Source organism: Pinus tabuliformis, chromosome 6 (genome assembly GCF_031772625.1).
Source record: "Pinus tabuliformis cultivar Carrire ecotype Pingquan chromosome 6, CPIR1, whole genome shotgun sequence".
Taxonomy (NCBI): domain Eukaryota; kingdom Viridiplantae; phylum Streptophyta; class Pinopsida; order Pinales; family Pinaceae; genus Pinus; species Pinus tabuliformis.
The window spans coordinates 806499086-806571174 of NC_142292.1; the positions used below are offsets into that span (position 1 = coordinate 806499086).

The window sequence follows — 72089 nt, forward strand, 5'->3', positions numbered from 1 at the left end:
AATTTGGGGGGCCACGTTTTGTACCAGTTCTCGTTTCAGAAACTCGTACTCGTTTCCCCGTATTGTGCAACTTAGAAACAAAACAAAGGAGAATGAGTGATGTACAAGCGAGCATTGTCATAGGGTTTTGTCACCATATTCCCACCATCCACCATCAAATAATGTCAACTAATAAAGCTAGAACATTTTGCTACAATAAATAATAATGCTTGAGCCACATCCAGAGTGTTTAAAGAACAGTTTGAGGTAAGTGAAAACTCTTTGGCCTTTTTTTACCAAATGCAAGCACATTGGTTCACACTCAAACATATGAATGGACTGAGCCAGAAGGTGTGTCAGTGCGCTGGCAAGAAAAATCATGATAATGCAATTCCCGAACCCTCGGAACTCCACTGATGTTGACCTTACAATGCCAACTAAAGTTGTCTTACTAATAGTATCAACATGAGGACCCAACCCTCCCATAATGCATGTTATGTTGCTCTTGCATATGATAGACCCTCCAGTGGCTTCATCACATAGGTTGCATGTTCGACACCAAGAAATGCTACACCAGTATTGACAGCGATTCTGTAATCAAACTCAACCATGCATGTCTTGTCAATAGGACCTGTTGTCCCTAGAATGCACGAGTTGTGGTGGAATACATCCACTGCCCTTGTCCACTATGGTTGTCACATGCATTTCATTCCTCACATCGCAATGGATGATTTCATATGTGTTTCCCAACTCAACCATATTCTCTATGTTTTCCACATCTGCTATCAGGACTTGGGCACCATGTGTGTTGCATAGAGATGACCTGTTGTCTCTCCAATGCCAATGATTGCACCAATGATGATTGCCATCTTGCCTTTCAACCTAATCATATTTAGCTACATATAAACCCTAGATTAGTACAGTACAATAGCAAAACTCATCTAAAATATTTCAAATTTGAAATCATATGCTTCCCAAAGTTTCCAAAACTAAAATTAAAAGTAAATCTCAATTGTGTTTGGGGAGCCTGAAATCAAAACCAAATTCAACTTGATATGCACCTAGAAACTTGCAATGTTGAAAACAAAATTAAAATGAGTTTCAGATGAAATCAAAACCGTAGCCTATCTAATATGCACCTAGCAATTTGCATAGTTTGAAACACTAAAATCAATAGTTCGGAATTAAACCCAATACCTAGATTTTGACAAGCAAATATCAAATATATTCATAGGAAACCAAAATCAAGATTAGAAAGTTGAAATCAGAACTATGCACCTGCATGTTTCCAAAGCTAAAATCAAAATTAAGTGCAAATTGAAAACAAAACAGAGGAGAATGAGTGGTGTACGAACAATATTATAATAGAGGTCGACATCGTATTCCCACAGTTTAGTATTAGATAATGTCCACTAATAAATCTAGATTATGTTGGGTGTGGAGCTTGATTATCTTCTTGGGTGTTCTAAGGCTTTTTGTTTCAGCGACGTTGGACACGTTGGATCCATGTTCCTAACGAGGTGGCAATGCCGCATGTTTAATCGTCGTCACAGGGGTCCAGGGAGGGTGACGACGATTTTTATGAGCCCTCTGGCAGGGGTTCAAGGGCAATGCCTCTGAAGCTAAAATTAGATGAAAAATTGTCATGTAAAATATTGTAATTTCATAGTCAATTTAGGTTGTTTATTAGGCAGATGATCTGACGGTAGAAGTTATGTTAATTTAGAGTTTTTTGCCCTAGAAGGAAACCCTCGATTTATATGAGGGAATTGTATTGTGGTTGTGTATTATTATTATGAGCGATGACCGTTGTATGGTAAGATGTATGGTAAATCCTAAAGACTATGAGACAACAAAATTCATCACGGTGTACATGGAGAAATATGGTGGCATCCATGCTTATTAAGGGCCTAGTGATTTGGTGGAGATTGCGGTAAAGTTGGTCCTATTGATGAGGGTGAGGGGTTTAGCCTTGGGAAGCCCTGGTTGATTTTTGGTTATGAATCCCACATTCATGCTTGAAATATGGCACGGGGGTGATTGGCTGAAAGAAAGATTTGGTTCAGCAAATCTATGGTCAGGTGGTTCGCGGAAGTCCCAAACTTGGTTGGCTTGTGCAATCATTAATAAGAATTCATTCTCCTTGGTATTTCATGTGTAAATGTACTCGCTTATATGTGGATTTTATGGTTGTTGTATCCTTGTTATTTAAGTTGTTTATATGTTGGTTATGAGTATGTTTTATGACAATGATGATGTATGGCTCTCATCATGTTTTGATTTGTAAATGAATGAACAATGAACATATGACCTAATAGATGATAATGCAGCTAATGTGATCAGGCAACAATGTTTCTTAACGATTCTCAAATAAGTATATGTTCAGATCTATTGTTATGATCTGCAGAATGCATATTTGTGACATGTTTGACGTAATGTTTGTCATGGCTAGTAGGGATCCAGTTAAGTAATTAATCAAATGTTTGCATTAGTACCTTTGTTTCTATGTTATTTATCATTTTTGGAAGCTTCATGGAGTTCTGGGCAATGGCCTGAGTCCTGGCCCTAAAAAAGTGGCGCATAATTTGGGGTCATTGTCACATAACTCCCTGAAAAGGACCCCATTCGCATGGAATCCCTTGCTATGGCAGCGACTGGAGGGTCCCAGTCACATGCATGCCCATGTCATGGGAGCGATTAAGGCTCTAAGTCAACAAAATGTCAAGTTACCTTAGGGGTTGGTCACCTGAAAGAGTTGGTTGTGTAACAACCCTGGTTAAAAATCCATGTAATAAAGTTAATAAAGGAAAAATAAGACCTTGGTCGTGGAACACATATTCCAAGCTAGATGTTGGGCAAAAACATAGCGATGGGAATGACTTTTGATTAATTAATGGCTATGGAAATTGGAAAAGGCAATGGCAAAGGCTTTGGAAAGGCATGAGGCACTAATTGGCATTTTATTTGTGAAAATAATAGAAATTAGGAAAAAAGGAAGGTGAAAGGTCACAGACTGCATGTGAGGAGGAAAATGAAGGAAAATAATGGAAATTTGAAGAAAACTGAGAGGCCTCATTAATAAAAAGGCTTCTAAGGATCAGTTTGTAGCTTTTTGTCAGTTCAGTTTTGGAGCTCTCTCTCTATTCTCTATCTCCCATACTCTTGGACACTTAGATTTTTCTTGGAGCACTCTTGGAGGAGTGTGGCATACATGGAGTTTTGGAGCAAGGTAAAGGAAGTGCAGGTATTTGTATTGGAGTTTTGAATATTGTATGCAAGGTGGCTCACTCAAAGTAGATTTCCATGACAGAAGTCATATTGTTTTGGTCTTTTTGAGTTCCTTTCATTCCCATAGTTTTCTCTTTGTGATTTCCTTTGTCAAACTCAATTCAGGTTGTTTTGGTCTTTTTGAGTTCCTTTCATTCCCATAGTTCTCTCCTTGTGATTTCCTTTGTCAAGTTCCTTCACCATTGTTGTTATATATAAATGAACTCATTAGAATTATGCTCATTCATATAAAAAAATATTTACAATAATAAAGTTTTTTAAAAATTGGAAAATAACTCTCATTTATTATTTTATAAATGAATAAATTGTTATTATTATTTCAAATTGAACCACGTATAATCTTATACGATATGCTTTCTTAATTATTAAAAATTTCAATTAGAATTTTAGGTTTTATTTTTCAATTAGAGATTTTTTCAATAATTGGAATTGAATTTTGAAATGGCATCATCAAAGATTATCACTTTTTATAAATTTCTATATACTCTTACCGTTGGATTGCCATTTTCATTTTGATCTAAATAATACTTTTTCTGTGCACTATATAATACTGTTCACATCATTATTCTCATTCATCTCCCCTCTCGCACTGCTTTCTCGTTTCTCTATTCTCTTTTTCTGTTCTTTTTCTGTTGTGGTGTGATTTTTGGAGCGCTCCTCTTTGTTGTTTCTTCCGTCTGTGGTTTGGAATTTTGTTTGATTGTCGTTATGTGAGAGAGACAGAGAATTTTAGATAAAGAGGCTTTGATGGCGTGGTATTCTGTGTATAATGGAGTCTGGAAGCGATCTCCAACAGCTGTGTGAGTAATGTAAATTGTAAGTGTGGATTGTAATTAATTTTGATCTCAATTTAAAGAGGGAGGGAGAATGAGCCAGATCTGTAGTCACGTATTGCATTATTATATGGCTTTTGGTTATATTACACTACAAAGATATACTTATTTCTGCCCTGTTTAACATTGATTGCAATTCGTCCATCAAGAAGTGAGAGGAAAATAAGCTTTCATTTCTGACTTTTAATTTTTGACTTGCCAAACAATTTCTGGTGTGAGCAGGGGTTGTGATGGAATAACTGGGATTGGCATCGGATTTCCCTTGATGTTTGTTTCAGGTACGAAGTTAACCTTTGCTCTTGTGCTGAGAAATAATACATCTGTACATCAAGAATTGAGTGAAAATAGGCTTTACATTGATTGCAATTTGTCCATAAGAACTGAGTGAAAATAAGTTTTGAATTCTGACTTGTAATTTTTGAGTTGCCAAACAATTTTTGGGGTGTGAGCAGGGGCTGCCAAGGAATAATTGGAATTGGCATTGGATTCCCCTTGATGTTTCACGTTTGCTCTTGTTCTCAGTAATAACACATCTGATCATATCCTTTTACTTATCGGCAGTTAGTTTAATTTCTTCTTGTTCACAGAAAGAGAAAACCGGATTAAATCACTTCAAATTTTCCCTCCTATCATTTATTTTCTCTTCTTTGTGTTATAATTTTAACATTTCTTGTTCGTCTTCTGAAAGTTTAAAATAAATAAGTTAAAATTTAATGGAATTGGCATTGGATTGCCCTTCATGTTTGCTTCAGGTATGAAGTTAATGTTTGCTCTTACTCTGAGAAATAATAGATCTGCCGAGGTTTTCTTGATTATATTTAAATCCTATATGGTTTCCTGCCTTTTATTATGAGAAAGAATGAACCTAACAATTTACTTATCTATACCTAGTTTAATTTCTCCTTATTCCCAGAAATAATAGATCTGCCGAAAAAAGAAACAAATTAAATCGCTTCAAATTGTTCCTTAATTTCTTCTTATCTGCACATCATCTCTTTCTTTGTGATCAGTGTTAAATTCCTTCAGTTTTATTTTTTTTCCCAGAGAAAAAAAAACATCATAGATTTATATTAAAGAAATATAAAGATTTGCAATACATCGCATTTTTTTGGGACTATGAGATGCCCAAAACCAAATGCTATATAATTGAACAAATTTATCCAATTCACAGAACCCTGAAACAAAACCTTACCCATATCTCTAGTTTAGTTTTAATTAGTTTGCTCGCTGTGTATTCTCAACAAGGAAGCCTAGAGAAGTAACAGTTGATTTGGTTTTCCTGCTTTGTTTACTTTTTCTTATTCTTAGAACGGGTAGGTATCTGTTTATTTTTTTCATTATTATTTGCGTTAGTTTAATTTTTCTATTTTAAAAAGAAGTAGATTAAATTAAATTTAAAGTTTCCCGCTATAGCTTTTACCTTGTTTGTGTTCTCAGTAAGAACAAAGAGAATAAATCCAATATATGTGAATCAATACTTGATTCCAAAGAAAGAGATGATGTGCATTACTTTGATATATGTATCCCATCCCATTTAACCCTTCCATCGAATTCTAATGGTGTTGGAATCAAGTAATGCATTCAGTTGACACCTCATATATCATATCTTCCACTGTACAGCTATGTTTTTTTCCTAATGTAGTTAGATCATATCTTCCACTGTACAGTTTTTTTTAAATGTACTTGATATGTTTTACTGTACAGTTTTGTTTTCTTAATGCGATTCACTTTACTAATTTGGTATTAACTATATCTATAAATATCTCTTTATTATTTTTAAAATCATGGTAAAATATTTATTTATTTATTTTTTAAATTAAATTAAAATATTTATTATTATTCTTAAAAATCAAAAATAGATAATCTCATTACAGATCAAACTTATTATTCTTAAAAATCAAAATATATAATCTCGTTACAGATCAAAGCATGAAATTCTCACAGAGTGGGAAGGAAGACAACAACTTTGACATGAAGCGTGAAGCTTGACATGTTTCATTGTACACCATATCTAATGGAGTGACATGTTAAGCTTGACATGTTTCATTGTACAACGTATCTAATCACTACAAAAAAACAGGCAATTTGCACCAGATTTAGCACCAGATTTTAGTGCATTTTTTTCTCAATTGGGATGAACAGCCTGGTGCTAAATCTGGATCTATTGTACAATTTTTAAAACGTCATTTTTTGTACCAAATTTTGCATCCTTTTTATGACAAATTTTGCATCATTTTTTGGATCATATTTTTCACCAAGATTTTCATTTGGTTTTACAACAGGTTTTGCTTCTAGTTTTGTGCCATTTTTTGCATCATTTTTTGCTTTCTCTTTTTTGGCATTATTTGCTTCTAGTTTTGTGTCATAATTTGTATCGATTTTTACACCATCTTTGGCATCTGATTTAGTGCTTTTTTTACAACCAGTTTGTGCCAATTTTTGCATCTGGTCTTATGCCATTTTTTGCTTCTAATTTTTTACTTATTTTTACATCTATTTTTGTGCCAGTTTTTCTACCTTTTTTTACACCATTTTTTTCATCCAGTTTTGTATCATATGTTGAATCTGATTTAGTGCCAAATTTTTCTTGCATTTTTGCACCATTTTTTGCATCTACTTTTGCATTTTATTTATCTCCCTTTTTTTGCATCCTATTTTGCATCATTTGTTGCATCCAATTTAGCATCATTTTTAACACCATTTCTTGCATCCAATTTTGCTTCCTTTTAAGCATCTAAATTTGCATCCTATGTTGAACCATATGTTGCATCCACCTTTGCATCCCATTTTGTGTCTATTGTTACGTTCAATTTTGAGCCATTTTTCTCATCTACTTTTGCATTTGTTTTTGCACCAAGTTTTGACTGATTTGTTGCACCTCATTTTACATCCAATGTTGCATCTCAATTTGCATCCAAATTTGAGCCATTTTTATGCCCATTTTTGCACCATTTTTCTTCTTTTGTGTCCAATTTTGCACCATTTTTTATATCCAAATTTGCATCCTTTTTTCTGCCACATTTTGTGTCCACATTTGCATCTCATTTTGCACCTAGATTTTAGTTTGAATTTTCATCTAGTTATGCATCATTTTTGACATCCTTGGTTTCACCATTTTTTAGTCCCATTTTGCATCTTGTTTTGTGTCTTTTCTTACATCATTTTTGCATCCTAATTTTACACCATTCTTTGCATCCTCATTTTGGTGTCCATTTTTGCATCCTTGTTTGCGCCCAATTCGGTATCCTTTCATATGCCCTATTTTGTTCCCTTCTTTGTGCCTAGTGTTGCACCCATTTTTAATTTTACTTTAAAACCTTTTTTGTGTCATTGTTTGCATCTTGTTTTGATGGCTAGTTTAACATCCAATTCTACTCCCAATTTTGCATCCATGGTTAAATCCACTTTTGGCTTCTTGTTTAGAGTTTTACTTTTATTCCCATTTATGACCCCCTCATGGGTTCATTTTACTAGGTTCATTTACATAGTAAAATATATTAAAGTTTCTAAATATCATTTTGCTGTAGGATTTAATGCACGGTTAGATGAAAATAAAACCCTCTCAGTTTATCCCGTAAACTTATGACAAACCAATTAAGAGAAAGGTTGTTCTAAGGCTTAGGATTCTTAGTAGATCAAGATGTAGAGTATAGATTTAGAAAAGAGAATGAATTCTTGTGAGTCTTCGCATGCAGGTCTTCTTGGAGTTTTTAGTATATCTAGGAAGCACTCCTAGCTAGCTCCAAATCTTGGTCCTACACATAAGAGAGAGAATAAAGCAACCTTTACAACATAATATCTTGATAATCGAAACTATCAGAAACATATAAATATTATTGAATAAATAAATATAAACCAAAATCCCATACATCCATTATTTAAATAGAAGAAGTAAAGAATGAACAGAAACATGTGGAAGGAAGAACAATTGATCTATATGAATAAAGGAGTTGGAGGAAAGTTACAACAATCAGATGTAGTTGCAACAACACCTCCCCCAACTCGTAGCTCCAAAACTCTCCCTCTCAAGATAGATCTCAACAGTGTGATAATACAAGAATTCCCATCATTTTTTCAATGGCCAAGCCTCCAATATATATGAAAGTGAAGGCTATGAAGATTTCTCAAATTTGAGAAAAATCTTTTGGGTGAATAATGTTTCCTGATATAAAAATGGCATTTTCCACCTTTTAGATGCTTTTGTGCTTAATAAAAGGCTTCCCCATGCTTTATGGCTCTTTCTCGCTTTTGTATGCTTTTGTGTTTTAGGAAAAAGCTAAAGATGAGGATAAAGAGATCACATTCCACCATATGAGTTTCCGAAAGTGAACAAGAGTGTCAAATTCAAATTTTAGTTTGCTTATGTTTTAGTTTTTTTTTTAATATATATTTAGTTTTAATATTTTTTTATTTTCTAAAAAAAATATTTAGTTTTTGGTATTTTTTTTCTATAAGAAAAATTATATTTTGTTTGTATAAAAGTGGATTTTAAACATTCCATTCATGCTAAATTTGTGATTTTATGATAGGAGTTTAAATTATATATAAAAAGTAACTTAATGCCATGTGTTGTGTCGCTGAGATGGGTGTTATACATCTCTTCCTTGCTAAGTTATAAAATGTGCTTGGGTTTTCTTAATGCAATAAAACTAATTACGTTCTTCATGATATCTTGAAATGTTCATCTTGAACCAGGCTAATAAAACAATAAAGTTAAAATAGGTTTGCCTTTGTCCTTTGTAGTTCTTTGTCCCCATTAATCTTGGTCTTAATAGATTAATTGTCTTATGGTGGCCTTGAGTGGTCACTTCCATTAGTTGCATGCTTTATAGTTTTCTGTTAGTGACATTTTTTAGGCTTGACAATATGTTATTTACTTTATCAAAATGTGTTATTGTCCATATTATTGTTAAATATTAATATTAAATATGTTGGTTTTTGAGCAGGTTTTAGCAAAACGTTCCCAAAATGTTTATAGATTGTATTTTATAATGCAATGATTCATTGTTTGATGAAATTGTTTTGGATATTTTTTTTAATGATTCATTGATTGATGTAATTGTTATGGATATTTTTTTTAGTATATTAAATTGTATGTGATAAAATCAAAAGTCACCTCTTTTTCAGATTTTCATTGGTTAATTTCCCTTAAGGCCATCAAGTTCAACATTCGGTCCCAAGTTAAGGAAATATAAGAGTCATGAAGTGGAATTGTCCAAGCACTTAAATCTTGAGACAAGTTTTTTTTAGTCACATTATACTTCCTTTCTATGTAAATTCTCGATGAAAATAGTCTCATGGAACATGAGGGGCCTCAATAGTAAAGGAAAACAAAGATTCCTAAAAAAAAAAATGGTACACAAAGCACCCATCAATAATGTTGATATAAGAAGCAAAAATATTAAGTGAGGTTCTACCTCATATAATTAGAAAATGGGCGAGGAATTTCCAAGTAGTAGCAATTGATGCTTAGAGATACTTGGGTGGAATGGTTATTATTTGAAATTATCAAGACATCAAGGTTACCAATATGTTTACCTCTTTTCGCATTATGACAATACAATTTTAGTTAATTGACATCGAGGACTACTACCATGTATCCAATGTCTATGACTCCAATATCGCAAATGGAAAACCTCTATTTCTCAATTCTATTTCTAGCACAAGTAATTTATACTCCCCATCTCCATGGATTATTGGCAGTGACTTCAATATTATCAAGTGTCTCGAGGAAAAGAAAGGATGAATCACAATGTTTAACAAGATATTTTGTAAGCTATACCATTAAAGCCATAAAGTAGTCTCCATTAAAGTTGTCAAGCAATGAGTCTCCAACCCATACATGTGGATCAATGAGATGTAATACATGTGTGGTGACTAACTTAATACACCGCTCTAATAACTCTACAAACTTATGTATTTCACTTTGTCACATAAATTGACAGTAGTGTGACATAAGTAAACCAAGAGTAGACATGAAATCCTTAGGCAACAAACATTCCCTAGATCCTCAATTAGGTGCTTAAATGATGAAGTGAAAACGCAAGGAGAAAAGAGGAATTCATGATTTAACCATCACAAACATGTGATCAAGTGTGATTAGGAGTGTATATATTCATATATTTTCCAAAGAGGAAGTGAATACATGAGTTACCATTCATTGGCCCTTATTTTTCTTTATTTTTAATTTTCTCATATATAGGACTTAGGGAATAAGTTTTTCATAGTTTGGCACAATTCATATATATAAGATTTACATAAATTTTCACTTCAACCTTAGAGTTTAGACTTAGATAAATCAATATGGTGTATCTTTAATGATTTTGGCTTTCACTCTTTGATTTTATTTAATCACAAATGACAAAAGGGGAAATATTTTGCCACAAATCTATGAATGCTTAATCATAAAGGCATCATGTGATGAAAGTAAATTAATGATGTTATTCTCTATGAAAATGATGGGTATTCTTGAGAAAATCTTATGCTTATGGATGTCTCCTCTTTGGTTGAGAGGGAGTGAGGGTAGAGACCATATTATCCATGTGTCATGTACTATGGCCAGGACTAACAATCGTAAGCGTAGTAAAGACACTAGTAGGGAGAATGGTGGATTGGATAAACATCTAGGACCAATATTCTTTGACAATTTAGACTGTGACTAGGACTAATCGCCATAAGTCAAGTACATTAATCCAAGATAAGAATAGTCATGGGGATTGACATTTCCTGGTGTCAAATATTATGATAGTGGACTAGGAAATGATCATGTGAGGACATAAGTGGTGAACATCCCGGTGGGGTAAGTGCCTAGAGAGGCAGTGGTGTCCAAATTTATGCCTCCCAACAATGTGCTTTGATCTAAAGGAGAGATAAACTTGTTAGTCGAGGCCTTACTATTTTGACAATGTTGGCTATGATGATGTAAATCATCATTGATGCTTATCAATCCAGATCCCTTATTATATGAATATTTCAACTTGAGAGTACTTTTTTGTCTCATTATGAGTACCTCCCTAATTTAGAGGGAGGGTCATCATCTTCATTATCACCATCATCACCACCATTATTGTCATCATTTCATTATCGTCATAATCACCATTCATGTCATCATCATCATCATCATTATGGATATTGTCGTCAATTGTTCATAATTATACGTATCATAAGAAATATCATCAACGTAAAAAATGTTACGAGTGCTCGAAAAGGGTTGTTAGGACACATGATATATGCAAGAAAAATAACAAATTTATTTTTTAGAGATGATTGATGATGATCATCATCACTACCATTATCATCCTCATTATAATTGTCATCATCCCCATCATCATAACTAATATAATTTTTATCATAATTGTTGTCATCTTCATCATGAACATCATAATCATCATTCATGCCATTATTGTTCTTGATGCTGACCAAGATGAAAATAATGATAATGATGATCAGATGATGATGACTTGGAAGATGATGCTAAAGATAATTATTATGATTTTGACCATGTCAACATTTAAAAATTGGGAGGAAAATTGGGAGGAATGGCCAAGGTCATTAGCATCATCATCATCATTGTCATTATAACTCGCATTGTCTTTATCATCATTGTCATTATCATAACAATCATAATTCATGTCATCCTCATCATCTTCATTATCATCATCGTTATAATTATTGATATTGTCATCAGTTGTTCATAATTTTCAATGTCATAAGAAATATCATCAATGCAAAAAATATGATGTGTGTTGGAAAAGGGATGAAAAAGTGAACAAAAAAATAGGGGTAAAAATAGACGTAAATTTGGATGAAGAGTGGACACAAGATAAGTAGATGCAGAACAAGACAGAAAAATTGACACAAAAGTGGATGAAAAAGTAGATGCAATAGTTGATGCAAACTTGAACACAAAATATGATTCAAACATGGATGAAAAAGTGGAAGGAAACATGGGCACAATAGTAGGCATAAAACTTAGCATGAATTGTGGTGAAACAAATGTGGATACTACAATGAATGTAAAAAAAAAAAAAAAAAAAAAAGACACAAACTTGAATGCAAAAATGCGGAAAACTTGGATGAAAAAAGGGATGTAAACATGGGTGCAATAGTGAACAAAAAATTAGTTGCAAAATTGGACGAATCAAAAGTGGATGTAAAAGTAGATTCGAAATGGGATGCAAAAAACATAAACAATATTTGATGCAAACTTGGACACAAAAGAGGATGCAAATGTGGATGCAATAGTGGAAGAAAATGTGGGTTGCAACGATAGGCATAAGATATGGCACAAATCATAACACAAAAAAAGTGGATGTAATAATATACACAAAAAAAGATGCAAACTTAGATGCAAGACAAGATGCTATAAGGGATGTAAAAGTGGATGCAAACATGGGTGCAACATGAGAAACAAAATTGGATTCAAAATATGGATGCAATGGAAGTACATGCAAAATAAGATACAAAATGAGACGCAAAACCCAACACAAAAGTGGATGCAAAAATAGATGCAATATTTTATGCAAAAGAGGATGCAAAATTGGAAGCAAACGTGGGTACAACAGTAAGTACAAAACATGGCACAAATTGTGTCACAACAAAAGTGGATGTAATGATAGATGCAAAAAAAAAAGAAAATGAAGATGAAAAATAGGATGCAAAAGTTGATGCAACAAAATTCTATGCAAAAGTAGATGCAATACGAGACACAAAACCTGATGCAAATCTTGACGCAAAAGTGGATATAAAAAGGGATTAAAAATAGATGTAAAAGTTGATGAAAACCTAGATGTATATGAGGATGCAATCGTGGATGCAAATTTAGAAACAAAAAAGGGTGCAAAGGGAGGTGTCAAACTAGATGCAGATTATGGCACAAGAAAAATGGATGCGATAGTGGACACAATAACAAATGAAAAAGAGGATGTAAATATGGATGCAAAACAAGATGTAAAATTCAATGCAACAAAAGTAGTTGCAAAATTAGATGCAAGAACTACACACAAACCTCGATGCAAAACTTGGCACAAAGGGGATGCAAAAAATATGCAAAAATGGATGCAAAAAATGATGCAAAAGAGGATGCAAGAGATGATGCAAAATTTGATGCAAGTGTAGGCGCAAAAAGTGAATGCAATAGATGATGCAAAAGATGGTGAAACAAAATTAGGTGCCAAACTCGATGCAAAACATGGTGCAAAGGATGGCACAAAACTTGGCATAAAACGTGGCGTAAAATATGGTGCAAAACCTATTACAATACCTGGTGCTGAACTTGATGTAAGACTTGGTGCAAAACTTGGTGAAAACTTTGCATCAAGTTTTGCACCATATTTGATAAATGGACACAAATAGCACCAAAAATGGTCTCTAGACGCAAAAAAGGATGCTAATCACAGGGTTTTGTTGTAGTGAATGGAGTGACATGGTGTGAGTTCTCATGTTTCATGGTATACAACCAAGGCAAGGCTTATTTATCAGGCTGTCAAATCATAAATACGCTGGACAGTATATGCCCACCACTTATTTATATCTTAGATTTAACGCCTTGTCAGAGACACAATTATTACAAACCTACTCACGAACCTCACTGAGCATTTTCCTTCGAAACATTTTTAACTCCCAGGGCTTTGGTTAATTGAGAGTAAGGATTTTTCTTATTAATGAAATTTAGGATTTTAAGAGAAAATTAAAACTTCGAAATCTGATAAATGAGATTTTTACTTTTTAGAAAAATAAAACATTTAAATGAAAGTTTTTTAGTTGTGTGTTTTTTTAATAAAAAACATTTAAATGCTTCTCATTTCACAACTCATCATAATCTCTGAATAATCAATGTGGGTTCCTAAAACACATTCTTGAGCTAGGGGAGGGATGCCATTACCTGTGCGCCCTCCCCTCCACCTCGCCTACACCCATGTGAACCAGAACTGTCGTCGTACGACACGTGTCCGACGTGGACTGCCTCATGTTGGGCAGCGTGTCAAGGTTTCAAAACTTGCTTAGGCACCTTCCGTAGTGTTGTTTCCGCCTCATTTCTGCGATGTGTTGTTTCCCTCTTGTTTTTCTGTTCGGGTCCAGTTGTTGGGAGAAGCCCTCCGCCGACGATGGCGTGGGATGGCTCTAGTACCTGCGCGTTTCGTCCGCCATGGTTGAGCTGATGTCCGCCATTGTTTGCTGATACGCATCCATGGTTGGAACAGGGTTTCTGTTGTTCTTGTGGTTTTCTGCCTGCAATTGTTGGTCATTCAGGACCGCCGGTGGTTTAGGGTTTCCTTGGTGGTGATTTAATTCGCACTATTTGTTGTTTGGGGAGGAGCCAGTACCAGTTTCAGCCAGTTCGAGGTCGAAGGTTGCATTTACAGGTAATTGCAGGATTTTGTGTTTTTTGTTTGGGTTTTTTGTTCTCCAATTGCTAATTTCCAACTTGTTGCAGGTGTGGCAAGCTCTGGAGAAGGTCTGGCGAAGGTGTGGTGAGCTCTGGACTTGGACATGGCTTCTATCCGGTAGGATTTTAATCCTACCAGCCATTTCTGATGTGTTTTTCAACACAAAACACCTTATTGGAATTTTTGTTAACTTTGCATGGCAGGTTTTGGGTTTTGTAGGTTAGGGGTTTTGTTTTGAGGGTTTAGGGTTTTGCAGGTTTCCCATCACGTCTCCTCACTCTCATTTACACACTCTAGGTTTCCAAGTGAGCTCTGCAACCCTCTTTGCATCATAACCGGGATGGAGCTAGACATTAATGTCAACATAAAATGGCTTGTTTCTTGATAGTCTAGTCTTTTGTTTTGAGGGTTTAAGGTTTTGCAGGTTGTCTAGTTTAGGGTTTTGCAGGTTTCCCATCACATCTCCTCACTCTCATTTACACACTCTAGGTTTCCAAGTGAGCTCTGCAACCCTCTTTGCATCATAACCGAGATGGAGCTAGACATTAATGTCAACATAAAATGGCTATGGCTCTAAGCATTGGTCTCTATTTGAGTAGGCATTTAGAGTTATGATGGTTTCCAAGTATTTTACACAGGTAACGTTTACCTCAATTTTATTTTGTTCACCTCAGAACCTCTCCAGTGAGTTTTATTTTAACAATCTCTATTTTGGGGGTCTTTAGGTTCGAATCTTTATCTTTCGAAGTGTTCTCTCGATAAGGGTTCATTTAGCAAGGCGGGTTTCTTTTCCATTTTCGATCTCGGTTAGCATTCAGGTTTTTGTTCATTCTCTTCTACTATTTAAAGCAAAGACCCTCCATCTTACAGTGCTTTAAGATGGATTTTTTTTTGGAAAACATCCCTAGTTGGGAGGGTTCTTACGTGGAGCTATCGTTTCTGAATATCAGCGTAATGAAAGTTTACTGTGGTTATTGTTAATTTTCTACTGGTTTTTATATGAATGTTGTTATTCTTAATTTTCTACCAGTTTTTATATGAATGTTGTTATAATATAAAGGAGTTTTTATCATGAGGGTGAAAGATGTTCTTTCTCGGGATTTGAAATTAAGTGATTGAAATCTAGTGGAGTGGATAACACTTTATTGTGAATTCACATATCTCGGTTAGCATTCAGGTTTTTGTTCATTCTCTTCTACTATTTACAGGTTCTTTTGAATACAGATATGTGAATTCTTGCACTTCTAGTCACAACTAGGTTAATAACACTTCTAGATGGCGTGGGATTAAATTATATCTATAGTTATATACAACCTTATCACCTTATGGAATCAGGGTTATCACCTTATGGATGTGTTTGATAGTTAAGATAATTTACATAAGTATGTGCTTGTAGGTAAGCTTACTTAGATCTAGGTTATTGTTTCAAAGTTGAAAAACTGCTTACAGTGGCCTGCTTTCTATCATCCTTCTTGACTGCAATGAATAATTAGATCTGAAGAATATTGCTACTGTGACTTAATAAATACCATAAGACAATAATAATAAGCCTAAGACCATTGCACATTGACCATAAGAGGCTAATAAAGTCATATGTTTTTTTGTTGGTGACTTTCCAAGTGTTTTTCTAAGGTCTGGTATATGTTTTTTGATATCTGAAATATGCTTTTCGAGATCTGGTGTACTTGTTTCAGTAGGAAGAAATCAATTTGCTAAGGTTTAATATCCTTAAGAAATCACTTATGAGTCTAGGGAGCATCATTTTGAAGCTAATGGTGAAGCATTAATTGATTTATTTTGTGAAATATTGTTCATCTTTGCAGTGGAAAAATATTCAGCCCCAAGACATAATATGAATTGACATAACAATTTCAAAAGGGGAATAAGTATCTAAGTTATCATTGTAGCATCTTTTGTGGATTGATATCATCTCTCTTTAATATTTCAGAGGTTGGTGTTTTTTTTGAGCCATTGGTTTCAGGTCTAACTATTATGTTTGCATCCATTGGGTGGCAGACTTCATTGGTTTCTCTTTTTGTCTTTTTTATTCGAGCATTGCATGTTTGCATCTCATCTCATTGCAAAACATTACATTGACATTCTGATTCGTATTTTTCATATAACACAACATGTTCTAGCTACTCTTCGGGAATATTAACTCTTGCATAATATATCCTTCCTATACTTATCATCATTCCTTACAAAGTTGTTACATTATTAAAGTAGAGAAGGAATCTTATAGAAGTTGGATCTAAAATTAACATAAAGGTGACTTTTGTGCATGACTTTTAGTTTCTAAATTAGCTACTTTCAGTTGAGGGTTGCTAACATTTACTTTTCCTTCCACACCATCGTCTTGGAGATAAGCTTGTGGATGTGAATGAACTTAGTAAGCATGTCGATTAGTGATTTTGAGATTGTGTGGATTTGGATGATTGCTTCAGCTTTCCTCTTCATTTGAAAAAATTGATAGATCCCAAGCAGTTCAGTAGGTATTTGTCCTCTTTAATCTGTCTTTTGTCAGGGCAGAGGTCAAATTATAGTAAGGGACCTAGCAGGATATGAGACATGGAACCTAACTGGATGGTTTCTTCTTGTTGATGATTACTTCCTCATCATCTAAAAGAACTGCTAGATCCGAAGCATTTCAAGAATCGTCCTACTCTCAGGCATCGTCACCCCCAGCTTCCTTCTCAGTTTCCCTTGATGTTGTTGCAATGGACCATGGAACTATCCATGTGTATGAAGGATCACATCCACATATCCTCCTTCTTATTCTCTTAGGTCTAGATGTTGTAGGTAAGCTTACTTAGATCTAGGTTATTCTTTCAAAGTTGAAATACTGCTTAAAGTGGCCTACTTTCTACCATCCTTCTTGACTGCAATGAATAATTAGATCTGAAGCATACTGCTACTGTGACTTAATAATACCATAAGACAATAATAATAAGCCCAAGACCATTGCACATTGACCGTAAGAGGCTAATAAAGTCATATGTTTTTCTGTTGGTGACTTTCCAAGTGTTTTTCTAAGGTCTGGTATATGTTTTCTGATATCTGAAATATGCTTTTCGAGATCTGGTGTACTTGTTTCAGTGGGAAGAAATCAATTTGTTAAGGTTTAATATCCTTAAGAAATCACTTATCAGTCTTGGTAGCATCATTTTGAAGCTAATGGTGAAGTATTAAGTGATTTATTTTGTGAAATATTGTTCATCTTTGCAATGGAAAAAGAAGCCCCAAGACATAATATGAATTGACATAACAATTTCAAAAGGGGAATAAGTATCTAAGTTATCATTGTAGCATCTTTTGTGGACTGATATCATCTCTCTTAAATATTTCATAGGTTGGTGTGTTTTTTGAGCCATTGGTTTCAGGTCTAACTATTATGTTTGCATCCATTGTGTGGCAGACTTCATTGGTTTCTCTTTTTGTCTTTCTTATTTGAGCATTGCATGTTTGCATCTCATCTCATTGCAAAACATTACATTGACATTCTGATTTGTATTTTTCATATAACACAACATGTTCTAGCTACTCTTCGAGAAGATTAACTTTTGCATAATATATCCTTCCTATACTTATCATCGTTCCTTACAAAATTGTTGCATTATTAAAGTAGAGAAGGAATCTTATAGAAGTCGGATCTAAAGTTAACATAAAGGTGACTTTTGTGCATGGCTTTTAGTTTCTAAATTAGCTACTTTCAGTTGAGGGTTGCTAACATTTACTTTTCCTTCCACACCATCATCTTGGAGATAGGCTTGTGGATGTGAATGAACTTAGTAAGCATGTCGATTAGTGATTTTGAGATTGTGTGGATGTGGATGATTGCTTCAACTTTCCTCATCATTTGAAAAATTGATAGATCCCAAGCAGTTCAGTAGGTATTTGTCCTCTTTAATCTATCTTTTGTTGGGGAAAAGGTCAAATTATAGTAAGGGACCTAGCAGGATATGGGACATGGAACCAAACTAGATGGTTTCTTCTTGTTGATGATTACTTCCTCATCATCTAAAAGAACTGCTAGATCCGAAGCATTTCAGGCATCGTCACCCCTAGCTTCCTTTTCAGTTTCCCTTGATGTTGTTGCAATGGACCATGGCACTATCCATGTGTATGAAGGATCACATCCACATATCCTCCCTCTCATTCTCTTAGCTCTAGATGGTGAATTTATTATGCCATGTCCTTCCTCAAAGCAATAAAACAACCTAGGTTAAAGCATTTCTTCCACTGTAATAAATAGTCTTTCAATGTTAATAATCAATTTTTTATAAACATTTGTGCTTTGCTTGCAAATAAAACTGTTTTACAACCAACCAAGCTGCTGTTGGCTTTTCAATGTAGTGAATGTATAGAACCATAATGTTGTTAGTGTTTCAAAGCAATAAAACAACCTAGGTTGTAAGCCAAAATGTTTCTGTGACAAGAAAAAGACACAATCCATCCAAAATCCACATCATAATGTGGTTACAACCAAAAACATATGACACCCCTATTCTTTATGACCCTGAGAATCTTGTAAGATTTCTACATTATAATAGACTATAGATGTTCCTTCTAAAATGGATTTTTGATACAATGTCACACACATTATGAAATAAAACAACCTAGGTTGTAAGCCAAAATGTTTCTGCGACAAGAAAAAGATACAATTCATCCAAAATCCACATCATAATGTGGTTACAACCAAAAACATATGACACCCCTATTCTTTATGGCCCTGAGAATCTTGAGTGCCAAAACTCCCCGAGTTACCTTCTTGAGCCAGGTAGGTTGGCCTACCTATCAAGGGTTGATTAGGAAACGGTTGATTGCTGCCATATGATTGACTCCAATTTGCAGCTTGCAACCATGGAGGTATTGAGTACCCATATCTCACATTTGCACTACTGACCTTTGCATTAAGTGGAGGTGTGTAATGAGCATACATAGAATTGACACCAACTCTGGTAGGAATAAGGCAAGTGGGTAAACCCTTAGTTTGATAGTGAGGCACTTGAATGTTTATGAGATCTTGGAATAATGGTGTATTATCTGCAATGGAGTCCAATGAGTTTGAAATAATCCTGGTTTCATCAGCTATTCTTGTATCATTGTCAACCATATTGATCATCCCTTGTTCCTTTTCAAGCATTTGTTGTGCCTTTCTTTTTTCCTTTTCCTGTCTTGCCATTTGTTTTTGTTGGTCCTTAACTTGCCTTGCTTTATCTCTTTCAATCCTTTCATCTGCTCGACGTTGCGCTGCAACAATCCTTGCTGCCTTCTTCTCCTTGACTAGATCCTTCTTTTTCTGTTTTAATTCTTGCATTTCAAATTTCTTTTTTTCAGACTCAACTAACAGGTTTATATAGTCCTCTGAGGTGAGTAACTGTGAGCTTCGGCCCAAACGAAGACTACTCGGTGCACCTTGCTTTTTTTTCATTGATACTCTCTCTAATGATAGCTTTAGGAACTGGCCAAGTGTCTTCTCCACCCCTCCCACCTGCATGTCATTGCTTGGTACTTCCCTTTCAGTATCTGATGGAACTGATTGAACTATATCATTATCTTCATTTGATGCCTCATTATGTGCTTCATCTTCTTCCATTGATCTATTGTCCACAAAAAAATGAACAATTTCACTGTTCAATTCTGCTGGTTGTGAGGGCATGTTCATGCTTTCTTCATTGGTTACTGAGACACTATGTGCATTCATATTAATCATTGCTTCTGCTAGCCATGAAGGTGGGGTTACTTGGCTTGAGAATGTCAATTGGTCATTGTCAACTACATGTTCAACAATGTCATTAACAATATCAACAATAAGAGTTTCATGTTCTTGAGTTGGTGGAACGATCTCCATGTTACTACAAATTTGTTCATGGTTATATTGTGTTTCACATACCATTTCATCATCTTCAACATATAAGTGTCCTTGAGATAGGGAAATCATATTACCAGCTGCAACAACATCATCTTGGTCATCTACTTCTTGCACTTCAACACCTGTTTGGGCATTCCCTTCTTCCTGACCATCCGCACGAAATGCTTGGCTACAACTAGTATCATGCATAAGAGCATCATAGTTTAGTGGCCAGATTCCTGTCCTCCTAAAGCCAGCCTTGATATTTTATGGTGTCAAAGCCCTTTTAAAAGCTTTACTTGCAAGCTCTACTAGCTCGAACCTTTTCACCTCAACCCCTGGATTCTTTGCCATCCATGCAGCACGCTCCGACCTGAAATAGTTCTTGAAAGGGCCAAACACACTAACATCAAAGGGTTGCAGTCTGTGAGTGGTATGAGCGGGCAATGTCAACAAGTCGATGCCTAAATTGTTTGCTTCCTCAATTGTTTGTACAACCATGTGGCTCCCATGGCCATCTAATATCAGTAGGTGTTTGTTATTAGGCGAGACGCCACCTGGTACCGATGCAGAAAAGTGAAAAAGCCAACTTAAAAACAATTTTTTAGTCATCCATGCATGGGGATGTGCAGCCATGCATGCACTTGGTTCACAGTTATGTATATAGTTTTTCAGTTGATTTTTACCTTTGAATAGATAAAATCCTGGGATTGAAGTACCAATTGCATTGACACAACATAAAATAGTTATCCACTCCCTACTCTTAGGCAAAATCTTTGGCACATTTTGGCTCCCTCTCTTGGCAATTACCCGCATGCCACAATTCCTCCCTACCTGTAAACCTGTTTTATCACAGTTCCATATATGGTCTGCTCCATAAGAATGTTTATCGTAAGCACTAGAAAGTGTGTCATAGAACTTTTGCACAACTGTGGGGCGCAAATTTAATGCTCTGTCTCTGTCAAGGCCCTCAGCAGTACGCAATACAAGTTCTGGATGCTTTTTATTAAACCCAAACCACTATGATTTACCAGGAACCCATCTTTGAATGGGTTTGGCCTCCCTTGACAGATTTGAGCAACTGTGGATTTGAGTTGTATCAACTCTAGCCCATGTCCCAATTGGGCCATCTCTTTACACCACTCAACCACCTCGGCTTCCTCCTCCTTAGTCATAACTGTAAGAGGCCTTCTACATTTTGTATGAGTTAGTCCATTTATCCAATAATGTATTGATGAGGGAGGAATACCATGTTTTTTTGCAGATGCCCAAACTGAGTATCCATTAAACTCTATGTCATCAATTGCAACTAACATTTGTTCTTTTGTCCATCTTCTTATAGCACTGATCTTTTTAGTTGAACTTGCCCCTTGGACTGTTGTTGACGGTGGTTCTGTGGTTGATGGTGTGTTAACATCGGCTGCCGTCACATGGTCATCCTCAACAATGTTCCCTGGTGCATTGTTGACATTGACATCAACTGTCTTGTCCTCATCAGACGATGTGCATCGTAGCTGCGCACCCCTTGTCACTCTCTTGCCACTTCTCCTTGTACGAGCAACATAACTTCCTTTTTCCATAGATGCAACAACCTGTAAAATTATTGCATGCATTTAGACATTAGAATATTTGTAAATTATGCTTTTATACAAGGCAAAAATACTTCTGCTTTATTATAGGGAATTATCAACATGTATGTTAGTATCCTTGAAAAATCAAATATACGGAATCATTTTGTTGTATGTCTTCAAAATTATCAGTGATTGTTGTTTTGATAACTTGTCTTTACACTTAAAATACCATGACTGTATTGATTGGTTTTGTTATGCATTTCCCAACAGAGCTCTTGTTCGGTTTGACTACTTAAAATATTGTTTTGTTGTTTTGTTGTTTTCTGTAAGTGATTGGTTGACATTGGAATATGTATTATTACAGAAGTCGAAGATTACAAATAGAGTTCTTGCCTCAGCATCCCTTTCTCCAAACCTGTCCTTTGACCACATCCCTACGTTTCCACTGCAGTGATGTAACTGGATGGAAATGGAAGAAAACTTAGATTTTTAGTAACAACATTTACCGAGTTTGACATGAAGCTATTGTTCCCTAAGCGCTTGCAATAAAAGCCTGATATGATCATTATGTTCTCCTCTGAACTTAAAAGTCGTCAAAGTATCATCAAGGAAAAACAAGTAAAAATTTGTTCAACGATTTGCTAATATAGTGTCCATCCAGAAGATAAATGATAAAAGTAGTTGGGGCATTTGTTGCTCATAGTAGCATCTTGTTCGGTATGCTACTATGATGTCTTGTATATGTCTTCATCTTTGATTTGGTGATGCCGACACTAGAGGACACCCCTACCTGTTACAATCTCAGTCACTTTAGCACAGCTTGCACTGAAAGCTCAAATACACAGACGAGCATGCACAGAAACAGGCAAAAAGAAATAAACCACACCAGGATTTCCTATGCATTAATTTATCTTGGTAATTGAAATTACAGGGCTTGTTGTGTGAAAGGTTTTTGGTGCTATAACAATTAAAACTTAAAACCACAGCACAATAAACAACCACAGGGCCAACCCCTTTCGTACAGGTTGTTACCCCTCATGTTACATGAGGTTTGCACTTGTGATTTTCATCACAACACTAGTGAATTTTTGTCACAAGGATCAAGCTTGCAAGATCACATTGATAGATGTTTTGATGGACAGGGGGTGCATTTGTGTTTTGGCTTATAAATGGTGCTATCTTGGGGTGAAATTATTGCCACGATGGTTGCTGGTGAGTGTGGGATGGGATGTTCTAGCATGTTAGTGGTGGCCTAATTGATGAGTTAGCATGTGCCTAATGGTTTAAACTCTTGATGTTCTGGTGCACCCTCATTATTTGGCAGTGTTGGCATGTTTGGGTTGTCTCAGCTTAGCAACTATTAAACACTTCATGCATTTCATGTAGTGGGAACCCATCAACTTAGGGTCTCCCTAAGTTTCAAGTGTTAATAATTTGCTTCTTGGTATGATGGTTAAATTAAGGGTGCTTCACCATGGTTTGGTTGTGATTAATCTTCATTAAGATGGAGCACCCTAGCACTTTGGATGCTGAATTTCTTATGGTTTGCAATTTTGGAGATCATTCTTATTGAGGGCACTAGCTTACTTTCTCGTTGTTCACATTGTCTAGATATTTCGAGTTTGAAGTCTCCTAGTTAGAATGTCCTAGGAGATATGAGGGAATTGCACACATGAACCACTTTGTTATGATGTGTCCAACATCCCTTGATGGAGCACTAGCCTTATTGCATGCATTTTTATGGTGATTTGACACTATGTTAACCACTTGAAAGCTTATTAAGGTAGTTCCCTAGCTCATTCGCATGATTTCACACTTGGGTGGGGGTTATTTTGACATATCTTACGGTGGCCACAACTCCTATGAGTGGAGGTCTATATCTGTGTGTTGGGATACTAATTCGTATGCGAGGAATGCATTTCATAGTGATAGCTCGGGTGATAGCTGCATCTGATGAGGTGAGGGGCCTCGATTCTTATTGATTCCGATCATTCATAATACCAATCATAGATTCTGATGACTAGTGCCTTGAGATGGATCATCATTATAAATGTTGTTCTGGGGACTCTATTTTGAATTAGAACATAGTAATGTAACTCAATTATAGCAAGGAGATACTTACACCACTAATTTTACTTTACCCATAATGTAAAATTCAATTCACATACCTTAAGCAACTTATGCATACAACAATATTTTCCTTATTGTATGTTTTCATCTTACAACTCGGTTCCCCTTAACAGTGTTTTCGTTACTGTCTATTTTTGTCATATCCTTGTGGTTATATCTCGGTGCTCCTTAACAGTATTTTCCTTACAGTCTGTTTTCGTCTGATCCTCCTGGTTATATGTTGGCTCTTCTTAAGTAGTAGTCATTTGATTATGCTTTTCAATAAAATCTTGTCGGGCACATCAATACGTCTATAAGTCTGAACATAGAAATAGAAATAGGTGAATTGTGAAATAGAACTGTAGGCTGTGTGTTTATTTTCATGAAAGTGAAACTGAATCTGTAAGAAGGTGAATTGTGAAATAGAACTGTAGGTTGTGTGTTGATTTTCATGAAAGTGAAACTGAATCTGTAAGAACTGAAACTGTAAGAACTCTAATAAATGAAAATAGAACTGTAAGAAAAATGTGTTGTAATTGATATAACTATCCTGGATATACTGGCAACTGTTTTGTGATGTTCTGTCTTCAAGGTTGCTGAATAGTTTGAAAGCATAAGATGCAACTTCAATAGTGGTTGAACTTCTTTTATAGTTTTTGGCACTTGAATTTAATTGGTGGACATGGATGGGGATGGATTGCAATGGCTTCATTTTGAATGTGTGGTCTGGATTTAATTTGATGTGATCTAATGGTTGGGAATTTGTTATTTGTTGATCCATGTGCTTTGATTTGTTTTAATGAGAAATAGAGTGAGTTGGGTGTCATTTATTAAACAAAATGGGTTTAAATGTTATTGGGTTGGGTGTCATTTATTGAACATAAGGGGTTTAGTTGTTGAACAACACAACAGTTATGGCTGACATACATTCTCTTTTATTATGTGTAGGTATGGATATTTATTTGGGATACAAAGCTTCAGTTCTGATGAGTGGGGGTTGAAGTGACTACTACTTTGTACTTCTGGAATAGACCATTTTGGAAGCATTTATGGTTTTATCTGTTTTTTAGTTGGGTCAATATGGTTTGCACTCTTAAGTATTAAGATACTATTTATGGACAGTTGTGGGCCCAGTCAATGTATTAGGAAATTTTGGACATAAATTAATACTTATTTATACTTAATATTATTTATCTTTGTTTAAATATTGGTTGCAAAAGTCTCAATTCCCGGTGGTTTGGTGGGACCAGTACCATATCAATTACTGGTCCCTGCACAACATTAGGAATCTCTCCCTACTCATTTCTTCAACGAAAAGCTTGTCTATATACCTTTGTAGACCATCTTTCAATTCAGTTCAATTATTTGAATCAATGGTTTTGGATCTCTTTATTTCAAATATTATTTGATCAACATTATAATGGTTTAAGATTTACTCCTTATATCTTATATAATACAGATCTATTGCTTTGACCCCACCTGGGTTGAAGTTGGACTTTTAAGAACCATCCAGATTGGAATATAATCCTATTTCAAAATTATATCATCTCTTGTGGGGCTTTTCACTTTTTAAAAATTGTCAAGATTGGGATATAATCCTATTTCAAAATTATATAATCTCTTGTGGTGCTTTTTACTTTAGCCTTTTGCTTCATGCGAAGACAAAGAAATATAAACGATATAATTTAATAATGGGGTATCATGAGATTTTGCCGCAATCAGTGTCAGCAAAAAAATCTTTGATGCCAATTTAACGACAAAATTATGTAGATATTCATGCACACTTTATCATTGTATTTAACTTTCAATTTTTTGGTTTTGCTTTGGTTTTTGGAGGGTTTTATGTAAGTTTGAAAGGTTGAGCGAATTAAGATGATTGGGAAGTTTATATTGTATTTAATTTTCAAATTTTTCATTATTTATATATTTGGTTTTAAAAATTTTGTTGGGTTTTTGGTGAGTTTAAAATTGTGAGTGTATTTAGATGATTTGGAAGTTAATATTTTTAAAATAAATTTCATTATTATTAATGTGAGGAAAAAAGACAAATCTAAAAAAAATAATAAAATAAATTTTAAGTTATCTAAATAATATAATGATAAAAATTCAACATATTTTTACTATTTTTAATCAATGGCATATATTTACATAACAATAGTAATGTAAACTTGTAAACTTTTATATGAAGTTTTATTAAGTGAGTTTTAGACAAATTTTCCTATGGCCAAAGTAACAGAAGGCTTGAATCATCCTTTGTTGTGGTTGTTTCTAGTCATTTGGCTACTACCAATGCAGAGAGAAAAATTGGGTTCTATATATTGGATTATAGGTCTTTTTCTTAAATAATTCACAGTGAATCTGTGTTTGGAAACAAAACTATATTATGTTCAAAGTAAATAGGTTAATCTACGCTAGTTAAAGCTTAGTCTCATGAATCTCATGGTAATTTATTGAAAAATCAACATTGTATACTTTCACCATATCAAAATAAAGAAAAATCCAGGAAGAGTAAGCATCTTAATGTGCCAGAAAATCAAGTTCTTGAGAGTAAACATGGTTCTTTGGTTTATATGAGACATGTGGGTCATATTTATATTTGCACACCCAAGGAATCTCATTACAAGATGAATGGTTATTGTGTTTAGATTCAAAGATGTTTAGTTTAGATTCCCTCACTTTTCTAACAAAGTTTTGTACAAAGCCCAATCTAGTCCTTAATTTGAGTTTGCCTTCCAGAGTTCTCTCAAAGTTTGAGATGTATTATTGTTACGACAATATGAAAGAATATGTTTGCAAATTATGTAATTGGTTATTATTAAATTTTCACTTTTATGATATTTTTATTTTATGTTTATTTTTATCTTAATTAGAAGTATTTATACCTTGTTAATTTATTTTTGTTTTTTATTCTTAGTGCATATCATTTGCATTAGGCTTACTCTTATCATGGAACACAACATTCTAGATGTAGGTCTCACACATCTGCCATAACTTGTTCATAACAGAGAGTGGATGTAAGATGTATAGAGTGCTCAAGTAAGTGTGGTTATAAGCAAACCCTAAACCTCATAATCAAAATATATACATTACCTTCCTATAGCCACACTAATGCAACCTCTATATCTACTTTTAAAACATAAATCAAATTCCTTAATTAATTTTAATTTCTAATAAACATTTATATTTATTAAAGTTTTATAATTTTATTTCAATGTTTTTTTACTATCATTTATATTTTTCTTAAGATATAATTAGAAGTTAATTGCGAAAAGCTTTCTATTTTAACTTAAATCGAATGAGGATTTGTTGATTTTTTATTTCATTTTATAATTTATGAACTAGATTAATTCTCAAAAAAATATACTAAACATATGCTTAATCTAAATGAGGATCAATGTAAAAGTATTAAAAATGAGGATCACACCGTTTAGTTTTGTTATGTACGGTAGACACATGAACTTCCGAGAGGCCATATTTATTGTATACCCCGCAAATAATATACAAGGCTATAACTTCAGTCTACCGCGCAAATAATATACAAGGCTATAACTTGAAAGCCGGATCGGTTGACTTTTCTTAATTGACTTGCACCTATACCCCGCAAATAATATACAAGGCTATAACTTCAAAGCCGGATCGGTTGACTTTTCTTAATTGACTTGCATCTGTGACAATTTGCATGCTATTTTTTGAGGAGGTAAAAGATGGAGTTGTTTTTAGTGTGATTTTTTGAAAGTTTGAGTTGAATTTTTTTAATTGACTTGTACTTATTACAATTTGCATGACATTTTTTGAGGAGGTAAAAGATGGAGTTGTTTTTAGTGTGATTTTTTGGAAGCTTTTTTGGTGGGTTTTTTTTCGTATAATGCCTCTAAAATCCGTCAGGATTTATTGAAATTACAAGTTTGATGAGTAATCTTTGCACAATTTAAGTGCCCTAGGGGTTTTTGAGGGTGTTGAATCCATATATATAGTCAAAAACCCAGTTTACATAACACAAATCAAGATTTCACCTCAGATTTAATTTCTCTAAAATCCGGCAGGGTTTATTGAAATCACAAGTTTGATGGGTAACCCTTGCACAATCCAAGTGCCCTAGGGGTTTTTCAGAGTGTTGAATCCATATATATATAGTCAAAAAAGCAACTCCGTAAAAAATTAAGTTGCCTTAAAAGTTATGGAAATTCCAGTCATATTTTCATAAAATCTGTCAAAATTTTTTGTAAATCCAAGTAAAAGTTAACAAATTTCATAATTTTAGGTGCTCGATAAATTTTTGACGGTGCTGAATCCATTTCCACTATCAAAAACATGATTCAAACACTGCCCCTACAATTTTTTTTTTAAATTTTTTTTTTTATCAAGATTCCGATCACTTTTAGCTGTCCAGCAATTCCTCACGTAAAAGTTAACAAATTTCATAATTTTATGTGCCCGATAAATTTTTGACGGTGCTGAATCCATTTTCACTATCAAAAAATGATTCAAACACTGCCGCTACAATTTTTTTTTTTTTTTTTTTTTTTTATCAAAATTCCGATCACTTTTAACTGTATGGGCAATTCCTCACCGTCCAAAAATAACTCAAAAAATTACAAGCCGTTGGTACATCACCTCAGGTACGAACCCCTGGATTGCCGCCACCTCGTCGAGACTTGGATTCCCGGTGTATTGCCCAACACGTTTTGCACATACGGGAATGTAGCTGCCGGCCCGCGTGAATGATTTCTAGGTCAGCGGCCACGGCATAGCAGGCTTTGGGTGGTATATGAAACTACCATAAATTTATCATTAAACTATTTTTGGTATGGGAGAAAATTATTAGAACAAAGATGCCGGGCATTATCCTTTCCAATCGTACTCCAATGAGTGAAGATTTCTACCCTTTTCCTGTGCAACAATTTTGACTGCTATGGCAAAAAATTTTCATGCGGTTTAAATTATGTTTTCAAGGAAAAACAGCCCCTGGTTTTTCGATTGGTTCTGTGGGGATACCCGAGCCATCGGAATTGTTCATATCTTTCGAGCATTTTATTTGGATGATTGTAGGATTGTTGTTTTATCTCTTCTGGCTATGAATGAATAGTTTGCAAACATCGATGTTTGGGCAACGAGCTAAGTGTTCGTTTATCCGGAAAATTCTGCGATTCATTCTCTGAAATTAATTATTTTAACATGGTAATGCCCAGAAGCGGATTCCTACTACCCGATAGCCAATGCGACAAAACGGTGAGAGTTGCTGCTCTGGCCATCAGAATGGGCCGTAGTGTCAGGGACTAGGTCTGACTGTGTGTGACAGGCGAGAAGGATTACGATGGCGGACCGTCCAACCATGTGTTCTGTGAATTTCACCGTATTGTACATCATTTTTTACACATATTTAAATTAATTTTTCCTCAGACTTTGTTTAAAAAATAAGATATTCACGTTCGTTTAATTCATAGTTATCAAATTCGAATCTGTACCATTCAAAGGGCAATTGTAAAGCAGAATTGTATAGACAGAGACAATGGAGAAACAGAAGAAAAACACAAATGCATTATTAATGAAGAAAATCACTTCACATTACACAGAGGCTTTAGCCCTTGGCTTGCATTCTTTGGCCAGAGAAAATACAAATTTATAGAATACGAAGAAGCATCTAAAATTCTGCATGTGAAACATAGTGAGTTTACAGGTCAATGAAGGTGGGTGGGTGTCGGTTCAGTGTCGGCCTGATTGTCAAAGAGTGGTTGCCGACGGCGAGGTCGGCGCGAAAGTCTTTATGACGGCTTCACATTTAACATTTTGAAGAGCAGATGGGCGAAGTGAAAAACCATTGTTATCTGCTGTAAACTGAATCGGTGTGGAAAATTGATGTGCTCTCTGGTAAATTGAGCATACAGTATTGAATTTTATCATTTTCATTATCTAATTTTAAGGTTTTTTTAATCAATTCTGCTGAATTTGGTAATTATAGTTGAACGACTAGGTTAAAAGTTTAATAAAATATATTTTCCTTACATACCTAAAAATAAATTTAATTGATAACTATATTCTATATATTATCATATACTTAAAAAAAATGAAATATTTTTCCTTTTTCAATGGGATTGCCCACGTGAACAATTCAAGCTTTACTTATTCAAACATACACCAATGCTTTTATCAATTTCATTTTTTTTTAATTTAATTTAAAGATAAAAAAATACAATGAATATTATCTAGAAAAATAAATTTATTATTATTATTATTATTATTATAATAAATTTTATTAAAATAAAATTATGATATTTTTTAATTGAAAATTTAATAAAAAAATTAAGTTATTTTTCATAAATTATTTTTTTATTTTATTTTATTCTATTTTTAAATTAGTTTTTATTTAAAAAAAAATACAAATTCTAAAATCTAAAATTTTGATTATTTGTAAACTCTGTTAAAAACAATAGAGTATCATGAAACCTAGTCTCAAATCTTTTTCTAACTCTAGTGATTGATTTCAACCACAAAATCCCTCTACATCACTTCAACTGCAAAATTTTGTATAATTGAAATACTATTAAAAAAGGGTACAACTTCCTATACCATCTAATCTTATTGAATTTCTCTTAGTCATAATCTTATCTTGCCATTCATAACTATTCCTAAAAGTATCTGTGTTTCTCAGTTTTCTTACCACTGACATGAATTTGTTGAGAAATAAAGAAGCATAATACACCGTTCTATAAACTTTTGGAGATCGCTAGAAACAACCACATTCAATCATGTCTCATACTTTTAAATTCTCACTTCACACACCAATATGGTAGAATTCTGACTTGAGACACCAATATGGTAGAATTAGTCCTTGGCATAGAGCCAAAATCCACTCGCAATACCAATAAAGTTAAAAGCCTTACAATATTGTCTTAAATATTGATACAACTATATTAATATATTGAAACAGAAGGTAACGAACATGTCAAAATGCCCAAGTTGTTGCAATCACCAACATAATAAGATAAAGTGCTATGCCATGACCAATAAATTGTAATGACAGTTTGTGAACAATCATGCTTTTAATAATTATATTTTTAATACAATTCAGAAGAATTTGTTTCAAAATCATCAACATGTACATAGAGAGTGTTGATGTTAGCATATTTCAAAACAACGGAAGCAATGTGGCCTCATCTCAAAATAAGCCATTTAGGTGCAATCTTAAAATTAAAGCACTAAAATGATATAATAAAATGTTCTTTCATTTGTACATAGTTCATAACAACCCATGTTTACATAGTTCATAACAACCCATGTTCGCCTCAGGTTGCATCATATTTTAGTTGGATCACAACATTACATATCATTATTTTAAAAAACTTCCTAATACCACTTAATAGTACACTTTTATAGAATGACCAGTAGTTCTTGCTTGGCTTTAGATACCGGGAGGACCTAGCCTTGGTAAAGATACACACTCTCAAATAGCAGTTGAATAGTCACATGAGAAAAAACCTGCAACATACATCTAAGAAAAAACCTTTACAATACAAACTAAGAGCTCAATTCAACAAAATTGGATAAAATTATTCAAATGATGATAGCATACAACAACTACCCCTTTTACACTGACTCTCAGTGTACCATGAAATTACAGTATTGTAATAGTACATGAATGAAAACAACTTATTTAATGGGAGCCACAACAAGTGCAAAGGTGCATAAACAGTTTGTTCCACTCGCTTCTGGTTATGCGCATAGAAGAGTATAGCAGTAGTTGACTTCATTAGGTCGAAAGTAACCATAAAAACAAAAAGTGAAGGCTCTCTTCCTCTTGAACATATTAAAGTTATCCCTCAAAGAGGCCTAATAATTTGATAATAAATGTCAGAATCCGTGTTCTTGAGCTTCAAACACTTCAACATCTCATCCAAGAAGAGTAGATTATGACACCACCATCTCTTATATTTGAACGCCCATTTATACACCTCCATGGCCAAACCATTTTAGCATAGAATATTATGTGTTGTATGTTGCACAGACATTGGCATTCACCATTGCCTATATTCGAGCTTTGTGGAAACAACCTATATAAAAGCACTGAAATTGTCCATGGAGGAGGTTATGAAGGAGCCGAAATTCATAAACACTAAGAATAAAACCTCCTATTGTGCAGCTCAACAAGAATGAAACCCCTAATGACAATGCCAAACCCCAAATTCTCGAACTAAATGTCCCTCTCAGTGCTCTATAAATCCAGAACATAACATAAATTGTCTAATTCCTATAATGGCTGAAAATAATTCTTAGCATGGCTAAAAAAACCTAGGACAGCTACTCAGCTTGAAATAAATATCTCAGGAAGCTCCTTAATATGAATTTTAAGTGGAAACATCCCTTTTTAGAAGGCCTCAGAATATCTTCATATTCGTCCATCTCCCAATCGGAGTTGATCAACCAACATCCTGCACAATGTCTTTAACCTTAATATGCATGTTGTTCAATTCATGGAGCAGAGCAGAGGAGGACCCTGTCACCTTTCTCTTATCAATCACTTTCTTGAAAAATTTGGCCTGCAAATCGAGTATTGAAGCAACCCAGGAGGGATGATGTGTGGTCAAATGCAAAATGGACCCACCTCGGTTTAACCAGCAGTGTAGCTGCAAGAAACCCACATAAAAATAGCAGCAACATTGCTTCCATGTACATGGCAGTCGACAGGGAACCAGAATTTGACCCATCAGGGGAAACCAGTGTGCTTATCTTCTCCTCCTCCTAATCACAGAACTATAGTTCTCTAGCTTGGATCTTTGTTGCCCTTGTTTGTCAAGCTCTTCATCTTTCTTCATTATGGCTTCAAAGTTCAATGTTCGCCTTTCTTCATTATGGCTTCAAAGTTCAATGCATTCACAAAAAAGGTTTATGGACCTGATCAAATTCTTCTGGTCGATGCATTCCTTGGTAGAGCCTCACATCCACAAAGCTCCCCTTGAAGAAGACATTACATGTGCCCAAAAGCTTAATGCTGACATATAACTTTCTACATGATGGGAAGATCTAGTTCCAAGAATGATTTGGCCAAGGAGGATTGTGGATGAAGAGAGAGAGAACACATGGACCTTGTGCAGCTAATCTAGGCCCAACTGCTTGTTCTCCCCAGTCGGCTTCAATCTTTTTTGAGCTAACATGTCATGTACAACCTGCCATTGGGCATTAAATGAGCGGGGTCTCTATATGCCCACTTTTTCATAATTGGCCTGCCAAATTCAACGATGGGCATACACAGCCCTCGCTCATTTAATGCCCATTGGCAGGCTATTGATTTTCGGCAACAAATAACCAGCCTGCCCATGGGCCATAAATTCAAGAGCTGTATATGCCCGTCATTAGATAATTGGCTTACCAAAATCGAATGGTGGGAATATACAACCTCATGCATTTATGGCCCATTGGGAGACTAGTTATAAATGCATTGGGATGTATATGCTCGTCGTTAGATAACCGACTTGCTAAAATCCAACGGTGAGCATACATAGGCACATGCATTTATGGTGGCCTGCCAAAATCCAATGGTGAGCATATACATCCCCATGCATTTATGTCCCATTGGAAGACTGGTTACTTTCAACCTGTCCAACTTGCCACTATTGCAGTCCACTCTTTCCTCGGTTGAATAATAGCATTCTAGGAGATAAGTACATCACGACAACATTTGTAGCATGGGCATCGAGTGTTACTTGCTCTAGTTGTAGGTAACGCCATAAGCCGTATGGTGAAGAAAATGAAATTCCAGCAACACTATTTTGGGTGGGGGAGGTTAGCATTTGGCCACTTAATATCATACATTTAGGGAAGGGTTGACCATTTAAAACCGACCTAGAGGCTTCCTTAGATCTTTCGAAACTAACCTTGTGGCATCCCTTCTAACCAAGGTTGTGATTTCAATAAACTAGCATATTCACAAAGTTGGGAAATGGGATGTCAAAGTGAATTAAGATAGTTATGTTGCTTGAAGATTTGGGAATCTAACCTATTCTCAAAACTGGGAAAGGGGATGTCAAAGTGAATCAAGATAGTTCTTTTGCCTGAAGATTTGGGAATTTTTCAATTTTTTTTGGATGATCCATAAATAATGAATCAAAGATTTATTGAACAAGGCCATAAATAATTTATTAAAAGGATTGTTTATTGGGCTAAGTGACAATGGATGTATGGAGGGAGGATGTGGTGGAGGAGGTCATGATATAAGTGTTGCTAAATGTGTAAGTAGTTGTAGGTGTTGGACTCAGTCATCCTCACACATTAGAGTTGCACAAACATAATTATATCACTAAAGTGGTGTGTTGTCAAATGTATGAAGACTTACTGTGCACAAATATAGGTATTTTCTACCCATAATGAAGCAAAGATCCTTACTCTTCTTAGATGTATGGAAAGAAATGTCCATTTATATAAAAGTTGGTTGTAGATAAAATGAAGGATGGACAACAAAATAAAGGCACTAGGGAAGTTTCAACTTATAAGAGATTGCCCACACACCTTGATTCCATTTTACATTATTTGCATAGCCTTTCTCTTAAATTTATGCATGTTGAAAGGTGTGAAAAATCAATAACAAATGCACTTTAGAAAGAGAGTACAATAATTACTCCAAGAACCAGGATGATGTTTAAGACACTCGTGTTTTTACTTAACATCAACGGGACAGAGATGTAGTTGCCATAAACAAACTGGAGTGCACATAGCAACATAACATTGGGTAAACAATGCTAAATATGGTCATTAAGATATTTTGTATTAATAAATTTTTATGAGCGAGATTATCAATATTGCACTTAATGTGGAGGGCATATTGGAAATCGTGTATTAAGGTAATAACTTATCCAGAAGGGATAATGTCTCCTATATGGAGTGACCTCAAGTTAATGAGACCAATCAACAACCGAAGAACACATCCACATGGATAAAATCTTTAGAAAAGCTTTAAAAATGAAAGTTCAAGATCGAAGAGGTCACAATTTTTAACACTCGATTTATGAAGCTTTTCTCTTTGCTAGGCAGTGAATAGATTCACCAATATCAACAGAAGAGCATATGGCAAGAGTATTCAAGTAGTTCCCTTCAGAAAATCACTCATAATACATTAATTATATGATCATTTTTATAGATTTAAATGTTTCAAAATATAAATATAAATAATTTTTGGATGCCCTGTCTACTACGAGATTAGAGGAAGGTTCCATTGCTTGTTCAAAGATTCTCAGACCCTCGTAGACTTTTTCAAGTATCCCGATCAGAGATGTTTGGCCCTATATATGCAGGAGGATCTCAGGTTCGGAGCCCATATTCTTCAGCCTCCCATTAGACCAGACCCCACATAGCGGACCACGAGATTTTTTAGGGTACTACCTTCAGACAGGGGCACCAAGAGACCAATTGATACTAGTTCATATCCAGACTCTAGATCAGTGAGGATCTGTGGGACCTCACCCCGCCACACGAGATTTCAGAATCAAATCCGACTCAAATCCATTCATGGGAGATAGACTAGGTCCTCCAAACCTCAACAGTGCACAAACTCCCCCAGGCAACGATGTAGCGGACAGTCTGCACTTTCCACCGCCCCTTCATCAGGCCAACAAACTTTGTGGCGTTTTCTTTAGTATTCTTCATCAACCTCGGATGTTAGGAGTCCAATTAGCGCCTGGTTCTTCTCCACCATGGCATTTCATACATTGTATCTTTTATGTTCCCGCATTGTACCATTTATATTCATGCATTGTATTTTTTTATAGGAGACTGTTTGGTTCTCCCACATTGTACGGACATCATTGTACTTAATCATCCCTTTGACCTACTTTGTGGTAAAAATGTGGACATAAATATAATTATGTTATGTTATGTTATATTTACTTTAAATTTATTGAACATTTAAAGAACTCTTATCTCTTGAGGTATAATTTTTTTAATCAACTTAGAACCATTTTAACTCCACATTTATCAAACATTTAAAGGAATCAAATCTGCAGGGGTAAATTTCTTTTATCATTTTAAAATAAATCTAGGTTTAGATGAAGAAAGGAGTAACATTTTTTTTTGAATTGACAAGTCAATATAAACATCACACAAATAGAAAGCACAAGTAAAAAATTTTGTAGAGCACAAAATCCACAATGATAATGCATAAAGCTTTTACTCGATCCTGATTTGGATTAAATTACAAACCGGTCCCACCCAATTCAAAATTTGGTGACTAATTAGTTTTCCTCAAATAAATACAATCTATAGGTTAGAATCCCTGACACAAAGGGGAAAATCAATAAGAATGACAGGAGCTTTCAATAAGGGTTTGGAGTGAGAGACAAGTAATTATGGATCACATTTGTAGGCTCCTAAGGGTCAATCAATCCATGTCGTTCCTTGCAGCTCCTCTAAAAAGAGGAGAATGAGTGGTGTACCAACAAGCATTATCATAGGGTTTTGTCACTGCATTTCCACAATCTACCATCAAATATTCCCCGCTAATAAATACAAAATCCTCCATTGTAATAAACAATGAAACATGAGCCACATCCAGAGTGGTTAAAGAACAGTATGAGGGAGGTAAAAATTATTTGACCTTTTTCTGCCAAATCCAAGGATACTAGTTCATACTCAAACATATGAACGCCTGAGCTAGGTGGTGTGTGGGAATTTCGTCAGGACAAATCATGTTAACATGATTCCCAAACCCTCAGAGCTCCACCAATGTTGACCTCACAAGTCCAACCAAAGTTATTTTATTGATAGTTTGGGCATGAGGACCCAATTTTTCCACAATACCCACCATGCTTCTTATGCAGATGATGGACCCTTTCTTCGTTGGCTTCATCACTCAAGTTGCGTGTTTGACACCAAGAAATGCTCCACTTATATTGACAACCATTATGTAATTGAACTCATCCATGTGTGTCTCATCAAAGGACCTACTGCTCCTAGAATGGACCTAGTCTAGTGGAAGACATCCATCGCCCTTGTCCATTGTGGCTACCACATGCTCTTCATTGCTCACATTGTAATGGATGAAATCAAATCCATTGCTAGATTCTCTGCATTTTTCATATATGCTATCAAGACTTGGGCCCCATGTGTTGCAAATAGATGGCATGTTGTCTCTCCAATGCCACTAGTTGCACGAATGATGATTGCCATCTTGAATTCCTAGCTTGATCATATTTTGTTACTAATTAAACCATGGGTTAGTACATTAGCAAAACCCCTCTAAAGTATTTCAAATCTAAAATCATATGCATTCAAAAGTATCCAAAATTGAAAGTAAAAATAAATATGGTTTGTGTATGGAGAGCTTGCAATCAAAACCAATTCAACTTGATATACACCTAGAAAGTTGCAACGTGTGAAAATTTCATCTATCACAACAATGGAAATTATTTTTCTAATTGTTAATTTATATAAAAAATAATTTGTTGTCTGCGACGATAAATATCAAATAAATCACACTATGATTTTCACAAATAAAACTACAGAAGAAAATTAGAGTTGGAAACTGAGAAAATCTAGCACACACACACACATAAAAATGACATTGTTATTTTTGGACAATTGTCCCCGGAAAAACCCAACTTGGGAAAACTAGTGCAGTAGATGAGGGTTTTATTATGCAGCTGTGAATTATGAATACAATCTATGGATTCCCAACTAGAAATCCAAACAACAAGAAAATATGGCCAAAATTATGTAAGGGAATTTCCCTTCTTCCACAAGAAACCCCGACGCAACTTTCCTTCATAACACTCATCCTCCTAGACCCTCTATGTTAACCTTTACGCAGGCCCTATGACGTCTAGCCTTTGAATTGCCTCTAATGAAGTCAGTCTTCATGTCTCTGCTGAGGAAATCGCTTATCTTATACTTTGGAATCTTTGTCTAACCTTTGGAACTTAAAACGATTTTTCCTCTAGCTAAATCGAGTTCATCTTCTGAAGCAATTGCGCAATCCTCTGTGTTGCCTCACTGAGAATAACTCGACCTCTTGTTATTTCCTCTCTAGATCTTGAAAACTTCTTCTGGATCACTGTCTCTGCCCCTCACTAACTCTGCTTCAATCTCTGGCTCTCCGACAACTGTTGTTGCTTTCTGGAAATCGATCTGCCAAGGTAATTGAATTGTTGAAGTGTGTTCCCCATCACCACATTGATCCCTTCTTATATCTCCTAATTGGGACTCCAATGACCAATATTAAATCTTAATTGATGGCTCAAATCATTTATGGATCAATCCATGTGACTTTCTAGAGAATTCTCACCTTGACTTAATTAATTCTGATTAATTAACCAATTTTCCTAAGTTTAGACTTCAAAAACATTAAAAATTAGGTTAATAATATAATTAAGTCATCTCTAGGTGGAATTTTCATAAACGATTTTTGGGTTTTGCATATCTCATGTATTCTAGCCTCTCCACTAAATGTTGTGGCTAGAACACATCTGATTCTACAGAAACTAACACTCCCTCTTAGTGAGGATTGTGCTCTCTAGTGCTACACATCCTGCCACAACACCCTGTCTCTATGCCATCTCCTGTCACGTTGCTTATGTCTGGCCATATTGCCCACCAACCACTGCACAACTCTAATGATGCATTTGTGTTGTTGCTGACATTGTTATACTACTACCAACTCTACATCTGCACTTCAACTCCCTCTCATCTATTGTTGTTGCAACTCCAACTAAGAAGCATCCAAAATATTGAATCATTTGTGTTCAGTATGATGCCTCTGTCTCCTGAGTCTCTGACTATTATTAGTCATCTACACTATCACTGAAGAATCTGTGTTTTTGCCAACTCTGCACTGAACCACCTGCTCTATTATCAACAGTACATTGCACTCCTCCGCATCTGACTGCTACTAGTCTACAACTGTCACTCTCGTACTGATTGCATCAACTGCCACTGATTCATCCTGCTACTAACTATTGTGGGCCCCCCATAACCAGGTAATGATCAATGAAGTGAACTCCTTAAGGACCTCGCCCAATCTCTACAACTCTCTAGGGCTACAGCACCAAGTCACCTCACCCCACCTCACTCTTGGAGGTATATTTGTGAACGCTTCAAACTTTAATCTACTCATACTGTTGTTGCTACTGCTCTATTAATAATTTTGCACTGCTGTTGTAACTCCTACAATAATGAGTCTGATCTCCCTAGATCCTAAAGCGTTAGCTTCCAGAAGGCTCCTCCATCTGAATCTACACTCCCTCTGAGTCTCAATTTCCCTATGGGACATATCTCTACTCCCTCCTGGCAACTCACATTGTCCTCCTGAACTAGAAAGTGGACTGTGAAGTTCCACGTTGTGTTGGGAATCTTCTAGTTGGAACTGCAACTAGGCAGTTTGTATTGCTTATGTCATTGCATATAGCTCTGCAACTGTCTCACGAGTATTGACTACAACTAGATCTTCAACTGCCATCTAAATTATTGAGAGTGCCTGCTAACACTGAATATGCTACTATGATATTGTGGGCTCCTGTAACAAAGGTGATGGTCCCGCTACAACAATATGGAATTGATCTTAATGATCTCCTTGTTATAATTGCATTGGACCCTGCCCATTTGGCACACTGGAGTCTCATACTCCTCTCCCTCCTGAACCTCTTGGATATATTGCCCAACCATCTCCTTTCAAGCCTAGTCCCTGGTTGGGACCCTTCATTTCTTTACAACTTGTAGTAGAAAACTCGCACTTCCTCTGGCATCTGCCTTCGACAAATGGAAGTCGATCTTCTGCCCAGATCTGCATTATGGTTATCTCGTATGGCCTCCTCTGGAAATCTCGTACTTTCATCCCTGTAGAGCTGCAAAATCTGGAAACTCAAAACTGCAAAAAATAAACCTCGAAAATCTCCCTCTTTTCATGTGCTTGGACACTGGTTCTATTATATGCAGTCCCTTCTGGAGTGAGAAAATTTGCACTCAACTACTGTCAATATGTTGCTGGAAAAAATTGAACTTCTGACACTCTAAGTTCCCTGAGAAAATTTTTCCCTTTGTGTGTGCTTTTCTCTTCCACCCAACGTTGATTCTGCTACTGCAAAACCCTTCGTGTCCAACCAGAACTTTACTCAACAAAAATATGAGTTGTTGCTGCTCCCTCTGACTGTTGGAATCACTAACCCGGGCAACTCGACTTTTCTACAACCCTGAAACTGAAAATCGAATTTTAGCCCCAACAATTTGGCCCATTTGTCTTAGCACTATGCTCCCTCTAGGAATTTCGACGTTTTGTTCCCACTGAGCAGCGAAATTCCCTTCTTTTCTTATGAGATTCCCAGTTGATAACTCACGCTCTGATACCATGTGAAAAATTCCTTTATCACAACAACTAGAAATTATTTTTTTAATTGTTAATTTATTTGATGTCTGATTTTCACAAATAAAGTTTCAGAAGAAAAATAGCACTGGAAATTGAGAAAATCTAGCACACACACACACACATGAAAATGACACTGTTATTTTTGAACAATTGTCCCTGAAAAACCCAACTTGGGAAAATCGATGTAGCATATGAGGGTTTTATTATTATGCGGTAGTGAATTCTGATTACAATATATAGATGCCCAACTATCAATCCAAACAACAAGAACATCGGGGCAAAATTATGTAAGGGAATTTCCCTTATTCCACAAGTAACCCCGACACAACTTTCCTTCAAGAAACTCATCCTTCTGGACCCTCTTTGTCAGCCTCTGCACAGTGCTTGTGCATGCCCTATGATGTTTAGCCTCTGAACTGCCTTTGATGAAGTTGTTTTGTCTGTCTCTACTGAGGAAAATGCTTCTCCGACACTTTGGAATCTCTATCTGGCCTTTGGAACTGAAAATGATTTTTCCTCCAGCTAAATCGAGTTGCTCTTCAAAGTCCTCTGTATTGTCTGACTAGGAATAACTCGGCCTCTTGTTACTGCCTCTCCAAATCTAGAAAGCTTCCTCTGGATCACTGTCTCTACCCCTCACTGACTCTGCTTCGATCTCTAGCTCTCTGGCAACTGCGGCTGCTTTCTGGAAATCAATCTGCAAAGGAAATCGAACTGCTGAAGTGTTTTCTCCATCACCACATCAATCCATTATTATATCTCCTTCTTGGGACTCCAACGACCAATATTAAATCTTAATCGATGGCTCAGATCATTTCTGGATCGATCCGTGTGAGTTTCTAGTGAATTTTCACCTTGATTTAATCAATTTTGATTAATTAACCAGTTTTCCTAAGTTTAGACTTAGGTAACATTAAAAAAATAAGTTAATAATCTAATTAAGTTATCTCTAGGTGGAATTTCTAGAAATGATTTTTAGGTTTTGGAGATCTCATGTATTCTAGTGTCTCCACCAAATTTCGTGGCTATAATATATCTGATGCTACAAAAACTAACACAACACTGAAAACAAATTAAGCCTAGTTTGAGATGAAATCAAAACCTTAGCCTATATAATATGCAACTAGCGATTTTCATAGGTTGAAACACTAAAATCAATATTTCTAAACTAAACCTAGTACCTAAAGTTTGACAAGCAAAAATCAAAGCTATGTAATGGAAACCAAAATCAAAATTAGAAAATTGAAATCCAAGCCAAAATCAAAACTAAGCCCAAACTGACATCAAAACTATGCATTTGTATCTTTCCAAACTAAAGTCAAACTAAACCCAAATAAATATGCATATGAAGGTTTTTGGGAAGTTGCAATCAAAACTAAATCCAGAAGTTGTGATCAAAACTAAATTGAGTATGAAATATATACTACACAAAGTTATGTGGCCCTCCTAGTAGAAATGGGTGGTATTCCAGTAATGGCAACTTCAATGGTTAGTCTAATGGTCTACTACATCCTTAATTCCCTGCAACTCAAACAAGGCACCTTCTTTGGCATTTGGTTGATCTTGCTTGTCTCACAACTGGCTTTCGTGCTTGGGTGTTCCAACTCTCTCTGTTATAGGTTACCAACCACCATACATACTTGTTATGTTTCTGTACATAAGAAAATGTGGAGAACTTTGTAATTAATGATGAACAAATGTCAAGTGTTCATGGGGTGTGTACAGATAAAAATGTTCAAGAAGTCCTCCCATTAAAATAGGTCCTTCAACATAATCAATGAGTCAAACCCCCATTCAACATTAGTTAGTTACTAGATCATCAATAGATATATCATATAATGCATATAAGAAATTCCCTTAAATCCTTACCTATATAAGAAGTATCAAATAATCAATATTATTAACTATTTCCTTTTCTATATCTACATACCATATCTTTCAATATTATTAACTATTTCCTTATCTATATCTTTTTTTTTAGACAAAGGTCGGTTGCTGTTCATTAATCTGAAAAAAGATGAGGCTAAAGCCTTACATAGGATGCTTCAGGAGCATTTTGAGGCCAAGGAATTACAAAAAGGGCTTTTTCCTTGGTCCTTACTTTAACTGGACTACTACTATTGCTGCTTATGCTACTATATATTTTGACATACTGCTGTCCCCAAAATTTACATTTACAAAGCATGATTAGTCAATCTCGATGTGGCTCATCATCCTTGCTGTTGATCCCTCTGGGTTCTGGTCTGCTTCGATTGGCTTGGCGCTTGAGGAGGATGTGGCTTCCATCTTTTCCAGCATGTTCTTGAGAATTTCAAGCCTCTCTTCAGCATGAGCACATCTGTTGTGTAGATCACTGAACTGTTCATGGAGGGTATGGACCCTGTGCAGAAAAAGGTTCATTTCTGCTCTGTACTTATCATGGAGGATTTTGACTTGCTCTTCCAGCCTATTCTCCAGAATACGAACTTTGTCCTCCATCCGGTTCTCCATGCTGCGCACTAGGTCCTCCAAGGCTCTTTGCTGGGCTCGAACTTCATTGAACTCCATGTTCAGGTCACGGCAATGAAAGCAATCCTCTGGGCGCTCCATTGTATTCTTTGGCTGGGAAGTAGTACTGTTCCTTTGCTTTTGCACTCGGTGATGTCGATTTACTTTGCTGTTGATAGAGATTCTTCTAAGGCTCTCGGAGGTAAGAGCACTTAGAGGAAGGCGCTTTGAAGGATTGACGCTGTCGCTAATACCTCTTGGGAGACGGTTAAGCTCAACAACGCTCTCACTGTTTAACAGAGTGAAAGTAAAATTTCTAAAAAACTCAACAATCCTGCTTCTATCTGGCTTACTGAAATGATCTGCAGAATCGGCTCCTCTCTCAAGTTTTCCGTGAGGATTATCAACTGTGAGTTGTAGCTTTTGCGCTGAAGGGATATTTAAGGAATTTCTGTGGATACGATGGCGGGAGAGGGTTCTACGCTTCCCGATACTCCCCTGATTTTTTCTGCTCATATCTTGGCTGAGATCGACTTTCCTGAGGCAAGGACGATTTTCTGACCTTTGGATCTTGATTCCCCTGCTTTGGAGTGAACTTCTGTGCCGTCTGTTGATACAATTTCTATCATTCTGATCAACTCCGTCCTCTGATCTGTTGATTTGGTTGCTGTGGCAGATTCTAGTGGATGGGAGACCGCGTGAGCTGATTAGATGTGTGTCTTTCATGGCAGCAAATGGATAGATACGTGATCATTACAACTGAGCTGGCCTTTGGGTCGATTGCAAGCTTTGCTGGCGTGGTGATCAGCCTTTTTGTTGAGTCCCCTTAGGATATGAAAATAGTGGGCTTCTTCTAGCATGCTATGCAGAACTTGATTTCTGTTGTTAATTTGTTGCAGCAGGATGTTCGGTGTAGTCCTCTTTTGTTCCATGAGCCGGATAATAATTGCTGAGTCACCAAAGACATTCACTTTCTTTATGCCCAGGTTGATCACTTGATTTAGTCCTTGGAATAAAGCCAGGCCTTCGGCTCGATTGTTGGATAGGTCACCCAATCCCCATTCAAATTGCAGGATAGACTCACCATTTGCATTGCATATGATGCCTCCAGCACCTGCGAGACCGGGGTTGGATTTTGAGGCACCGTCGAAGAAGAGGCAATATTTGTTGCTGTTGCTCAACCAAAGAGCGAATTCTTCATCCTTGGGCCTTAGCTTCCAAGCTGTGGCTGTCTCTTTTGAACTTGAGTTATCCTTTTCTTGTTCATGGGCGCTGATGATACTGCCATAATTAATCAAATTTCTTTCTTCAGCACTGAAGCTGCTGAGATTGACTTTGCTGTGTGAGCGAATGGTCACAGCTTCTACAGCTAAGCTGATAATTTTGTGACACATGTATCTGGAGTTGTGTCCTTTGTCTTGAAACACTTTCTTGTTTCTGGCTAGCCAAATGGTCCATAGAAGAGTTAATGGTAAAGTGTTCCATATCCTCTGAGATAATTTTATCTTCTTGCTCTGCCAGGGACAAAGCTTCTTCCAGTTTTGGACTGTCTCTGCTATGTTTGGCTTAGGATTCCATTCAACTCCTCCCACAGAAGCTATTTCTTTCCAACAATTTGCAGCTACTTGGCATTCCATGAACAGATGCTGTATTGTCTCTTCAGCTTGAAGACAGTTTGGGCACCTAGAGGGGCCTAGGATGCCCTTTTTTTTAAGGTTTTCAGCTGTTAAGATCTTACCTTTCAGAAGGAGCCAGCAGAAGAATTTAACTTTAGGAGGGGCTTCCGCTTTCCAAACCAGCTTCCAATGACTCCATGCATCCTGCGGAAAGGTATTAGCGCATAAATGGTGGTACCCTGATTTGGCTGAGTATTCAGTGCCTGTGGGGTCCCATCGAAAACTATCTCTGCCTCCCTTTTGAATAGGTGCCTTACTGTGCAGTTGGTCTTCTAGAGCAATGAAGCTTTTTTCCAGATCCCTTGGGTAGTTTGGCAGAGCCCAGCCAGTCCAAGCTTGGGATGAGCTTTCCCACTTAGAGATTTGGGCTAAGTTCCAGATTCCTTTATTGTTTAGCCAGTTTATAGCTGGGATTGCTTCTGCTTTGGATCCTATGGGGCTCTGGCCTAGAATTCTATCTTTAAAAATGCTGATGCTACTTCCCCCTCCAGGAACTTTGGAGATGTGCTGGGTCATGATAGGGATGATTTTCTTGCACAGTTTCCAGATGTTAGAGCTGTCTCTATTGGGAATGTTAGCTTCCAGGAGCTTGTGCCTAGAACTGCTGAGATACTTGGCTTCTAGGACTGATTTCCACCAGGCAGAATTCCCAGTGATTAATCTCCAAACGATTTTAGCCCCGAGAGCTAGATTCAAGAGGTATGGGGACCTTATTCTGAGACCTCCTTTTTCTTGAGGTTGAATGACATTTTTCCATCCAACCAAGTTGAACTTTTTTTTCTCCGTTTTGCCTCCTTGCCAGAGGAAAGAACGAAGGGCCTTCTCCAATTTGTGATGAAAGTTCATTGGAGCTTGTAATAAAGAGAAACGATAGATAGGGAGAGAAATCAAACCTGATTTGAGAAGAACAAGACGGCCTGCTGGGTTCAGCCACATGGTTCCCCATTGTTGGATTTTCCTTTTGATTTTGTCGAGAATTGTGTTCCAAGTTTCAGTCTTCAGGGGACCCTTACTCACCGGCATCCCTAGGTAGGTGAAATGGTTCCAATCGATCTTGTAAGAGACCTCTAAGATATTTGCAATATTTTGAATGGTGTGAGCTGTTGCGTTCCATCCATAGATGCAGCTTTTGCCTTGGCTGATTCTTCCTCCGGAGCAGTCCATGAATTGGTCCAAGATCCTTTTGAAGCGCCTGGCAATGATGGTCGATGCGCCACCCATCAGGAGGGTATCATCAGCGAATTGGGAGTGGTTAATGTTCTTTGTGCCCTGCTCAAATTGGATACCTGTAATTAAGCCTGCTCTTCGATTGTGTTCCAAGGCTTTGCTGAGGGATTCAGCCATGAGAATGAAGAGGTAGGGAGAGAGGGGGCAGCCTTGCCTGAGGCCTCGGGAGGATTGAAAAGCTGTACAAGGTCTTCCATTTACTAGAGGCGAGATCCAAGGATTAGAGATACAGCCTTTGACCATATTAATGAAGGAAGCATTGAATCCTAGTTTGCTCAAAACAACAAAAAGGAAGGAATGTCTGACTCTATCGAAGGCATTTGCAAGATCAAGTTTAAGGATAAATCCTTTTTCCTTTCGACTTAGGCTAGAGTGGATGGCTTCTTGTACTAGAAGGATAGAGTCGGAGATGTGCCTATTGGCTAAAAAACCTCCCTGGTTTTCCGAAATTAAGGAAGGAAGGAGAGGCTTGAGCCTTGTGGAAAGAATTTTTGTGATTATTTTGTAAGTAGAGTTGCACAGGGATATTGGCCGGAATCTAGAGAAGGTGATTGGCCTATTCTCTTTAGGAATGAGGGCTAAATATGTTGAGTTGGTATAACCCCCTAATTTGCCTTTCCTGAAGACCCAGCGGATCATCTTGAGAATGTCCTTTTTAATCATTGACCAATATTCTCTAAAGAAGCTGATAGGGAACCCATCGGGCCCTGGGGCTTTGTCCGGATGGAGGCTCCAGATCGCCTTTTTGACTTCATCCTCCTCAACTTCTTGGGTGAGACTGTTATTCATTTCTTGAGTGACTTCTCTGGTCATATATTGGAGGAAGTTTGAGAAGTCCTCCTCATTGCTGTCCTCTGTCAGTAGAGAATTGAAGTGGATGGTTGCCGCAGCCTTGATGGAGTCTTGGGTTTCATGAATGTTCCCTTCGTCATCCCTGATTGTATTAACTATGTTTCTTGCCTTCCTAATTGTGGCTTGTTTATGGAAGTAAGAGGTGTTTTTGTCACCTTCACGCAGCCAGGTCTGCCTGGATTTTAATCTCCATTTAATTTCTTCATCTCTAACTGTTTGTGTTAGCTCTGCATACAATCTAATCTCTTTTTGTCTTGCTTGCTGAGTGAGTCCTTCCGTTTCAATACTTTGCTGTATTTTTTCAAGGCTTTGCTTGATGTCTTTTTTGGCTGCCTCGGGTTCCTTGAAATTTGCTTTTGCCCAAGTCTTTAGCGCCTGCCTCGTTTGCTTCAATTTTGATTCCCAAATGAAGATTGGAGAGCCCTCCACGTGCTGTGACCAAGCATGCTTGACTATATCACGGGCTGCTGGAATTTGATTCCAAAGGGAGGAGTATTTGAAGGGGAGGGGGCCAAGGTGGCTTTGGCTTTGCAAGGTGAGAGTGATGGGGAAGTGGTCCGAGGCGGAAGTATTGAGGATGTCTGACTGCCCGTTGGAGAATGAGGACAGAAAGGCGATATTAATTAGGAAACGGTCAAGACGTTCCATAATGTTGCCTGCTCCCAACCGCCTATTGCTCCAAGTATATTTGCGGTTCTTGGGCTTTAAATCGACCAGGTCTTTTTCTTGCATGATGTGTTCCAGCCGGTTTCGGAAATGATCAGCAGTGAAGATACCTCCCCTTTTTTCGTTTGAATGCATGATCAGATTTAGATCCCCTGCTAGGATGAGGTTATTATCTCGTTCTTCTTCTAAATCTTCCTCTAAGGTAGTCCAGCAATCTTCTTTTTCCCTGAAGTGGTTGGGAGAGTAGATGTTGTAGATTTTGACTTCTGTGCCATTGTCCTTGTTTTCCAGTTTAACACTTATCCAATGCTGCTGTGTTTTGACAAAGCTACAGCTCCATTTGCTGATGTTCCACATTGTTAAAATGCCTCCTGAAGCTCCTCTCGCTTCACTGGTGCAGCCACCGTACTGTTTTTGTTGGCCAATAAATCTGCTGATTTCGGACTGATTTAATTTTGTTTCTTGAATAAGTAAGATATCAGGCTTTTCACTGTGGATTAACTCCATGAGGGCAGCTTTTTTGGAGGGGTGCCCTAGTCCCCTGCTGTTCCAAGACAGCACTTTCATCATGATTTACCAGTGGTGTGTAGAGGTGCTCGCCTCTCTTTGCCTTTGATATTGTTTTCCTTGTCCGAAACTCCTAGAATGTAGGTTTCGATCGGTGTCTGTGATCCCATTGCTATATCCTTCTGCGCGCTTTCTTCTCTATGCTGTTTTGCCGACTTTCTTCCTGGTCCATGTTTTTTTTGAATCTCACTAGATGCTCCTAGGTCCTTTGATAAGCTTCTTGTGATTCTTGTTGAGGTAGTATCCGGGGAAGGCTGAGTGGTATGAGGGGGTGAAGGGATATGATGATCAGAAGGGTCGTGGATGGGATCTTCTTCAGAAAGGGATGCAAAAGGGTTTGAGGACGGAGGGATGGGGGGGTCAGTGGAACGAGGGGGAGAGGAGGGGAGAGGAGGAGGGGTTTGCTTTGAGGGGGAAGGTGGAGGCCCGGAACTGGATGGATGCATGGTAGGGGTAGGTATTTTCGACGAGGGTTCAGCTGATTCCAGGGGATGGTTTGTCTTTTTTTTTTTTCCGGACTATTTCCCATGCTTCCTCAGGGGCTTCATTATTGCTGTTATCATCTGTTCTAGATTTACTGCATCTGTTAGCAAAGTGACCGTATTCATGACATACCTTGCATTTGAAGGGGAGCTGCTCGTAGTCCACTTGCTGGATGTGCGTCCACTGGTCTACTTTGAGTTTGATTGCCTCTGGTAAGCCTTTGCCTAAGTCCACTTCTACGCATATCCTCGCACATGCATACATGTTCTCCTTTGGCTCCGATCTGTCTACATATTTCCCTACAGCGTTCCCGATAGCACGTACAGATTCGTCTCCCCAGCAGTGGAGAGGGAGGTGCGGCAGACGAACCCATACAGGGACCGCGTTGGGAACGTCCATTTCTGGATCGAAGTCAGGACTCCAGCGATTGAGATAAAGTCCTCTGGTGTCCATGAAATATGGACCGTTTCTGAAGATGAGGTTGCGATCCTCCACTGATTCAAAGAGGAAGGTAAAGAATCCCCTTCCGCAAAATCTTATAGCGATTTTCCCATGGACCATTGCATTCCAGTTTCTTTCCACCCAGCGTTGGACCGTGCGAGGGGAAGGCCATAGCCCCGTGAACTGTCCCACTAGTCCACGCTCTGCAAGAGCCACAACAGCTCTTCTTGGAAGTGCTGAGGGAAGGGGAACCTCCGGGATTTCGTCCAGCTTTTTGACAAACTTTGAGGTTGAAGGACGGATCCTTTCCTTGTTGTTCTCTGGAATGAGAGAAGCGAAAGCTTTCTCCATTTCAGCTTGCTCATGAGAGGGCTGTGCCATAGATCCGCACAGGGTCTCACAGGAAGAATGCTAGGAGGATTAGAGGCCCGAAGGGAAGAAGGCAGAAGGCCTTCAGGAGGAGGAAAACAGCAGGGGCCGCAGCCAGCCTCAGGGCTGTCGCGGAAGGGGCAGGAGGCCCGAAAAAACGAAGAAAAGGCCAGAGGCCCGGGAGCTGAGAGGGCAGAAGGCCCAGGACAAAGGGATCCGGAGCAGGGAGCTACGGCCCAGCAGCAGGGCTGCCAGGCACTGCGTGCTCAGGAGGTCAGGGCTGCGCCATTGGGCGGGAGCTCGAAATCCATTTCCGCAGCTTAGGAAGTTTTTGTCATTTCCTTATCTATATCTACATACCATATCTTTCAGTATTATTAACTATTTCCTTATCTATATCTACATACCATATCTTTTAGCGGTAGTCTAACTGTTGTACATTTTGGAGGTTTTTGGTTATATTTTTCATCAAGTTTATTCAAAATCCGAAAGGAGTTTGTTGGAATTACAAATTTGGTCTGTTAGTCTGCACAATCTGAGTCCTAGGATTATTGCAGGTCGTTGAGTCCATTTATGCATTCAAAAATGGATTTTAAACAACCAAAAACACAATCTAATAAAAAATTGTTTTGTTGGATTCCGACAAAAAATTCCAAAACATAGAATAATTAGACAACACCTATATTTTAAGTGGGGTGAATGGGAATTCCATAGTAATATCCTTTAAGTGGCCAAATAGGAATGCCATAATATTTCAAGGGAAGATTTCATCTTAATGTTGTTAATTGAAATCATAAATACATTTAATTAAAATGATCTTACTTGAAATCGGTTCATTATTTTGATGATTGATTTTCTCCTTTCCTTTACAATGAATAAATCATTTTCTTTCAACTATGGGTGACCTTTAAATTTAAAAACTAAGGGCACTTGTCATTTGAATCTCAAAATTTAAATTGAATTGTAAAAGATGAAAGGCTTTTAGTCTCCATGCAAATACTAAAAAGGGATAGGCATACTTGAGCTTCAAAATATGAAATGGAAGAGAAATGAAGAGAAGGCACTAATGCACCATCTCAAATTACCTTCCCACTAGTGATCAATTTGTTTGTTGCCATATATCCTTTCCACTTGTTCCTCCAAATCTAATGAAGGCACAAACATGATGTTACTCTTCATGTTATTATAGATGAATGCAGGGATGATCACAGACAGGATAGTGTGAAACCATAAGGGAATCTTCAAAACCCATGTGATTCGATCATTAGACTCTAACATAAGTAATTTATTGTTAATTATTTTTAGCAAACAAATCTCAACATTGAGTAGATTTTTGTTTTGAGATTGACATGAAACTTATTTTGACATTTTTATTGATGTTTCTCTCAACATTTGAAGTTGTTTTTGCAGCCCCACTTCCAACAAATGGAACACTCGCAAACCCTTCCTCTCCTTTGTTAGTATTGAATTAATTCAAAAACCCTTATTATCAAATTTTAACCAATTTTGTAACCAAGATATTGTGGTATTTCCCGGTACTCCATTTTGTTCTAACTCGTATGGTGGCGAACAACAAGCTATCCTTCTAACAAAAAAATTGAATCAACACAAAATTAGAACCCTTTTTCCTTTATAAAGCATACCTCAAATTATATGCATGTGTATTGAATGCTTCCACCAAAGCAGGTCGAGATGGTTCGAACCCGAATTATGGGTCATAGGTCAAACCTCCTTTGATGCACAATGATCACCAAGTAGTCAGAGGCCAGACTTTGTTTCTAGTTGACTAGTTGACAGGGTCATGTCGGAGTCAGAATCGGGGATTTATTTTGTATATGAGACTGAAATATCGTGCCTGCAAGCTTGATTTTTTATTATTGTTGGATCACAATGGCCTACACTAGAATATACTCAATAAGATTATTATTGTAGGCCATCACCTGTTCACTTTTCAACCACAGGTGCTTTTGAAACGTTCACCTTCGCAACTCCTCTCTGAGGTGCAAGGAAACTAAGTTTGGAAATTTCTTGGCCACACTATGACTCGCCCCTCTTTTTTTTTCTCATAAGTCACTCATTTGAGCTATCACTACCTCTTGACATTGCATTCCTCCACGAGAGTTACATGGTCCCTCACATTCTATTGGGGATGCTAGGCATATACATAGCACGATGTAATTTTAATACCCTAGACTCTATTCCTTTAATAGAGTCAACATATGCTTGATAGAATGATAAGTGAGGAATATTTGGTTGTACTCACCTCCTTTATTATTAATAACTATATACAAAGGCCGAACAAGTACCCACTCAATCCTTTCTCTCTAAGTCCTTCAATCACATATAATGACCGATATGAAATTAAGAAATCGTTTTACCAAAGCTCCAAACTAACAAGACTATATTTTACATAGAGATAATGCGAAGAATCGTACACAAATTGCAAACAGGAGATTCTTGTTAGATGATCCAAAAATACAAATTTTATCATAGGTTATAAAATTAGAATAAAATAATTATTAATTTAAGATATTAAATTAATAATTATTATTCTAGAATGTTTAATTATTGAATGGAGACTTTTAGAATTAGCATATTGTTGTAACTAGATATTACTCTCCAAATGTGTCGTATCTTAGGCTCTATTATAGGAGATTAGTTAGCTAGTTGGTTTGAATAGCATTTATTGTAAATGGACACTTGTTATTTAATAAGTGATCCATAATTAGAGGTAGTTAGGACATGGAGCTTATAAATAGCTCATTGCAAGAGTGTTTGGTTGTTCGGGTGTAAACTCTTGCAAAATCAATTATGTAATTGTTTTTTCCTGATTAATAAAATTACGTGTCTGAGGACACTTCTGCCATTATTGTGGTATCAGAGCTCCAGTAATGCTGCAGTGGATTTGAGGAGAAGATTCTAGCTCTACAGGTTTTTAGAAAACTCTTTTGATTTGATCAAGTAAATAATTGGTATGAAATTTCCCAGTTTTGTGATTTCAGATTTTAATCTGCAAATTGATTATGTTAATTTTTTGATGCTGGAACATACGCCCTGCCTGGAATTTAATGCAAAGTTGGATGGAATTTTTTATTAATCGTAATATTGAAAGCATTGAAGAATGTGTAATAATGAAAGCGTTGTTGGCCAAAATTCATTAACGCTGACAATCAACATCTAGTTGATTTTCTGGATGTAGTTGCAAGGCACCTAAGATTCAGAGATTGGGGATTCACGTAATTCTGCAAAGGAAGCACAGTAGAAATGCAAAAAGCGGAAGCGTGCAGCTGTATTGGGTGCCATACTTACGAGGGGAGGCAGAATCAAACAGAAGCTTGAGCCCATCTTGGAACCCACTTCATTGGAGGTCGAGGATGTCTCCTATCAGCACGCAGGCCATGAAGGTCTTAAGGGAACTGCTGCCACAGAAACGCATTTCAATCTAAAAACTGTCTCTCCAAAATTTGAAGGACAGAGCCTCGTTAAATGCCACTGGCTCGTGTATGATCTGCTGAGCGAAGAATTCAATCTCGTGTATGATCTGTTGAGCAAAGAATTCAATTTCTGATTTTGCAGGAGGAAAATCGCATCGACTTTGTGTGAGGGCAAAAGGCTGCGTTTTTTTTTCCTGCTGCATGTATTGTTTTTTTTAGGGGCTGTCATCTGAGAAGGCCATGACATTGCAGCAATAAAGTAAATCTCTGCGTGGATTCGTTGCCAGATCATAGGCGACTTGCCCGAAGACTACGTGAAGGAGGGTGGTCAAGGTCATTTTTTTTTACTACCTGTCAAGAATTTCACTATATTATATTCAAATGAGCTTACTATGGGTGAAGTATTAGCCAGAGACGGAAATAGATAATGTCATCAATGTATAAATGAGGTGAAACCGCGGGTCCGTATAGCTGAGGTGCCACCAGAGTAACCCCTCGAGACAGAAAGCTCTTCGGATGGGCAACGCTCCACTCGGGCACAAACACACGGTACTCAATATTGAAAAATACATTTGAACATTCGCGTATTCAAGGTTGGTATTAAATATTGAACATTTGCGTATTCAAGATTGAACATTTGGGTATGGTGCATCGTTTTTTTTTTTTTAATTAAAGTTCTGGGCTCTTATTAAAAGGGGTGAGTGTTGTAAAAAGCAAAAATGGAGCAATAAGGTGATTGTAATTTTTTGGAGCATTAAGGAGTTTTTTTTTGTAATTTTTTGAAAGAGATAAATGTAACTCAAAGTATTTTTACTTTGAGGGGGGGGGTAAATTTTTTTTTTACCAGATTGTGCAAAAGCACCATTGTAAAAAGTCAAATTTTGAAAGTTGCCTTGTAAAAATTTGAGAAATTGACTAGAGCCAAGTGCAAAGCTCAGTCAATATTCTCCTGTTTTAACGACTATTCGAGGGTCAAGGCCAAGCCCCGATAGATCGTGTTTTTTGCGTGGTGTGTTGTGCTGACTATCTTGTACTTTCTGTTCTGCTTCTTGGTGCGTCTCTTCAACGCTAAAAATGTCTAAGTTGATTAACTTATTTTCTGATTCCGACAAACTTGAAGGCACCAAATCTTATAAAACATGGAATCGTCTTATTGAAAGCACACTCATTTACAATGAATTATGGCAAGGAATATGTGATGGAGATGTTAAGCCGAATAAACCCACAGATGCAGATCCACTGGCAAAATGGGAAATCAAGAATGCTAAAGCCTTAGCTCTTATTAAATCGTCTGTGAATGATGAAATGTATGTACATATAGAGAATGCCACAGATGCATGGACTGCCTTGAAAACATTTAAAGACCTCTTTGATACTCAACCAGAATAAAAAAAAGTCGATCTACAGTTAAAATTGTTGCAACAAAAATTAACTGAAGATGGTGATATTCTTGAATATCTCTCCAGACTTAAGAATATTAGGCAGGAAATTATTAATGCTGGATTTCCCGCAATTGATGATAGCTTTATGTTCACAATTGTAATTGTTGGGCTTCCTTCTTCCTATACGCATGTTTTAGAGACTTTACAAGTAACTGGGAAATTAGAAAAACTAAAGTTGGATGAACTTTGTGAAATGTTAAGTCAACATGATAAAACTTTTGAGAAGACGAAGAAAGTTGGTGAAGATGTTTTTCTCACAGAAGCCAGCACAAGTAAGTCATCAGCAGATAGTTATCGAGGAAGAGGCAGATGGAATCAGAATCAAGCAGCACATAATTGAGGTCGAAGCCAAAGCAAAGGCAACAATTTTAACAGGGGAGGAAGAAATAATTTTCAAGGTCGAGGAAACAACCAAGGAAGAGGCAATTTTCAAGGATAAGGATATAATAGTCAAGGTAGAGGACAATCTCAAAATAGAGGTCAAAGCAGAGGCAGAGGACAATCTTCAGGACGAGGAAGAGACTTAAGTCAAATTGTGTGTCGAAGATGTAACAAAGTTGGCCATTATGCTGAAGATTGTCGAACTTCACTTAATAAAATTCCCAAGTTTCAGCAGTATTCAGCACAATTTGCAAATGATCAAGATGAAGATAACTCAGAATATGTTTTTACTTCCTCACCAGCATCACAAATTTCATCTCATCTTAGAAGTGACTATGAAGATGCCTGGATCTTGGATTCCGGGGCAACTCAGCACATGACTTGTCGACGTGATTTTTTCTGGAATTTTCAAGAATTCCAACTTAATTCAATTTTTCTTGCTGATGATACAAAACATACTCCTTATGGAAAAGGAGTAGTAAAAATTTTTTCTCCCTGACATTGGAGAAAAAATGATTTCCAATGTATGGTATGTACCCAGTTTCAAGAAAAATTTGCTCTCTTTAGTCACGATTCGACAAGCAGGACATCAGGTGATTATGGAAGATGGTTTAGTGAAGATTAATTCAGTGAAACAGAACTTGAAAATAGTCATGACAGGTTATGAAGATGGAAAACTGTTACGGATGAAAGGGACAGTTATTCCAAGGCATTCTGATTTTGCAGGGGCAGTGACTATAGGTATTTCACCTATAAGACTATGGCATGTAAGATATGGACATTTGAATTTTGAGAGTCTTTCTCAATTGCAGAAACAAGGAATGGTTAAAAGACTTCCCACATTCAAAAGGGAAAATGCAAAATGTGAAGCTTGCATTTATGGCAAACAAAATCGAGAAAGTTTTCCAACAAGTTCATGGCGTGCAAACAGGCGGCTACAACTAGTTCACAGTGATGTTTGTGGTCCACTACAAACTTCATTTGGTGGTTGCAAATATTTCTTACTATTCATTGATGATTTCAGCAGAATGACTTGGGTTTACTTCTTGAAGAACAAGTCAGAAGCATTTGATAAGTTTAAACTTTTTCACCAACTTGTTGAAAATGAAGTCAAAGAAAAGATAGGTACTCTCAGGACGGATAATGGGGGAGAATTCACTTCAAATGAATTCAAAACTTATTGCAGTGAAAATGGCATAAGACGACATCTCACTAATGTTTACACTCCACAGCAAAATGGAGTAGTCGAAAGAATGAATCGCACTTTGTTAGGAATGGCGAGATCCATGTTAACATTCAAGACGTTAAGTCCAACATATTGGGCGGAAGCAATACATACAACTGTCTACTTAAGAAACAGATCTCCAACTGCTTCTTTAGACGGAATCACACCTTATGAAGCTTGGTTTGGTTTCAAACCTCGAGTTAAATCTTAGAGTTTTTGGGTCAGTGTGTTATGCCTTAGTTCCGAAAGAAAAACGAACTAAGCTTGACTCAAGAAGTTTAAAATGCACAATGATTGGCTATTCCGATGAGAAGAAAGGGTATCGTCTTTTGACCAATGGAAAATTCATTGTGAGCAGGGATGTCATTTTTGATGAAACAAAGAGTAAGAGTGCTGAAGAAATTGAAAATCTTCTTCACAAATTAGAAACTAAGGGAAGTAAAAGAAATGGAAAAATACAAAGTCAACCAACTTCACCAAATTGGTATGAACTTGATTTTCCTTCCTCTGAAGATGAGTCATCCAGTCCATCTACATCAACAACATCATCTGGGTCTTCTAGCAGTTCATCCGCATCTCCAAGCAGCAGTAGTTCTTCAGACAGTGAGTCTCCACATTCTTCACCTGAACGACGTACATCAGTTTATATTAATCCTCTTTACAATGATGGGGACTTTACAGAAGCACAAACAAGTGAGCACCAACTTCCGAAATGGGCAGTTCAACTTTTGAAAGATGTAAAGCCTGATGAACAGAATAAAACTGGCACCAGAAGGACACATAGAAGTGAAGGCAATTTTGCCTTGATAACAAATGATTTTACTGAACCTTCCACATACAAAGAGGTAGTAAAACATAAAGAATGGCAACAGGCTATGGTTGAAGAATATCAAGCAGTAATTGATAACAACACTTGGAAACTTGTTGATTGTCCAGCAAATGTTATACCCATAGGGTGCAAATGGGTTTACAGAATTAAGTATAATCAGAAGGGTGAACTTGAAAAGTATAAAGCACGACTTGTCGCAAAGGGTTTTGCGCAGCAGGAAGGCATTGATTATGAAGAAACTTTTGCTCCAACAGCTAAATGGAACACCATCCGATTAACACTTGCATTAGCCGCTCAAAAAGGATGGAAAGTTCATCAAATGGATGTAAAAAGTGCTTTTCTCAACGGAGATTTACAGGAGGAATTGTATATGACCCAACCACCAGGTTTTGAAATGGAAGGACAAGAACATAAAGTCTGCAAATTGATCAAGGCTTTATATGGGTTAAAACAAGCTCCCCGCGCTTGGTATGCAAAGATGGATGATTACCTTAAGAAAGTTGGTTTTCAACGAAGTGAATCTGATGATACTTTGTATGTGTGACAACATGGCAAATACCTGGTAATTCTTGTTATGTATGTAGATGATTTGATCATCACTGGCAATCATGATGATCATATTACACAGGTAAAAAAGGAGTTACATGCAGGTTTTAAGATGACAGATTTGGGATTACTTCACTACTATCTTGGAGTTGAAGTCTTCCAACGTCCACATCATATTTTCATTTCTCAGAGTAAGTATGCCGCAAAGGTTCTTCAACGATTTGGCATGCAAGATTGCAAGCCCGTTCTCACCCCCATGGAGCAAAACTTGAAACTTTCAAAATTTGAAGGGGGGGAAAAGGTGGACAATACAACTTACAGACAGTTGATTGGCAGCTTGATTTATTTGACAAATACTCGTCCTAATCTATCTTATGCAGTCAGTATTCTTTCACATTTTATGCAGGAACCATGAGACAGCCACTGGAATGCAGCCAAAAGAGTTCTTCGATATATCCAAGGAACAAAAGATTTTGGTCTTCTTTACACAAAGACTAAAAATTTTGTACTTGGTGGATATTCTGATGCCGACTTTGCTGGGAGTATTGATGATTGAGCATCAACATCAGGTTATTTAATGAATATGGGGTCAGCAGCAGTATCTTGGAGTTGTAAAAAACAAGCTAAAGTGGCCACTTCTTCAGCAGAAGCAGAGTACATTTCAGCATGGGAAGCAGCATGTGAAATTGTTTGGTTGCACCGAATTTTGCAGGACTTGGGCATTTCTCAGGGAGAAGCTACATCATTGTTCATTGACAGCCAGTCAGCCATCAAACTTGCCAAGAACCCAGTTTTTCATTCAAAGACAAAGCATGTGGACACCAAGTATCATCATATCAGGTCTCTCATTGCCAAAGATGTCCTCAAACCAATTTATTGTCCTTCCGAAGATCAGATCTCCGACATTTTCACAAAACCGCTTGGCAGAATAAAATTTACTAAGTTCAGGGATGAACTTGGTATCTGTTATAATGTATCTTTGGATCATAGGGGGGAATGTTAGATGATCCAAAAATACAAATTTTATCATAGGTTATAAAATTAGAATAAAATAATTATTAATTTAAGATATTAAATTAATAATTATTATTCTAGAATGTTTAATTATTTAATGGAGACTTTTAGAATTAGCATATTGTTGTAACTAGATATGACTCGCCAAATGTGTCGTATCTTAGGCTCTATTATAGGAGATTAGTTAGCTAGTTGGTTTGAATAGCATTTATTGTAAATGGACACTTGTTATTTAATAAGTGATCCATAATTAGAGGTAGTTAGGACATGGAGCTTATAAATAGCTCATTGCAAGAGTGTTTGGTTGTTCGGGTGTAAACTCTTGCAAAATCAATTATGTAATTGTTTTTTCCTGATTAATAAAATTACGTGTCTGAGGACACTTCTGCCATTAACTCTAAACTCACAATCCTTCATTAACCAGAAAAGATATGTACATAAAAGCTTATGGATCTCCTGTCCTACATGCACATATTTATTTACAATAATATTATTTTAAAAATATCTTTACAGACAAAGAGAAACTGGACATTTGTCCAAAACTGCCTACCATAAACTAGACATTTGTCAATATTCACAAAATCCCACTTGACCCCAAATGTCAACTCCTCAAAATATCCTAACAACCTAATGATCTAGATTTCTACATAATCATGACACTTGGATCTACAATTCAAATGCCCCTAATTTCTAGTTTATACAAATAAATTGGAGAAAATAAGACGTACATCTAGAATTCACAGGACCCTCTTGGGATCTTACACAAATTAAATTTTCCTAGGGTGATGCTCCTACATCAAACTCCCCAGGTGAAAAAAGTTGACCTCCTGGTCAATATAATAAATCCCCTAGGGTCCCAAACAAAATGTTGTTGTTTTCTATATGCCCAATTATGTCGTTTCTCTAGTCCTAACTTCATTTTGCCAAGATCCCAAGTTTGATTTTGCTGCACTCCACCTACTTTGCTAAGGCAATCTTGCACATTTAGCTTAATGTTGGTTGTCCTTCTCCTTCCACAATCCCAGATTTTATTTTGCAGTTGTTTCACCTTTGTCATGTGGTTGTAGTCTTCCATAATCAACCAAGTGCCGAAATTAACTGATCTTTTCTCATCATTATATTGTTCCCCAAGTATCTCTTTCATCAGCATCATCATTTCCTCAACTTCCATGTCCAATCTACACTCTTGTTGGTACATGTTGCTCCTTCCTTTCTGATCCGTAACGCTAGTACCAATCATCCCCACTGATATATTCAGGGGCTCATTTTCCATTTCATCATATGGCTTCCATTTTTTGCATCCCCATAACGGTGAATAGAATGTCGAATCCCAAACAGCTGGCAATTTTCTATCACTGTTTGATGTCTTATAGTTCTTGGTTGCAAATAAAATAAATTTTCGTAAGATAAACTAATCCCATTGATATTCTCCTCTCCTTCTTCTCTTGGCAACATTCTCTACCTCCTTTCCAAAATCCCAACATTCCTTTCATCATGTTCTTTTTCCAAAAACTTCACAATGGTTGGGCACCATTGTGTGGTTTCTTCTTCCATGCAGCTTTTATGAACTACAAATTTGTCTTCAACAAGCTATATAATTGCATGTACTTTCCCTGTCAAAACTTTGGTCACAGTATCCTTCAACCAACTCAAGACTTCCCAGAGATCTTGATCCTTAACAAGCCAATTTCAGTCTCTTTGGAATAAATTTTCTTGTTCTTCATTCTTCTAGACACTCTTTTCAACCTTGGGTACTGTGAAATCTGCATTTACATAAAACAAATCAACTTTAAACACATAAGTCCTTCCAGCCTCTTTTATTGCTCTCTTCAACAATTTTTTTCTCCTGGTGATGTTTATGAGACAGGGTTGTCTCATCCTCCCTTATGATAGATTCCAATTCCCTTCTTCCTTCAATGTCTTGGGAAGGATGTCCTTCCTCATTATTCTTAAAACTTGAATCCACATACAATCTGTTAGATTTAAAAATGGAAGAATTTCTTGCCTCATTTAATATCTTTGCACCCAAATTCCCATGTTGATTTGAATTTTCTCCTTGATTTGATCTCTGCTCATGGTCTTCTCTTTGTTGGAGGGTTGCAAACCCTTTATCCAATTCTTGTTGTCCCCATTTTTCAGCTACCTTTTCTTCCAACTCCAGCTTAGCACACTAGATGCATACCTTCAAGCCAGTTATCCTTCTCTCTAGGGAATTAAATTCCTCATACAAGTAAGAAAAATTAGTTTGAATTAAACTTGCAGTCTCATCCTCTGTCATCCATTCTCCTTCATCAAATTCTGAATGCATTTCTTCCAGAAACTCAATTTATGCATCATGCTCCATAATCTCTTCACTTAAACTGCACCCAATATCCATCCCGTACAATTGTAGAGATGTCCCTCTTGGAACTATATTGTTCCTCTATCTCATAAAGGCAACTTTATATCCTCCCCTTCTTTTATGACAATTTGGAATGATTGTCTTCCTTCATGGTCTTCATGACCTGCACATGCATGAAACATATCAGTTTCAAAAACGTGAGGCTTTTGAGCCTAACAATGTAAACTTTGAAACGGGAACTATAAACTCAAAACGAGAAACCTAGCCAAAAAACCCCAAAAAAACATGAAAAACAATGCTAAAAACAAAAAGTGTGTATACTGGAACGATGTCTTTTTTAGGGTTAATTTTCAACATATTTAAAAAATGGCAGTAAAACCAAATTTTTTGTGCAAAACACAGTTGTTTTTGAGGGAAAAAACACACTAATGTTTTTAGTAGAATAACATTTTTCTTTCCTAGGTATAATTTCAACATTTTTTAGTAATGACGATAAAGATAAAATAATGGGATCTAATGCACATTAAAATTCTATCAGTGTTCATCCATGTTGTTAAAAATATAATAACATGACACTAAAGATCGTTAAAATTCTAATTGTTTTCAACCATAACATTAAAGGTACAAAAACAATTGGAAAATTTTCAACCATAAAATTAAAAAAACCATGACATTGTGAACAAATTACATGACTAAATTAATCAAAATGTCATTACTTTTAGATTGAATGAAACATAAATTATATCTCTAAGTTATTGTTGCATTGTAGATATTCTAAACTATAAAAATCATCATAATTAAAACATATAATCCAACAAACATAAAAATGACTCATAACTTCATTTAACACCATATGGAAATCAAAAAATTTATTTCGAGATACGATGCAAACATCAGTTATATAAACTGTCTTAGACAATTATTCAAAATCACTCATATTTTCTTGCACACTATCAGAATTCACATCTTCAGATGAATGAATGGATGCAGATGAAGATGTTACATATTCTTCTCTTTCATCAACTAGTGCCTCATCTGAATCCACATGCATGCCCACCATTTCAGGTTTCAAAATTCTTTTGGATCTACGACTGGTTTCAACAGACTCCCATCTCAACATTGTTCCTTTTGGTAACAACCTCTTCAGAATCTTTATTGTCTTGAAGCGAAGAGTTCCTCTCTTTGTTAAATTGAAATCATGAAAAAGTATGTCAACATCCTCCAATTTTAAGAGGTTTGTGCGGCGACAGTTTATATTTGTACCCTTTTTTTTCCACCAATTTTTTATCAACTACCATCTTTGGTTTATACACACCATTGAATGGGTGTGTATTTGTGGCATACCAATGTACTTCAACACCTGAAACATCTTCGTTTTCTGCAATGACCTTTATAACCTTAACAATCTAGAATGGATAGCCATTTGATCTCCATCTACTAGCATTGTGATCATGCAACCCTCCTTAATATCTTGTACTGAACTCCTGTAAAGGTCTTCCATGGCTTCACAGTGTGCACGCGATCTTCTGGAACCAATATACATTTCTCTTTCCTCTACCTGTGAAGAATTAATAATACCTTGAGTTTGTTGTTTTTCAACAATGTTTCTTTCCTCATGTTCATTTGACACATTTTGTGGCCAAATAAATAGATTTTTCAAAAGTATATCTTAATTTGTTGTTCTTGAAATGATATCACTTTGATTACTGAAAAAGGACTCCCACCAAACTGAATCAACAATATCAAAGTACTCATATGTATATCTAATACATTTTTTAATTTCTTCTAGGCAATCAGAATAATTTATATCTCTATTCTGCCTGCGTGCATTATGAACTTCAACAACTGATTGTAATAACAATATATTTTATGCAAATATTGGATGATCTAGAATGAACTTCAAAAATTCCAAACCCGATGACGGTGCCCATTCTGCAATATTTTATACTTCTTGCCCCATATTAGTGTTTTCCCATCAATTTTTTGATACAAAATTGATGTTGGAAGCTAATGTCATTAAATTGTTCAAGGAATTTCTCCTCACCATGCGATCCCAGAATAAACCTTCGCATGTCAACAGTTTCTTCCAACACATCAAAAATTGGCTTTGGCATGTTTGATTTCTTAATACATTCAATTAATGATGGCAAGCTCCCAACTTCCTTCCTCCTCAATGTGACAGAAAAATGACTGAACATCTGATCAATATGGTCATGAGTGTTCCCAACGAGAAGGAAACCAACCTTTACCTTCTGAAAAATTCTCAATTCAACAAGCAGGTTTAGATATAAAAAAAAAATTGATTTTTTTTTTCACGACAAGTGTTGTCCAATTGTAGATACAAAACTTCAGGAAGATTATCAGACCAATGAGAAAGCACATCATGAATTATGGTTATTGTCATATTTGCATCATTATGAATATTTGGAGTTGTGAAGTATACCCTTGGCAACATTTTCTCATTAAAGACCATACAATCGACCAAGTGATACTGAATAAAATTTTCCTCTTGTAAATTTTTGGGTGTGCCAACAAAATGTGGTAGAAGTGTTTTCTTCTTGTCCATACCATCAATTATCAAACCTAATATTTATTTGAATTATTATAACACTTCTTTCGATGCTTGTACAATTTTTTCCTTTCACTTGTTTGTTGTTCAGGATGCTCTTGAAGTGCTTTGACAATGGAATCTACACAACATAAAAGAAAGTCATTAAGAAATACGTTTTCATAGTTGATGACTATACAATTTTAAAAGTTAAAGTTATGAATTCTTACCTCTTTCTGACCCTTCACATTTATCCCTTTTTCATTTAAGAGAAACACTTGTACTGCAAATCTCCATCCTTTTCTTCTTAGGAATACGGACATTGTTGAATTCTTTCTTCCATATCTTCACAAAATATTGATATGTAATAAATCGACCATGTCCTTCAGCACCTTCTACATATTCTTTGTATAAGTTGTAGATTTCTCATCTTGAGAAATTATCTAGAATATTTATTGTCTCTCTATTTGGCATACACTCTCCATGCTTTGAAAATAAATCTTTCATCCATGACATTGCAGTATTTGATAATGGCCCAAACTGTCGTTTATGACGTACTTCTGAATAAAATGTGGGATCCTTTTTCAAATTTTCTTGGATTCTTGATAGACGAAAATTACCCATTGAATGAAACATTTTGAAAGCCTTTCTACAGATAAATAAATACCCAATATGATAATCATAACCTGACAATGTAGATTGCATGCACCCCACTAAATATGAATTTTGCATTCTTTTATTCATTGACAAATATCTCTTCCTTTTCTCCAATGCAAACTTGAAATCCATATGTTTCAAGCAATCTTTTTGACAACATTCACTTGAAATGAGAGCACTGGTAGAACTTCTTCTCATTAGATATTATGCTTTACCCCTTGTATAACTAGAACATCTTGGATTGATACGAAAAGGTCTGCTCCTACTTCTCGATACAATATTTCCTGGCAACATATGCATCATTGGATCATCATCTGTATAAGCATTTTCATCATCATTATGAGGAATGTTATCCTCACTATGATCATTTGTGATTTTGAAATACTGACTGGGAGGATATTCTTCATCTTGCCCTTCTTCAGTGCTACCCTCATAGTCCTTAGAATTAAGACTAAATGGAAATTTTGACTCGATGTTTATTGGATATTCTTCATCATGTGCATTGTCAATGCTACTCTCATAGTCCATAGGATTAGGACTACATCGAAAGTGTGACTCTTTACTTATTGAAAATTCTTCATCATGCCCTTCGTCGTTGATGCTCTCATAGTCCTTAGGATTAGTACTAAGTGTTTCATCATGTCCTTCGTCACTACTGCTCTCATAGTCCTTATGATTAGGACTAGGTGGAAAATGTGACTCGCGATTTATTGGAAATTCTTCATCCTGACCTTCATCGCCCCTGCTCTCATAGTCCATGGGATTAGGACTAAGTGGAAACTGTGACTCTCTATTCATTTGAAATTCTTCATCATGCTCTTCATCACCGCTGCTCTCATAGTCCATAGGGTTAGGACTAAGTGGACACCATGACACTCTATTCATTTGAAATTCTTCATCATGCTCTTCGTCATCGCTCCTCTCATAGTCCATAGGATTAGTACTAAGTGGACACCAGGACACTATTCATTTGAAATTCTTCATCATGCTCTTCATCATTGTTGCTCTCATAGTCCATAGGATTAGGACTAAGTGAACACTGTGATACTCTATTCATTTGAAATTCTTCATCATGCTCTTCATCACTGTTGCTCTCATAATCTGTAGGATTAGGAATAAGTGGACACCGTGACACTCTATTCATTTGAAATTCTTCATCATTGTTGCTCTTATAGTCCATATGATTAGGACTAAATGGAAATCGCGACTCTTTATTTATTTGAAAATCTTCATCATGCTCTTCATCACTGTTGCTCCCATAGTCCATAGGATTAGGACTAAGTGGAAACCACGCCTCTTCATTTATTTAAAATTAATGATCCTCTCTTTCATCAATGCTGCTCTCATAGTCCTTAGGATTAGGACTAAGTGGAAGATTTGACTCTCTATTCATAGTGGAAGAATTTTTGTTATATTCATCAATATGAATAGAGTTGTTACGCGACGAATATGTTGATGCTTCACAAAGAGAAACTTCACTATTAGAAGAATCCATGCCTTTTAAACAAAACAGGTTGAATGATACAAATGCACTCTCTCCTAATGATAATATATAGCTTAAAGAATGAAAAATTCCCTCCAAAATTTCCCTCTAAAAATTTTCGCCGAAATTTTTCCCTCCAAAAATTTTGTTTCATGTATTTTCCTCCATAATTTTCTTCTACAATTTATTGAAAAAATTTAACTAAACTTTTCTTATGAAATTAATCTTTTAAACTAAATATTTAAATTAAAATTGTAAACTAAATATTTTACCTAAATTAATTTTTTACTTAAACTATATATCATTTACTAGACAATTGAATGTTTCTTTTAATTTTTATTATATATTATATCACACATTATAAATAAATTTTTATATCGCCATAACACGATTTATGTGTTAAGTTTTTATAATAAAAAAAGAATACCACATTCACCATATGGTAAAACAATTCTGCAATGAAGAGAGATCGCTATGTGAGGAAGGAAGCTGGGGAAGAGAGAGCCGAGAGCATGCAGGGGGTTTTTTCAAACTTCTTTTCCCGCGCGGATTCTCCTGGCGGCCATGACTGAGTCCCTGGAGCTAGTGGCAGTGGGTCCGAAGGCGGTAGCTTCCAAGGAAGTAGAATATTTTGTCTGGCAAAGATGGCGTCGGGCCCAGGTGAAGTGCGGGTGGGTATTTTTCAAAATGAGACGTTGGACATCGATCCGATGCCCGAAGACCTCCTCGCCTGTTGGGGTCTGGAGGAGTCAGAGCAGAACCTGCATCATTTCTTCCCGATGCAGGCAGTGATGTCAGGTAGTGTGGAAAGGTCAACGGATGAGGGAGCTAAGGTAACAGATGGTATCGCCAGGAGTCCTGGGGGTAATATATCACGGGAAGGGTGGTTATTTAACTCTGCTCGGCCCATTGAAAAGCTGGGAAGAGATGCAAAAGTCACAGGAGAGGAAGGTCAAAATCTAAGTTACCTGGTAGGATCGGCGGGTGGGGGCTCCAAAAGGGTTGAGGAGCCAAATGAAGGCACCTACCTACAGCTTGATAAGCGCCCTGGGACTTTTGAGGCTGCAAAGGGAGGAGATAAGTTGGAGGATCTGGGTGGGAAGAGGAAGAAGGCCAAGATTTACAGGAAAAAGACGGCAAGACCTAGTTGTGTCTTTGGAGTGGATATCCACATAGACAGGGTGTTGGAAGCATCAGAAACCCTTCTCGTCGGCAGAGTTGGTGGAAGGAAGTTCTCGGTGGCCTACATTAAGAAATGGGCACTGGCTGAATGGAAAGAAGCCCCGGGACAACCAGAAGAGTTCAAGATGCTTGACAGAGGCTGGTTCTGTCTTCGTTTTGGACAAAAGGAGCATGTCGAATGGGTGTTGTCCAAGCACTGGAGCCTAGGGAAGAGGCCTATCTTATTCAGGAAATGGACGCCCCTCTTTGATGCTCAGAAAGAAAAATCAGAGGAGTTTCCAGTCTGGGTCAAACTAATGGGACTTCCTATTCATTTTTGGACTGACTCGGTTTTTTCCTCCATCGGAAATACTCTGGGTAAGTTCCTTGTTGCTGACAAATCCTATTTACATTCTCATGACTGGAGCGCAGCCCGACTTATGGTAATTTTAAATCCAAAAGAAGGTTTGGCGGATGATATTCTTTTAAAGTATCGGGGCCAAGAGTTCATCTAGACCCTGGACTACGAAAACCTCCCGTTTAGATGTCATCGGTGTAAAGTATATGGTCACCTGGCTCGGGATTGCCCTCGTGGTCATCGTAGACGTCGAAGGCAGAGGCAAAATGGTTTTAAGGCTGAGGAAAAGGAAAAAATGAAGGTCACTGCTCAGAAGGAAGGTTTTCAGTCCAAGGAAGTCGAAGTGCTGGAAAATGTCCAGGAGTTAGGATCGGAACATATGGAATGTATAGGAATATTTCAGACTGAGGTGACAACGAGTGCTGTTGTTTCAAATTAGTTCACTGCAGCTGGGTTCTCAGCGGTCATTTCAATGGAAGAATTGAATCTGGCTTGTCCTCCTCCCTCTAAACACTCCTCCCCTCTCTTATCAAGCGCTCTGCATCTGTCGTGTAGTGGTGAGTTTGATCCCTTATGTCAACTCTCACAAGATATGACAGATACGAAGAAGGGTCCAAACACAACTAACAACGTTTTAATGACGATTCCATTCTCCCCTCCTCTTGCTCCAATGCATTCCGGAGATGGAGGGCGTGAATCTCATTATAATCTAAGGCCTTTAGCTACTAGAAAAGGAAAAGAGCTGGTAGCAGGTGGTTTGGCAATGGATGAGTTGCCCATAGGTCCAAAGAAGTTAAGAGGGAGGAAGTCGGACTTATCGAAAGCCAAGCTGAAGGCTATCATTGATATTGCTGGAGGAAAGCAGTTGTCATTGCCAGGGGTGCTTAGAGCAAAGCAATCACCTCCCGAAGGTTTTAAATGATCATTTTATCTTTCAATTGCAGGGGTCTCGCTAGTACCCCCAAAAAACTAGCTTTGAAGGAGCTGGTCAGGGCTAAAAAACCTGATATCCTCTTTCTTCAGGAAACGCTTGGGAAAGGAGATGATATTTTAGGTTGTATGCATAAACTTCTGCCGGGATGGAGATTTCACGCAGTGGATGCTATTGGGCATTTTGGAGGTGCGGCTTTGGGGTTTAATATGAAGGTTGCGCGTGAAATATCATCTTGGGGAGCAGAAAATGCTTTGGCGGTGGAACTCTATTCCAACGAACTCTGTATTCCTCTCCTCTTTCTGAACATCTATGGTCCAAATTCAGAGCGGGAGAAGTTCTGGAACTCTTTCTTCGCGAAGTCCTTTTTGGCGCATCCAAATCTTATTATTGGTGGAGACTTCAACTTTTCGCTGGGACTGGCTGAATCCTGGGGGGTTAATGCTAGAGCGGATCCCCTCTCTGCTTTCATTCAGCAGAAATTGGCCATGTCGCCTCTTGTTGATGTTAGCCCATTAAAGATGCGCCCCTCTTGGAGCAATCGCAGGATTGGCAATGACTGGATCGGGAAGAAATTAGATCGCTTCTTAATAAACGATATGTTGGCGGAGAAACTTCAAGTGTTCAGGCATTGGGTTGGAGATGGTGGTCTCTCTGATCATTACCCGGTTCTTCTGGAGGTGAAAGGTGATTTAACTAAGCCAGGTATCCCCTTTAAGTTTAATTCCTCTTGGCTTTTGGATGAATCTTACATCAGTCTATTTCACAATACTTGGAGGAAAGTCGTTGCAAATGAGAATGAGAACCGAAGCCAGCTGTTTATGGAAAACCTATTAAGGATGAAGGCCGCTTCAAAAAGCTGGGCTCTTCACAAGAAGCTAAAGGAGGAAGAAATAACGCAAGCGGTGACCTCAGAACTCGATCTTCTCGAAGACCCGGACAGTCAGGGCTATGGATCAGGCGCATCCCGATCGAGGATACATGAGTTGGAAATGGAAAGAAGGAGAATTTTGCAGCTCAGGGAGCAAAGTTGGCGTCTTAAAAGCAGAGCGATCTGGTTACAAGCAGGGGACGAAAACTCAAAATTTTTCCAGAATTATGCCAAAGGGAGGAAAATCACAAATACAATTTGGGAAATGAAGAAAGCAAACGGTGACTTAGCGCTCTCTTTCGAAGATTTGGCTACTGAAGGGGTAAACTATTTTAAACACCTTTTTAAAGCCCCAGCTGAAGCCACAATTGCAGAAGTTATAAGGGTTGCCCAGATTTTTCCGCGGTTCATAGAGGAGGAAGACAATGATTTTCTCATGGCACCTATTTCTAAAGAGGAGTTTGCAAGCGTCCTCAAATCAATGCAAAAAGAAAAAAGTCCCGGCCCGGATGGCTGGACTGTTGAATTCTTCCAGCATTTCTTTGAATTCATAGGTGATGAACTAGTGGAGGTGGTGGAAGAATCCAGACTTTCAGGCTCTATTTATCAACCCTTTAATGCTACTTTTTTAACTCTTATTCCCAAGTCTGATCTCCCAGGTTCTTTTGCCGATTTTAGGCCCATTTCTTTGTGCACCTGCGTTTACAAACTTATTGCTAAAATTATTGCTGCTAGGCTAAAACCCTTCCTTTCTAAAAATGTTTCTCCGGAGCAGTTTGGTTTTTTAGATGGCAGGCAAATACATGAAGCTGTGGGAGTTGCTCAAGAAACGCTCCACAGTCTCAAAGTTGGGAAAAAAAAAGGAGTTGTTGTAAAAATAGATTTATCGAAGGCTTATGATAGAATCAGCTGGCTGTACCTGAGACTTTTGCTAACCCATCTGGGTTTTAGTTTTGAACTTGTAAGATGGATTATGAGCTGTGTCTCGTCTTCTTCCATAGTTGTTCTGATTAATGGAGCGGCTTCTAGTTTCTTCAGCCATGAACGAGGCCTGCGGCAAGGCTGTCCTCTATCTCCCCTCCTGTTTTTGCTGGCAGCAGATGGAATCAGTCGTTTGATCCATGAAGCGAAAAGTCAAGGTTTGTTGAAAGGAATAGAAGTGGCTCAAAATTTCTGGGTCACTCACCTTCTCTTCGTGGATGATATTATCCTATTCAGCAATGGCAGCCTTGAGGATTGCAGGATGCTTAAGAGGATCTTGGACCTCTTTCTGAAAGCGACTGGCCTCTGTATAAATGAGAGAAAATCTACTATTACCGGTTCTGGTCTGGCTAGAGAGGAGATGCGGAGGGTGGCCTTGGTTCTGAATTTTGAAGTTAAATCGCTGGAGGACTCTTTCAAATATCTGGGGTTCTATCTGAAACCAGACAATTACAGGATAAAAGATTGGCAGTGGATTCTTGTAAAATTGGAATCGAAGTTGAATCATTGGAGCCACAAGTGGCTCTCCCGGGCAGGTAGGCTTGTTTTAATAAAATCTGTTTTAATGGCAATTCCAGTCTATTGGGCGAGTTTGACTTGGGTGCCCAAAGGTATTATAAACTCAATTAAGAAACTTTGCAGCAGTTTTCTGTGGGCGGGGTCTAAGTCTGAGAGAGTTACCCCGTGGATAGCATGGGACAAAATTACTCGCCCTAAAGAGTGGGGGGGTTGGGGCATAAAAATCCTTGCTGATTTCTCCCAATCCCTTGCAGCAAAGTTGGCTTGGAGGATCATCACAGCGGAAAATCTATGGACTACAGTGACTAAAAGGAAATATATAGATCCATTAACAACGCTTGATTGGATCAGACTGCCGCAAAAATCGGCTAAAAATTCTTCGGTGGTTTGGAAAGCAGTGGTCGCCTCCGTCTACATCATTGAGAAGGGGTTGGCATGGTATGTAGGAGATGGAACTCAGATCCGCTTGGGTCGCGATCCGTGGATTGGCTGTTCTGAGGGGTTTAATCTATCTCAAGGTTTGGTTGAAGTTTTAAAAGACATAGGTTTACTCACTTTAAACCAGGTTGCTGATCCCCGGGCCTCTTCCATCTGGAATCAAGGGTGGCTTAAAGGACGAGACTTAGATTTGACCGAAGACAAGTTGGAGGAATGGGACAGGTACACAAGGGATCTTGTTAACTCTTCGGTGTGGCTTTCTGACTCTCCGGATGAGTTAAAACGGGTTTTTGCTCAGAATGGCTTTTATTCCCCAAAGGAAGGTTACAAATGGATGATGTCTCAAAAGGGTATGGAAAATCCGGGCTGGTGGGCCAAACCTTTATGGAAGTTAAAAGGACCAGCTAAAACGAAACTGTTCTTCTGGTGTGTCCTTAGCCAGAAAGTTCCAACGTGGGATTTCCTTCAAAGAAGAGGCAGGATTGGACCTGGTAGATGCCCTCTGTGTAAAGACAGCGCCGAATCTGTGCAGCAGTTATTTCTCTTTTGCCCTTTCAATTCTAGTCTCTGGGCAGCTATGCTAAGTTTAATAAATGTTCCTCATAAATGGGAAGGACAGGGGCTCTTAGAGGCTTGGCAGAGTTGGTGGAACATTTCTTTAAACGAAAGGGAACGATCCATTCCCTTACTCATTACTTGGGGGACTTGGCTGGCCAGAAATCAAGCTATTTTCAAGGACTCTGTTTTCCCTATTGGGAGACTTGCTGCTGAGGGAGCGGCCATTTATGATAGTATTCCTATCCCTCAAGCTCCAGTTTCTTCCAGGGCTGTTTGTCAAGAAGTCATTAGACACTCTATACCGTGGGCTTATTTTGATGGGGCTTCGGATATAAATGGGCGGTGTGGGGCTGGCTTGGTCATACATTTTTCAGAAGAGAAGATAGTTAAAGCTTCAGTAGGTCTGGGACAGGGTTCAAATAATTTCGCCGAATTGAAAGCCCTTCATCTTCTCCTCAGCTGGCTTATTCTCCGTAATGTGCAAGAAGTTCAGCTTTTCGGGGATTCCATGAACGTGGTGCAATGGTTCAACGGGGCTCATCGTTGCTTTAATCTTACTCTGCTTCCTCTGTTTAGAGAAGTTTCTCGGCTTAGGAACTGTTTCATGGAGGTTTCTCTTAGTCATATATACCGGGAAAGGAATCATGAAGCGGACCGTCTTTCTAAAGAAGGAGTAGACCGAGAGATGGGGTCGTGGGCTGTCTTGGAGGTGGATAATGGGTTGGTTCGGCCTGTTGAACAACCCATCTTCGCCTAAGCTTTCCTCTTACTTCCTCTGTTTCTGTAAATATATGTTTGTGTTTTTTTTTGTTCCATGTCTCCATTTCAAATACTTTCAACCCTGCTGTTTCTCTTGGGCTGTTTTCCCTATGTGTGGATGTCCGGGCAGTGGTCTCGTTTTTTCTCGCAGCGGCTTCAAATCCTCATTTGTGGATGTTGTGGATCAGCGTGATCCTTTCTTCCATTGTCGCTGGTGTTACTGGGACTCTGTTTCCCCTTTAGGCGGCTCTTCATTGTTTAGCTGCGGGCCTTTAGGGCTATGCTCAAATGCTTTGAGCGTTTTGGGAGGGTTCTTCTTTCCTGCGACGGATTTCTTGTCCGCGTTCGCTTGCTAGCTGAGTCTCGCCTTTCGCTGGCGGTTTCAGACTTGGCGTTTTTTTTACATATTGCATGTAACTCTTTTTATTAATAAAAGGAGGGCTTTTTTCTGTGGAAAAAAAAGAAAACAATTCTGCAATGTTCGCTT

At 37.2% G+C, this 72089-nt stretch overlaps 1 protein-coding gene and 1 long non-coding RNA gene across 2 annotated transcripts in view; one reads left to right on the plus strand and one right to left on the minus strand.

Annotated features, from left to right (window-relative positions):
• Positions 1 to 465, minus strand: part of LOC149261254 (tropinone reductase-like 2) — a 3015-nt gene extending 2550 nt beyond the window's left edge. The window contains exon 1 of the mRNA XM_089368310.1: positions 277 to 465. Within this exon, the coding sequence (XP_089224436.1) occupies positions 277 to 465 (189 nt within the window). The remainder of the gene's footprint in view (positions 1 to 276) is intronic.
• A 3406-nt stretch (positions 466 to 3871) lies between these two features.
• On the plus strand, positions 3872 to 25208 carry LOC149261255 (uncharacterized). The gene is made up of 3 exons (XR_016248414.1): positions 3872 to 4083; positions 4323 to 4378; positions 24968 to 25208. It is a non-coding gene; the product is annotated as an uncharacterized LOC149261255 (long non-coding RNA).
• Positions 25209 to 72089: the final 46881 nt, after the last annotated feature.